General features: G+C 39.0%; 2 protein-coding genes across 9 annotated transcripts; both read left to right on the forward strand.

Annotated features, from left to right (window-relative positions):
- Window positions 1-2362: 2362 nt before the first annotated feature.
- Window positions 2363-42094, forward strand: ppp1r13ba (protein phosphatase 1, regulatory subunit 13Ba). Of its 6 annotated transcripts, none has more exons than XM_053509642.1 (18): window positions 2363-2383; window positions 13539-13686; window positions 14612-14722; window positions 18567-18634; window positions 25549-25650; window positions 28911-29085; window positions 29314-29495; window positions 31108-31248; window positions 31940-32129; window positions 32638-32739; window positions 36046-36137; window positions 37154-37583; window positions 38005-38678; window positions 39245-39382; window positions 39595-39728; window positions 39812-39978; window positions 40060-40259; window positions 40901-42094. In XM_053509642.1, the coding sequence occupies exons 1-18, from the start codon at window positions 2375-2377 to the stop codon at window positions 40940-40942; spliced, it is 3105 nt and encodes a 1034-aa protein (XP_053365617.1). In that variant the 5' UTR covers window positions 2363-2374; the 3' UTR covers window positions 40943-42094. The 6 variants fall into 6 exon arrangements, with proteins under 6 accessions (XP_053365617.1, XP_053365614.1, XP_053365615.1 ...); XM_053509639.1 differs by lacking the exon at window positions 2363-2383 and adding an exon at window positions 10005-10221; XM_053509641.1 differs by lacking the exon at window positions 2363-2383 and adding an exon at window positions 11969-12031.
- A 1188-nt stretch (window positions 42095-43282) lies between these two features.
- sdsl (serine dehydratase-like) lies at window positions 43283-48154 on the forward strand. 3 transcript variants are annotated; one of them, XM_053510063.1, is made up of 8 exons: window positions 43283-43354; window positions 43616-43844; window positions 44833-44872; window positions 45274-45413; window positions 45522-45610; window positions 45973-46200; window positions 46690-46814; window positions 47107-48154. In XM_053510063.1, the coding sequence occupies exons 2-8, from the start codon at window positions 43692-43694 to the stop codon at window positions 47292-47294; spliced, it is 963 nt and encodes a 320-aa protein (XP_053366038.1). In that variant the 5' UTR covers window positions 43283-43354; window positions 43616-43691; the 3' UTR covers window positions 47295-48154. The 3 variants fall into 3 exon arrangements, with proteins under 3 accessions (XP_053366038.1, XP_053366040.1, XP_053366039.1); XM_053510065.1 differs by having other exon boundaries at window positions 43296-43354; window positions 43619-43844; XM_053510064.1 differs by lacking the exon at window positions 43283-43354 and having other exon boundaries at window positions 43539-43844.
- The last annotated feature ends 8907 nt before the right edge of the window (window positions 48155-57061 follow it).

A 57061-nucleotide genomic window follows, 5' to 3' on the forward strand; every position in this document is an offset into this window, starting at 1 on the left:
AAATGGAATCTAATGGAATCTAATTCAAATTCATTTTGATTTAGGCCACTTCCAGATGTGGTCCTAAATCAGACACAGGTCAGATTTTGCAGTGTGCCTTCAGTCTGAACAGTCAAATCAGAAGTCATGTGTATATTGTTATTCCAACATATAATAAATAAAATTTTTATAAAAGCGAAATACATAATTGACATAATCTGCTCTTCAACAGACTGTCAGCAAGCTTTCATATTCTCCTATAAAAAAAAATTATTAGGCTTCTTTTGTGCCAATCACAGGTGGGGCATCCATTTTTGTTCACACCGCAGTTAAAAATGAATTGATGTAACTCATTTACACCTGCACAGCAGTGACTAGGGAGACAATAGCCTTGAATGGAAAGGGCTAATAAGACAGCGTGACTAATAGAACGTAACCGGAGTGTGGATTTTGACTCACTCTAGTACTTCTGCACTAGCAAAGATGAAGGTGGTAAAGTGATGCCACTTTCCTTCAGTGTGAACACAGTCTTTGACACATGTCAGTCTTGCATAATAAATAAATAAATTAATTAATAATAGTAATAATACATTTAATCAGTTTCACATCTGACAGTGTCATGTTAATGTATTGTGACAGGTTTCACAAACCATTTAAATGTTATGGAAAGTCCTTATTTAGCTTTATCATTAACTTTAACTCATTAAGTCCCCAGTTGAGACCTAATGAACATCCTGGTGCAGTCATGTGACAGTCTGTGAATTTGTGAACCCATGACATTATTTCCAAAATGGTGGTGTGCCTGGGTAGCACATGGGACAGAACTATGAGGTTTTATTAAACTGTTTTAAGATTAGCTCTGTACATAAGAAAGTACTTTATTGCTTATAAATTGCTTATTAACACTTTTTATTATCTAGCGCGTAGGGTGGGTGCAGAAGTTGCCAAATAGTTTCAACATTATAGAGGGTTGAGAATGTTGAAGGTCTTCCTGTTCTCTCATTGTCTTTCAGTAATGTTCTTCTGCACTTGCAGAATCGTATTGAAGACTTGCACAGAATCTTGTTGGCTCTTTGTTCTAACTTGCTATCCATGAGGAAACAGCAGATGTGGTTACACACATGGTCAGAATAGTACCCGGTGCACAGCTCCCAATGTACACAGGAACAGTGGCGGCCAGTCAATAAGCACCGCTGCAACCAGGCCAATACCATTCCTACAGTGAAGCATGTTGGTGGCAGCATCATGTTGTGGGGATGTTTTTCAGCGGCAGGAACTGGGAGACTAGTCAGGATAAAGGGAAAGATGGCTGCAGCAATGTACTGAGACATCCTGTATGAAAACCTGCTCCAGAGTGCTCTTGACCTCAGCCTGGGGCGATAGTTCATCTTTCAGCAGGAGAACGATCCTAAGCACACAGCCAAGATATCAAAGGAGTGGCTTCAGGACAACTCTGTGAATGTCCTTGAGTGGCCCAGCCAGAGCCCAACCTGATGGAGCTTGAGAGGTGCTGCAAAGAGGAATGGGAGGAAACTGGCCGAGGATAGGTGCGCCAAGCTTGTGGCATCTATTCAAAAAGACTTGAGGCTGTAATTGCTGCCAAAGGTGCATCGACAAAGTATTGAGCAAAGGCTGTGAATACTTATGTACATGTCTTAGTTTTTTTTAAATTTTTAATAAATTTGCAAAAACCCCAAGTAAACTTTTTTCATGTTGTCATTATGGGGAGTTGTGTTAATTTTTTTATTCTATTTTAGAATAAGGCTGTGAAAAAATGTGGGAAAAAAGTGATGCTGTAAATACTTTCCGAATGGACTGTAAGAACGTAAATTCTGTTTGGCCGGTGTTTGTGTGTTTGTTTGGTAAGTGTTTGTTTAGCCAGTGCTTTTGTGTTTGTTTTTCCGTGTAGGCCTTTCGAATTTTACAGTAGGCAGCTCATCATCATCTTTTACGACTATAATGTAAGAACATCACAGGCGATTCCCTTTAAGGAGAAACGGGTCTGGGTTCTTATAGGTTAAAATTATGTACCTTAAATTATTTTTTAAAAGTATTAACACACATTCATCCTTATTTATTTCAATTTCCATATCAAACATTTCTCATGCTTGAATGTAAAAACCCTCACCACCCTCCTAACTAGTCCCTCCATCACCCTGCTGTCACTGCGCACGTGCTTGCTGATTGTAGTTCTTCATGTTGACCACTAGGAGGTGTTTCACCAGCAGTGAGTGGACGTGTGTAAACCCACCGCATGTCGCACTGATCTGCTGAGTGTTTCAGCCCTGAGCATCTAATAAACACTGAAGCAGAGGATCGCAACACACACCACTCACACACTCAGCTGGAGACATGCGTGTGTGTAAGGAGCAGCTGAGATGATCATCTTGCCAGCATGATGCCGGTGAGTTACACACACACACACACACTGCTGGTTTCCATCACTGGGAGAACATTGTATTTATTTTAAATATGTGATTATATTATATGTGATATAATTTTATTTATATGTAGTATTGTTGAAGGGGCTTTTTATAGGTCAGTTTCTAACAGTGTTCATCCTTTTTTCATGAATTTATTCCCAACAAATTGATTTGATTCATTTGATTCTTTTCATTGCTGAGTTTTAGGAAACTCCTCATTTAAACTGTAAATATTTAGCTTAATAAAGTTCAGTGACAGTGTTAGGGTTTCCACACACACACACACCTGACAACATGTTTGTTTTTTCCCCGTATGTATTTGTACACAAGTCATGTCCTTAATTTTTTTAAGTGGTCACTCCGTAACACCCGGGTGACTATTTTTTTACTTTTCATATGGAAAATTTGTAAAACGCGAACACACTGCCACCTGTATGCTTTTCTATCTTTCTATCTAAGTCAGAGTTGTGACAAGGTGGATTAGTGGTTAGCACTTTGGCCTTGTACCTTTAGGCCAGGGTCAAGGGTTTGATTAATGCCTCTGGTCTATGTGTGAAGTTTGCATATTCTCCAGGTGCTTCGGTTTCCTCCCACAGTTCAAAGACATGCAGGTTAAGCTATCTGGATTTCGCAAAATTGCCCATTGTGGGTGTGCATGTGTGCTCGGTGATGGATTGGAACCCCTCCTTGTGCGCGAACTCTCCTTTGATACTGTAGACTTCAGGCTTTCTCTGATCCTGTACGGGATAAGCAGTGTAGAACATACACATGAATATATGTATAAATTCTTCTTTTTTATTTTCTTATTAATTACTCAATTAATAATGTTTTCGTTTCTCGTCTTTATAAAATCTTAAAGTTAATGTACGAGTATGAGAGTTTTATATGAGATCCTCCAGCATGATTCATTTCTTTACCCAGACATGCTGAACGTGTGCTGTTTATCATTCGGCTGTACCTATATTCTGTGCTTAAAGCCCATTTGTTATGCTGAACTGCTTGTCTAATGCTGTAATGGACAACGCATATTATTTTGTCCCCGGAGGTTTGGAAGGCGTGGGCTCTCTGAGGCGCGGTCGGCTTCTGAATTCCTGACAACTTTCACACTGTTGCATGATGACCAGGCCCACTGGCTGCTACGTTTGGCATTTCAGTTATTAAAGCAATCCTAATGCACAGTCAGGGGCTAAAGGCCACGGCCTCGTACTGCAGGGCATGTCCATCATATGTCCATCACTCTCGATATTCCGGCTGACCTGGTTTGTTCTCCTGAAGGGCTCAAAACGTTTTATTCAGTGTTTTACAATACCAAAAAAGTCTGAAGCTTCGTCCACACTCACACATGGAGTTTTTATACTATTCTATTTAAAAGTCTTTTCCCAGACGATTTTGATTTTTTCAAAAAATTCACCCATGCTCATGACCACACCATCACAGTAGTTGTTAATGATACATTATAAACTCTTACTTTAAACACCTCATGAAGAACAACAGAGGTAGAGAGAGAGAAGGTAAAAAGCATACATAAAACATATGTATAAGTACTGCTTTCATGTTTAATGTTAATCTAAAGTCTTCATCCAGGTCGAATCACAAATTTGCAGTTAATAACAATAATAATAATAATAAAAAAGTATGAGAATAAAAAAAAAACAACAACAGCATGCCGTGACATTTCTCCCATCCATGTGATCGCAATGAAAAGCCCTTAATTCCAACATTTTGACCCCAAAAGGTCATTCTTTTTGTAGCCAAGAGACAAAAATGCAGACTATTTTCAAAAATACCCGTCCTGGTATGTCAAGACATGTAGACATGTAGACATGAGTTCACATTAATAATATATAATAAATCTGGCAGCAGAGGAAGCTTGATAAGTGACATAATAGTCCTACTTGCAATATTATGATCTTTCTATGACATGATATTATGCAGTAATTGTCTGTCACACAGTCTAGTGTTGGACCAGCAGTCTCTTCTTAGCCAACTTGATGGTTGTTTTCCTGTGAGAGAGTCTGAGAGCAACCAGAGGGAGATGATGAACAATTTTATTAATTAGGAATCTCCAGTGTCTGGCCTGTTGGCTGCATCTCTCCTGAGCTCATTAAGTCGTCACAGATTAAACAAGACGAATGTGGAGCCAGCACATGGCTGTTTAATTAGCATGCCTTCAGTTATGTGATGGAAGAACACAGAGTGCTTAAAACCACAGGCTAAATTGTGGGTTTAGCTAAGGGGGTTATGATCTCCCACCTAATGGGTTTAGGTAATAGCCTATATAATAATAATAATAATAATAATAATAATAATAAATAAGTGTCTTTCAAGCACCTAAAGACACTTTACATTGAAGGTAAAAGGTAGAAAACTCAAAACAGCAATCAAGAAAGAATTAAGAAAAAAAAATCTATTAAAAAAATCTAAATAGTTTAAGTGTACACTTTACATTTAAGTGTAACAATGGTAAATATAGTATAAAATAAAATAAACCCATCAGTAAAAGTTGACAATACATATGTAGTCAAATAAGAAATTAATATAAGTAATAAATAAAATAAATTAATAAGGTTATACTGTAGTGCGGACTGGATATTCCGCTGTGGTGACTTGTCGGGAGCAGCCGAAAGACCAACAACAACATACTGTACATAAAACTCACATTAAAGTTGGTATGCTAATTTAAAAAGAGAGTCTTGGCAGCTGTTTTAAACTCAGAATGGAGTTACAGTGTCGAATGTTAAGAGGGTGTTTTTTTTTTCAGAGTCTAGGCGCCACCCTAGAGAATGCTTTAGCACCCATTGTGTTAAGATTAAAGCCTGGTACTGATAGTAGATCAGTGGAGGCAGATTGCAATGATCAAGCAGTGCCATATGGAGATCAGTCCAGTCAGTTAAAACCAGAGCAATGTTATGTAAAGCTTAAATCTCTAACTGTAACTGCTGGAAATGCCTGTTGCGGAAGCCAAAAAAAAATTAGAGTAATAGAACGTGTAACGTGGACCAGGACCTTAGCACTCATTCATCTAAGACAGGCAACGATGCAGCATTGCGATTCTATGCAGATAAATTGTGCATGTTAAAAGACAGGGTGCTATCTGAAATTACGCCAAGGCTCTTAACTGATTTAGATCGTACAACCGGCATCTCTGACTTATTAGCATTCGATTTGAATAGTTGCTCGACATCCAGGTGCTGATGGGCTGGAGTCGGGGAGTAAGAGTCACTGAGGAAAAAGATCCGAGAGCTTAACACTCTTGTCGTCAGTGTAGCAGTGGAAATTAATACCATAATGTCAGAAAATATTTCCTAAGGGTTAAAAATGAGTGATAAACAAGAATGGCCGGTCCCAGGACAGAACCCTGAGGAACTCGCCTAGTGGTAGCAGAGATCTTAGAGTGATAACCACATAACAGATTGAGTCCTGCTGGTAAGATAAGAGATGAACCATTGATAGACTGTACCTTATACATTAATGTCAGAAAGGCATTCTAGAAAAACTGAATGGGTTACTGTATTGAAAGCCAATAGCATTTAAGTCAAATGACAGAATGACAATAGACAGCAAACTAGAGTCAACAGCACACATAAGGTCATTAGTTATTCTGACAGGGGCTGTTTCAGTACTATGTCCTAGTCAAAACACAGATTGAAAGGAGAGATTGGATAGAGATCTTTTTTTTTTTTTTAAATAACTCTTCAGCTGGAAGTGCTTTTTCGTTGTTAATAATACATGTACATTAAAATAACATCAGTTAGGGGAGAAAAAAGTGGAACCATAGTGCAAAGTTACGGTTTAACTTCGGCATGGTTATTGCAGCGGAACAATATAATCAAACTGTCACACAGAGAGGCAGCAGTGTACGTAATCGGCATTGTCTATGGATAAATTTGCTACATAGACCACAAAAAAGCAAGCAATTCAGTGCCAGCAGGCAAAATCACAACAAGCAGAAAGCCTACGCAACCAAAAAGCCAACCAAAAAGAAAATATGATGAGGGATATCTTGCTCTTGGACTCACTGAGGGGATAGTGGGGGCAGAAAGCCTAAACCTAAACCGGTCCTAAACCGCTGGCAGCAGAAAGCATGACCACAACGGAAAAAAAAGATACTCGGAGACAACATATACCAGTCACACCAATAAGACACTTGACTTATTTCAAACAAACCCTGGCAGAAAATTGTGTGGTATAATCTACATCCATGAACATCAAAGCACAACTGGCCATGAACTGCTCCATGAAAGATGTACAGTGTTTATCTGAGAGATCACAAGAGATTATGGGATTTAGTGGTTTAAATAACCTATTTACAGTAAAGAACAGAGATCTGATATTACCTTTTCCTTCACTAATAAAGTGGGAATACGATGAGTTTGTGGGGTTCAGATTTAAACCAGGGAGCAGAATGAGAAAAGGCAGCTATTCATATATTCATGTAGCTATGCTACCAAGCCCAGTGCACAGGCGGTGATTATAATAATGAACAAGGTCTTCAACGGAGAAAAATTTGAAAGGTATGATCGTCTACCGGTTGTGTTAATCTTATGAATCTTCCACTTGGTGTGTTAAGGTCATAGCTATCTTTCCAATAGTAAGTAGACAGTAAGTTTCTGCTGATTAGTATATAGTGCTGCTCTCACTGAAACTACTAAAATGCAACATTTGATCATGTGTATACTCCATAGTCTGCACTGTGACCAGAACTTATGGTTCCTCATGAACACTGAGCAGTAAGCTAGCATAAATCTAGGAAATAAGCGCTTGCTGCAGCATTGTGTGGATAATCGGGATGCCTAAGGAAGGCTGTATTCTTTGTTTGGCATTTGTCTTGCTGTTTGTGTGTGAAATCACTAAACATGGTGAGGTATTTGTGTGCTAAGTGCTAATATGTTGCAGCGGAGGCGGCTTAGTTCCTCTACAGAGCTTCTACTTAATCCTCATTTGGTATGTAAGAACGCACTCGCGTTTGAAAATCCAGTTCGAAACAGAATAAGGAATATATAGCCATATGTAAAAATACTGTATATACACTACTGTGCAAAAGTCTTAGGCACATATTATATGCTGTACCAATTTTGTTATACTTGTTTATCATGTCTGCATAATTATGTACAAAATCATTTAGTATTTCCATATATTACTTACAAATCAATAAATAAATAACATTACTCGCTCCTTTCCATTTTTATACAAATCCCAGGAGCGTACATCAGGTTTTTTGTTTCCATCTAAAAACTGGTTGGTCTTGCACTATATATTTTTTTCTTTACAGCCATGCATATATTTTCTTGTAATGTTATTTATTTATTAATTTTCATTATAAACCATATAATAGGGTGCCTAAGACTTTTGCACAGTAGTATATAACTTTTCACTCTAACTTCTTCTGCAAAAAAAAAAGTCCTGTGATATTGTTCAATTCTCACCTCATAGTGTGTAACTGGTCGATCAAAAATCAATTAAAATAAAATAAATAATCTGCATGATTATAATCAAAATGACACAAGTGATCATTTCCTGCTTATCAGCCGTTATCAGTCTACTCCTCAGGAATGATACAGGAATACCTTGAAACGCTCTTTCGCTTGGTCCCTGGACGGAATCCTTAAAGCTAGAAGCCGTTAACTTTTCACAGAACTCTTCTTTTCCCTCAGACCTCCTCAATCAAGCCATGATCAACTCTCTCTTTAATAACAAGACAACCTCTAAAACCTGCCTTCCTGCTCTCTCCATCCTGAACTTCCATTTCAGCTAAAATCTGAACAGCTTCTCTCTCATTTTCGAGAGAGAGAGAGAGAGAGAGAGAAAGAAAGAACTGTCAGCGATGTTAAAAGCTCAGAAGATGAAGGGCACTGTTTACTGCAGTTCATCACACTTAGGCCCTGCGTTGGAAAAGAGAAACATGCATGTTTCCACGAAGCTGGCCGTTACCATGGATACCCTCCTGAAGTTCAGCAGCAAAGACGGGACAGTAAATCAGACGAGTGTTCACCGTGTCCCCGGTTTGGCAGTGGATTTCATGAACAAATGTCTCAGGATCGGATTTATAACTCTTTCCACAAAACATGTGAGAAAGAAAAATCTGATATAAAAGCACTTATACTGTGTGACATACTGTACTAAAATGTCCATTCATTGTGATTCCTCTTTTGGCTGTCTCTGTCGTTTCATTAGATCTTTCTCGAATCTTTTCCTTTTTTTCTTAAGTCTCTATGGAGCTGCTGAGTTAAGAAGAATTTTGGTCGTTATTTTTTTTATTTATTCTTCTAAACTGTACTAGCTAAACACTTATCAGAGACACCAGCAATCTCTACTACTTCTTTCCAACCTTTATTTCTCTTCCACAAGTCTCTATACTGTATGTATTTTTTAAGCTTGTACTTAAAGACAGGACAGTAAATGGAGTAACTGAAGAACTGAATATACTGTAGGTTGGACTGGTTCCAGGAATTGTTTACGCTAAATCTCAGCCCTGTGTCGTTGACGTACTTAGAAAATCAACACCTTCCTTTCTCATAGCCTCTTGCTAGCATGAACACAGGGTTATGACAGTTCTCAAACAGACTTTTCTGTCTTTTCCCAACAAATTATGGATTAGATATGGCTTACATGTATAGCCGTATTCCTATCCTGTAGATACGAAAACTTACTAAGCAAACAAAAACAAACAAACAGTAACTATATTGCCAACTTTGTTCATGGTTTTACGAGCTTGTGACAATGCTTGCGTTTTAAACGAAGAGTCTTTTCCTAATATCCCAAGATTTGCAGTGCATTCTGGGAAACTGGATGTCATAATCTTATTTTCTTCCACATCGTCTGATGCTACATGCCAAGACAAGCTAAGATCTTTGGGTGTTCCAATGAAATGATGTGTGTTTTCAGAGAAACAGTTGACAGATGAGTGAAGATGGTGAAATGTGCTTAAGTCTGAGCTCCTTCCTGCCAGAGGCCTGCTTGTGCGTTCAGATTTATGAGCGGTGAGTTGTGTTCTGGCACACGCTTGCCTCCTTGTTTGGAATCAGCAACCCTGAGTGTCAGACAGGCAGAGAAAGATGCGAGCAACCGGACGTAAGAGAGAGAGAGAGAGCAGGAGAGAGCAGGAGAGAGGGAGAGTGTGCCATTTTTGTCCTGGCTTCCACGTCTGTTGTTGGATCGTCATCGTGTTGCTTCCCTGATAAATGAAATGGGAAGTGAGACCTGGTGTACATGACTAAATCTGATACCAGCGGCATGTCTGTTTACTGTCACCGGACACCTCTTATCTGTCACTAACGCCTCCTGTGGTCCTGGGGAATGTCATTACGGGGGGAGAATCGTAATTTAGACACCACACATTCCCAAAACAGCCCCATGTATCAATATCCACCCTGCCCCTAGTGTCAGCCTTTTCCCTTATTAATGCATCATACACACACATTCAGAAAAAACAAAACATGCCATGTCCTCGTTCCTCATTTAGCATCTCTCAAACACACTTAACGATGCAGAGTCCCAATGTTGACGCCACTCACCACCCCCTAGAATCTCCCCTCCCATGTGCCCTGGCCACCCTCCTACCCCTGTTACCCCTCTCCCTCTCAGTCCTTAACCACACAGGCTTACAGCGTGAACCTTGAAGCTACACGGCAGCTCGTGCTTTCTCCCGCCTCCCGTCCAGGACTCCATGAAGCGTTTTTGGACTCTGTTCGTCCGCAGTCTGGTCGATGTTTCTAAGGCCAGACCGTGGCTCCAGAAGAGAATCCAAAAGAAGGAGGAAAAGACAGAACACACCAGAAACAAGACCGAACTACACCAAGATTCAACCGGGCTGGATAAGGTGAAGGATTGATGGGATGAAGGGAGGGGCGAGATGAGTCGAGTTGAGATGAGATGTGAAGTCGGACAACTCGTTGGGATTTTAGAGCTTAAAATAGCCAGACTGGTCTGACAGCAGCGAGGGTTTAGCAACCTGACCTCTCTGACCTCTGTGTTTAAGGAGGCTCTGAAAGTGAATGGCCAGGGCATTCAGAAAATGTCTGGTGTTCATGGGGGAGGCGAGTCCAGAAATGTTAAGTGCAGTTCAGTGCAAAAGTTTACACACCCTATGGATTTGAGGTGACTTGGGGTTTGTAGAGATTTCTGCTTTATCATAAGTAAAAAAAAAGAGCAAAAAGTTTATTTTAGAGTATTTAATGTGTTTTAATGTATTTATAGTGAATCTGAAAATTATAGAAATGGAAGGTTAATTATTTATTTATTTTTAGTTCAAAGGCTTAAAGCAAACTCGAAAAATAAAACATGTGGCAAACAGTGATGAATTTTTTTATTATTTTACACTAGTATAGCAAGCTATAGCAAGCTGACAGGTGTACAAACTTTTAGCTTTGACAATTATGACATGCATAAATTCTAAAAGTATGCGTAAACCATGGCAGAATTAACAATCACAAATTCTGTTTTATATATAAACTGACAAACAGACATCAAAAAAGATTTTAATTATGTTTATATATAAAAAAAAAGTGTTTAAAAAGATGTTAATTGAAGTAGAAACTGTACATACTGTTTTTGCATCCTGCTGATATGTTCATTCTTCATGCTTTATACACATTTGGAAATTTTTCATGTTTAAATCAACCCTGAACAAAACCACAGCACTGAGCTTAAGTATAGGTTTAAATGAGCTACTGTACCCTCTTATGATTTAATGAAAACAATCAAAATATTTATAAAGAAATAAAAAATGCATTCATGTTATACTGTAGGATAATGCATGATGAAATATCCTGCTTTGTCTGATTTTGTATGTTGTTGTGGGAACAGTGTTGTGTTAACTACAGTTCATTGGTTTTAAGCCCCGGAATTAAACGGCTGCTAAAATGAAGTTGTAAAAAATGTTGCTTTTTATCTGAAACCTCTTCGTCTGAGTTTAGGTAAGAGTCAGATTCTGTTTTATTTTTATAAGCCCATTTTCCTTCTCTGGATGTATTTCTCGTGGCAAATTCTGCTAACGCCACACACACTTACAGTATATACTCTACATCTCCATATAATCTGGTATTATAGCATGACCCTGTAATCTAACTCGTACAGAATCTTCATCTGGTCTCATCTGTCTGGAGGGATGCTTTACATTTGAGAAAAACGGACAAGAAAAGAATTTTTATTCCAGTTTGGGGTGTGGATGGATTTTATGCCGGGCTGATGTGTTTATGTTTCAAAGGGATTTACTCGAATCTGTCTAAAAACAAAAGCCTAAAAAAGGAGTGAGATTTTCCAAAAGCTTGCCATGTCTGGGGCTTCATGGTTTACTTCACTGTGTGTGTTTCTCTGTGTGTGTTTCTGTGTATGTGTGTGTGAAAGAGAAAAGCCTCTTTGTGCAGGTCACCAGCAGAGATCTTAAAAAGTGCCTCAGTTGGAGGTTGTTATGTAAGTCCTGTGTACATTTGAGAGAGCTGGTCTTAGCGTGACGCAGCCCGAGGTGTTCTCAGTGCCCTAAATCACGTCTTAAAGTCGGGCTGATTAATCTTATCAGCGTGTGCTTCAGAGTGTTCTGGAAGCGCTTGTTGTTAGACTCGCTGTGGGAAAGGAAAAACAGCATGATGACATCATTTCAGCCTTTTTTACCAAATCAAATCTGCGACTCTGTAAGGCTGGACTCCTGTTGATGTGCAGTTTATTACTCTTTAGATATTAACTGAATGTTTCTGTAGCCAGCAGGAGATAAACAGCCTGTGTGTGTGTGTGTGTGTGTGTGTTTTTACTGTCATAAATAACTAGCTATTGTTGATTTGTTTAGGAAGAAGTTTTTCACACAGTATAATTCTGTAAATCATTTATAAATATAATTGTTAAAAAGTGTCAAACAATATCTGTATGAGTTTACTCTGCATATCTCCTCTGCAAAAATAACATAACCATCATCTCTCTGCTGTTGTGAACCTGAGAAACAGGAAGTCACCTGACACCTTCGACAAATCACCTTATTCCAGACTCAAATCTCAACCCTGTGATCTCGCTTTTAGTGTGAATAGATTTAACGTTAGACAAGGTTCCTATACCAGGATCTGTATGTGTCCATATAGATAAATTAAAATACTATAAGACCAAAGATAGAGTGTCTGCACCCCTGACCCATACAATCATATGCACATTGTCGTACATCCTGTTCCAGAGTTGATGTTCTAAAGAATCTTCTGAGGAGCCTTTCCTCCTGATGCTGGAGTGTGGCTGTACATATTTGTGTTCATTCAGGCACTGATGATGGGATGCAGTTCCAGTTCATCTTAATGGTGTTCAGTTAGGGATCTTGGAGTTCTTCCACTCCAACCTTAACACACCACGTCTTTTTGGAGCTGGCTTTGTGGATCTCACGGGCATCATCATGCTTCATAAGGGCTTGCGCTCTGTACATTGGGTTATGTGTTTCAAAATTTGGGAAGGACCATCTACAAACTGTTTGCACATGCTTGCAATTTATCTAGTCTTTTGTGCATAATTTAATCTATATTTGTGCATAGTGTTTAATCTATATACAGTGAAACCTTGGATTGCGAGTAACTTGGTCTGCAAGTGTTTTGCAAAAACGAGCAAAAATTTTTGAAAACAAGAAAAAAAAGACGAGAGACACATGCACTTTGTTTGTCGAGCATCACGTAAGCAAAACTGAGCCAATGGGTCCTCTCTCTTTTGTAATTATGGATAACCGTCTCCCATGGTCTAAGTGTGCGTGTGTCACTCGTATACTCAACATCATATCCGTGTGCGCATGTACTGTTTAGTATAACATTGTGACCATGTGTGTGTGTGCACGTAAAGCCTTTTTTTATTTTTATGTCCAAGTGGAGTGTAACTGTACTGCAACAATGGCCCCCGTGAAGAGAAGATTAAAAAGGCTATAGCAGTGCAAGAGATGAATCTTTTTAATGACAATGCAACGTCACATTTCTGCGAAAGCCTCAAAAGGAGGCAAAAGCAAGTATTATTAAAGAGGTTCCTTGTTAAAGACGTTTGCCGACAGCGTGCGTGTGCAGCGTTTGTGTTGTAGTTCTGACATAACACTAGTCAGTTATGTATATTGCAATAAAATTGTGATCAGAGGAATATGATCAAGATGCCGGTCCTCTTCTCACTCCAATCTTTCTTTTACCTTAGATCTTCGTCCCCGTGTTTCTGCGCTCCAGTGAGCAGGTTCTGACCAAGGTTCCTGTCACTGCTGCGACACGGTGTAGAGACGTGCTGGAGTTCTGCAGGGAGGCCGGAGAGAGCGGCTGCCGCCTCATACAAGTCTGCAAAGGAAAAGGTTACAAAAACTCAACTAATCCATCATTTCAGTATTCCCCTTATTTGTCTTACACACCGGGAAAACCTTATCAGATTGTTATGAGCTTTTACTTGGTTGGTCATTATAAACTTAAACCTTGGATTGCGTGCATAATTTGTTCAGGAAATGTGCTTGTAATCCAAAGCACTTATATATTAAATTGAATTTCTCCATAAGAAATAATAGAAACTCTGATGATTCCACAACACAAAAATATTAATATAAAAAAAATTTAATCACTGGATTATTGAAAACTTTCTCTTTTTGTCTGACTTTAACAAGAAATCTCTCTAAAAACAATTAATTTTGCCTCCTTTTGAGGAGTTCATAAAAAAATGCTTTATGCGAACACACGCACAAGTGGTCACAATTCTAAAGTAAACAGTACACGCACGCACAAATGTTGATTAGATGAGTGAGGTATTCTCACTGAGCATGGGAGTCGATTAACCACAATTCTGCAGCGCGCAATATAGAAGAACCAATGGTTCAGTTGTGATCGTAAGACGCTCAACAGACAAAGCGTATACTTACTGTTCATAGTGCAAGACCTCGCTCGTTCTTCAAATTAACATTTATTAAAGTTTTTTGCTCATCTTGCAAAACACTCGCAGTTATTTGCAATCCAAGGTTTTACCAATGAGAAAAAAGTTTAATTTTATATTTCAGTAGCATCTTGAATGTTTTCTATAGGCTCAAACTAAAAACATCTGTTAAGAAAAGTAACATCTGTCGAATCTTTTACCTACTACCTATTTTTATAAGACAAATAAATATTTAAATAATAGTCAATAGAAATCAATCAACTGACTATTTCATAGTATTTGATAACTGAATTAATATTGTAGTTGTTTATTTGAGTATATTATGATAAAATAAATGTGGCTGATGTTCCCGGCTGCAGAGAGAGACATACCTTCAGATCACTTGATGCTGGAGTATCTGCAGAAATGGGGTCAGAGGAGGCAGGAGGTGAAGTTTTACCTGCTGCATGAGAACGAGCTCAGCAGCAGAGGTAAGTAACACACACACACACACACACACACACACACACACTTGCTCTGAAAATGGCACCCCATGTGGGAAAATTCAATTTACCCTGCTTTGCATAATCAGACGGTGTCCAAAAGTATTTTACTGAAAGTATGACTGTGTGTGTCTGTGTGTTTGTGTGCGCGTGTGTGTTTGTTTGTCTGTGTTCCACCTGCGTATGTGCTATTACCCCTGAGGCCCGTCTTTAATAAGAGCCTTAGTAAAGAAATTGATTTGTGTGTGAAAGCTGATAAATTGTGAGAGTGTGTGTGTGTGTGTGTGTGTGTGCGCTCGGGGCGATTTCAGAAACGTAAACAATATTACCAAGAGGTTTTTGCATGTGCCTGTTCCTCTTGATATTTGTGACTCATTCAAGCAGACACCAGGAAAAAAAAACTGAAACTGAAACCCAAGGTGGTGAGATGATTTAATCATGTTTAAATACAATCAGACGGCCAACAAAATCAGATTATAAAGCAAATGTAATATGTAATGTATAGGTAGTTTCTATTTAAAAGCTGTGCTGTAAATATTTAATATAAAACCTTGTTTGTAGCCCTTTAAAACCCAGATAATTTTTAGCCATTTTTTGCATTATTATGTTTTAATAAATATATATAGGGGTCAGGATTGTGCAATATAGAGTGTTTGAGCATAATCTAGGCAATATAATGATTAGAATTTTGCACTATACAAATAATAACTAAGCAAATAAAAAAATAAATAGAAAATGGGTCACACAGGCAAAGAAATAGCACAGACACATATAATGATGTGTTTTATCATTATTTTTAGTTGTTTCTATGACCAATAATAATAATTATTATAATACGAGAATTTGGTGAATTTTACATTTTTGCGACATCATTCTCATTCCATTATCTGTAAAAAATCGCACATTTTAAAAGTAATGATAATTTTAGTTCCACCTCAAATATCCAAAATCCCAAATGCACAGGTTGTTGTCTGAATCCTTCTATATTAACACACACTGGCAATAACTTCTATATAAGCAGTTTGGTACATATGACGGTTTGGCCTTGATATGCATTTGATAAAAACTGTATTTTAAATTAATTTTAAAGTTTTTAATCATCCTAATGTTTTCCTGGTGCAGCTACCCATAATGGTAGGTGTATTAAATGGATTTTTGTCTCCCGATGTTTTCAACAACCCTTGTTTTTTTTTTTGCTTTTTTTTTACATAAGTTAAAAAAATATATTTTTTAATATAATTATAATAGCATAAACAGCACATTCAACAGTTAATAAAACACACATTCAACCCACACACACACAATCTGGCCGAAGCCACTAACCCAAACACCTTTCGCCAACAGAGTGAACACATAACAATCCCTCCCGCAAGGCATGATGGGTGCTAATCGAAACCCCGCCCATGCCACAATTGGATAGATTTAAACCCCCAAAAGCTATCCTGGAGCCAAGATATCATTATGGTAAAGATTAATAAATGAAAGCAATTTTTTATCTTTGAATGACCAAATCATGCTTGGCAAGTTAAATATCTGCTCATATTAATATCTGCCGACTGTCATAATTTTCACATAGTCTCTGTTTCTGTTCTCTGTTACTGTAAGTGAATTTCAGAGTGAGATAAAATTCAGGTTGGAAATGATTAATGACGTATAGGTATAAATGACATATTTATGAAGGCAACTGCACGAAACAGAGCAGAATAAAAGTTCGTTTTGTTGTGTGAAGACCTCTTCATTTATGTACACACACACACACACACACACACACACACACACACACATATATATATATAAATATATATATATATATGTAAACATATTCTGTTTATACACACTGTATGAGTTGTGTCACTAATCACGTTTGTGTGTGTGTGTGTGTGTGTGTGTGTGGGTGTGTGTGATTTACCTTCTCACCACTGACCTAACCCGACCTTGCCACTTAAATTGGATGTGAGAAGCATGCACTCGTCACTTCCCCTCGTCTCATTGAAAGAGATGGAGTGATAGTAAGAGTGAAGGAGAGTGACTCGGTGTCTGCAGCAGGGCCGAGCAGTGTGACAGTATGATATCGATATTGTAATAAATGACATCTCAGAACAAGGTTTTACTCAAGACACAGCTTCAAATACACACTGTTATATAAATAATATATAAATATATAAATAAACTGTTTAACTCTTTCTAGGAGAAAGAAAAAATATTTTCATGGTACATCAAATACATAATGAAATTCAGATTTTACTAAAAATTTTCCTGATAGATTTGGTGTTCTGTAAAAATATTCTTTTTACTGTTTTGTCCAACTTCAATCTATACCCATAACTACAGATCATAGAAGAAAAGTCTACTTTTGTTAATCAATTTTAAATGTGAGCTCACAGTTCACAAAACCAAAAAAACGCTAATTTATCACTCAGCTGTTACATTTCCTGTAAGAAATAAGTACTAAGTAATAAGAACTAAGAATGATAAATAATAAGGTTAATAAATGAACCTTAAATAGAAATACCACAATAGAAAAGAATACAAGGTGCTAAATACTAACACATACAAAATGCTAAATACTGAATGAGAATGCTAATTCTCAAATACAAAATGTTAAATACTAAAAATGCTAAATAATATGGGGAAAAGGTGCAAAATACTAAAGATGCTAAACACTAGCAAATACAAAATATGCTAAATTATAGGAATGCTAAATGCTAGGATAGTAACTACCAAAAACATACCCTTGCATAGCCTTAGAGCTAAGATTAGAGCTAAGTCATATTGGTTTACAGTAAAGTAGTAAAGTGTGTATGTGTGTATATGTGTGTGTGTGTGTGTGTGTGGTGGAGGAATCATGCATGTGTTCGGCTCAGACAAATGACCTGAGGTCAGTGATTACACACACCCTGTCATGTTAAAGGAAGTCACATGGATGATCACAGAGTCATGACTAATGAAGTATAATGCTGAGGCGGAGATTAGACACCCAGATTAGACCGAACCGCATGTTTAGCCTACATTCACATTTACATTTACGTCATGTGACAGACGCTTTCATCTGAGCGACTTACACACGTAGAGCAGTAATTCTCTCAGCTCCCAGCACACCTAATTTAACTGATCAGGTAATTATCAACCGTTCCTTAATTGAAATGGGTGTGATAAGAGTAGGAAAAACATAAAAATATCCAGGGCAGGTGGTTCTTCAAGACCAGGATGAGAACCACTGCCCAAGGGTGTGTATTTTGCTGCAGCTTAAGTCTGAAGAACAAAGAGAACAACAAACTACAAAAACACATTCATACACAGCTTAGGCTTAAATCTTGAAGGTTAATTAATACTACAAGGAGTAAGATTCGTATATGTCACCCTCTCTGTGGCCTATCCCAGGAGACCTAGGGCACGAAGTGGGGTACACCCTAAATGGGGTGCCAATCCAGTGCTGGGTTGCACACAAGCACACGCACATGCTTACTTGGAGACACCAATTAGCCTTACTGTATATGCATGTCTTTGGACTGTGGGAGGAAACCCACCAAGCATAGGTAAAAAAACATACAAACTCCATGCACACAGACTCAAGGCGGGAATTGAACCTGTACCCTGGAGGTGCAAGTTGTCATTGCTAACCACTAATCCACTCTGCTGCCTGCAATATCTAATATTATTACTGTACATGTGCTCTGGTTATGGAAGTTTGAAAAGCTATTTATTTTTTGTTTGGTATTTATTTTATTAAAGCCGAATAGTTCTGCCTTCCAAGCGTACTGCAATTGACCATTTGCCAATTTTGGTGCCCAAGTCAACACATAGATAAGAATAATTGTCTTGTGTCCTTCAGAAAGACCAACATCAGAGCATCTGAGCAGAAAGATGAAGGGGACGATGGACAGATCCAGTGTGAATGAGGTACGTACCTGCACACTTTAACCTCCTGTTGTGCTGAACCCTCTGTTAGTGATTTTTAGTAATACCAATGAACAGAATGTTTATGCTGTCCATCTCATTGGAGAGAAATATGATTGACGTTGCAGGCAAATGATATCAGCCACTTTTCCTTGGCTTGTTAGTCAACATGGAAAGATGTCTGTGTACTCAACACTTTATGCAGTTTTATATACAGTATGACGCTGGGTTATTTCATATGTCCTCCATGCACTTACACAAGGCTTTAAAACACAAAACACAAGCACTTTCTTCTTTTGTGTTTTATGAATGTTACAACAAAAATATCCTAAATGATTAAGCACACAGATTTTTTCTTTGTCTTTTTCTTTCTTTTTTCTTTTCTTTCTTTCTTTTTTGTTTGTCTCCTTGTTTTTATTCTCTTGCCTTCACCTGTTCAATGAGTTTTTTCTGGGTTGGTTACCCCTCAACTTTCTTTCTTTCTTTCTTTCTTTCTTTCTTTCTTTCTCTCTCTCTCAGTCACCCACTTACTATTCAAACTTTATGATTATTCAGTGCTCTGTCAGAGGCCATGAACCTTTTCCATGTGAACTTTGTGATATTTCTTTTTAAAAATTTGCAAGTTTTAGTTCTGCTCTGGGCGGCACGGTGGCTTAGTGGTTAGTGCTGTCGCCTCGCACCTCCACCGCCTATTCCAGTCAGTCTCCTGAGATAGGCTGCAGGCTGTATACAAGATAAAGTGGTATAGACGATGAGTAAATGAGTGAGCTGAGTTCTGATCTAAAAAATTATATATTTTTTTCTATAATAATGACATAATACAAAAACTACTACTACCTTTACTACTACTACTAATAATAATGTACCGTAGCAGATGTGTACATTTTTACAGAGTATGAAGGCAAACATTCCACATTCCTTCCCTGGGAATCTATGAATTTTCTAATTCAATATATATAAAAAAGCAAAGTGATATTCACAAGCTGAATCTCACACTGTGTTCCAGCAGGCATAACATGCGCTACCGAGGGTTACTGCATCGTGTTATACCCTTTGTAATGAGCATGTAAAGTAAAGAAGAAGCCATTTGGAGTTCAATCTCAAAATTCAATCAGTGTTTGTTCTTAACAAACTACTTCCATGTGAAATGACTTTTCTTTTTTATATTAAAAGCTTAAATAAATAATGCAGTTGTGTGCTAAGTGAAGATGGTAATGCTCAGAGTGTGACTGTTGTATTTGATGGAGGAGCTGGAGAGAGAGACGTCAGCGACGGAAACTATAAACATGCTGTGAATAAGAAAACTACGTCAGCATGATTACAGCTTTGGATTGTTTAACGACTTCATCCTGCCGTCCCTTCCATGTGCCGTACAGCTCTTTTACAGATCTGTCTTTATCTCCTCTCCAGGACATAAACTTCCACGATCGGGTCATAAATCAAGGCCCATGGCCAGGCCAGGTTTACATACAGAGCACTGAATTTTATGTTAGTGTTCATGAGGAGAAAATACGGGCTGTGTTTCATTCTGAATTGGTTATCTTTGCAGCCATATATAGCAGAAGCTAGTTACATGATGAATTTAAATTAGCTTGTAAATTTAATCTCTGGATACAGTAACAGTATCAAATGTCATGCTTTTGTGTAAACCTTCATGAATGAATTTATAGATCAAGCATCATGCTATTGATTTAGTAACCTGGGGCTAAATTTAAATATTACCAGCCATCTTACTTTGGTGTTGCCGCCAAATCCTCAATTTCTATTGATCACGGGGGCTGTTTTCGGAGTCAGTGCTTTGTAACAGTCAGAGAGTTTTTTAACATCCACAGGAGGAGTTTACTTTTTGTTGTAGTTTTTCAGTAAGATAAAAAAAAAAAACGTTATTAATTCCGGAGGAATAAAATATAAGAAGCAATGTTGTTGGTCTTTCGGCTGCTCCCGGCTCGGGGTCACCACCACGGACCATCCGGTCCGCACAAACAGGCTTGGCACAGGTTTTTAAGCCGAATACCCTTCCTGATGCAACTCTCCCATTTTACCCGGGCTTGGGACTGGCACTGCATCCAGCAGCTGAGGTTTGGGCACTGGCTGGGAATTGAACCCGGGCCTTCCGCATGGCAGGTAGATAAAAGATAGAAAAAAGCAGAATGCAACAACCAGTACTGACCTATAAGAATAGCAGAACCAGATTCTGTTGTAAAATTGTACACAGCAACAGTGACGAATAATATTGCACATGGTCAGGCAAGGCAAGGCAAGTTTATTTGTATAGCACATTTCATACTTTTCTTAATAGAAATTTAATAGAAATTGTCAGGAGCATGATGGAAAACGTCTTTCTACCTGCAGCTGAAAGACAAAAGGCAAGAGGGACTGGTTTTGGATTACAGGTACTGTACTGCTAGTGCTAATTGGTATTGGATGTGATATTAATGAACCCAAGCATACAAATTGCGGGGTCTGTAGGGCTAGTGCCCTATTGTTTACAGGCTGTGATCATTATTTTAGCTCTCCTACCTAAAGAAGAGGGAAGAGTTATAAAGTTTGGTTGCCACAGGAAGAAGAGCCGTCGGAGACCTGGGGGCCTCTTGGTGGTCTCAATCAACGACGGAATGTGCTACTGTAAATGTGTGGCATACAGGGGATGGGACTCATTGTTCAGAATTTTGAGAGGTTTTTTCAGCATTCTTCCCTCAGAACCTGATAAGCCTGTTGAGTCTGTTGGCATCGGCTGTCTTTATTCTACTGCCCCAGTACAGGCGGCTCTGATGTTTCCTGTACAGAATCAGTGTGCTTTATTCAATCTAGCTTATTATCTATATATGTGGACAATGAAGGTTTCCATCACTCTCCTGACCATTTCAGTTACATTTATTTACAGCCCACAATGGCAATAACGAGACCAGCTGTTTTTGTCCTATTAACTTCCAGAGAGAAAATAAAGTGAGACAGGTGTTTATACAGTAGCTGCTGTAACGTAGTGTGAGAACACAAATTTACTTGTTTCGTGAAACTATACTGTAAGTGGATGAACTTCGTCATTTCGAAAAATGTTAGTTGCAAAATTCTGTGGTATAAAATAAATAAAATAATTAAAAAAAAAATTGGTTCTATAACAGCATTTCTTTAATACATAGTTAAGTAATTACAGTAGCTAAAAAAAAGTGACTTATAAGTGACTTCATCATTAAAATCACTATGCCACAGTTCAGTGAAACTTCTGGATTTCTGGAGTTTTTGTTTTTTTCCTATATGCAGAATATACATCAGAGTATGTCTTCTCATTTTCCAAAATAAGGAGCTCAGAATTGTCTGCCTGAGTGATTACATTTAAAATGCTGAACTATGTATTCTTACATGTCAGTCAAAACATGGATCTGATCGGGAAGCGGATCTCACACTTCCTGTGTTGTCGTAGATGTCGAGGGCTGTTTGATCCATTTCTACTCTTGGTTGATAAGCGTCGATGTAATAAAATCCCATGCTATGGGAAGACTCTTATGCATGTGATATGCGATAAAGCTTTGCCTTTAAGTGCGAGACAGCTGTGGCGCTGTGGTGCAGCGTGTGTGTGTGTGTGTGTGTGAGTGGGTGGGGGGTGCTGCAGAGAACAGAGAGCGTTTATGTGTGTAAGAAAGAGAGGAGAGTGTGTTTGTGTGAGTGAGAGAGAGAGAGAGGGAGAAAGAGAAGTGCTTGCAGGTTAGATGTGCTCCGTGAGGGAAAAACTTGCGCAGTGGAACTGCTTATCTGATAAAGGAGCCATATTTTCACTCCTCATTATAGACAGCAGGCCGTGTGTGACGTGATAGCATTAAAGTGTTAGTTCAACTCACTGAGGTTCTACTCCGGACTGCAGGACGTGTGCTGACACACACGCACACATCTTCAAACGGGATAAGGCTCACCTGTGAGGCAGTCAGGATGGAGTGGAAGCACATCGAAGCCGTGCAAGAATTCACAGCTGAAGGACAATGCAGTAAAATCGAGGTGCGATCGTGCCTTATAAGCTGGGATTCTGCCCAGGTAAAAAACCTGCAGGGTTCCCCGCTGCTCGCTCTGTGTGTGTGTGTGTGTGTGTGTGGGTCAGACACTGACCACTGCTAAATTCGCATCAGAAAACTGGGACTTCTTTAATAATGTATAATGATTTTAACATAAAAATGTAACTCAAAGTGTTTCAGAGTTTTAGGGCATGGTATCATATGAAGTTGCTGATGTAGTTATAAGTGATTCATTAATGAGTCAGTTCTTTCTGAATTATTACTTAATGTCAATAGATAGATAGATAGATAGATAGATAGATAGATAGATAGATAGATAGATAGATAGATAGCAGTAAAAGGAATGACAATGAACACATTTTGTTATTCTGAATTCAGAACTACTATGTTGGATGGATGCATTGATGAATTGATGGATTGATGAATGTAATGAAGGCAGGTGAACAGATGAATAAGTGAACAGATGATAAGTAGTTGTGTGGGTGGGAGGATGGATGGACAGGCTGGTAGATGAATGATGGATAGAAGTGTGGGTAGTTTGATAAAAAGATGAATTGATGAATTGATTGATAGATAGTGGACTGGTTGGAATGGTAATAGAGCATGGGTGCATGGATGGATAGACATTGTTGGGCGGATAAATGGATGCATAGATGTGTGAATAGTAGATGGATGGTAGAGTGTTTGAATGCATGAATGGATAGACAAATCGATGTTTGGTGCCCCTGGGTGGATGTACTGTATAGAAGTGTTGAACTGATAATGTGGATAAATGGTTGATAAATGGTTGGAAGAGTATGGTGATGAATGGATGATGGATGGATGATGGATGGATGGATGGATAAACAGTAGATGGATGGAAGTATGTGTGGATGAATGGATGGATGGGAGTGTGTGGATGAATGGGTGATTGATGGATGGATGAGTGGTGGATCAGTATGTGGATCATAGATGGATGAAATTGTGTGAATGAATGGATGATGGAGGAATAAAAATGTGCCTGCATGAATAGTTCGATGGGTGATAGAAGGGTAAATGGGCAGTTGATTGATGGCAGATTATAAATAAGTAGGTGCAGGTCCTGATGGATGGTTAGTTTTTTGCTAGTTAGCATTCACTCACTATAAATTGGGAAAATTAACTTATAATCTTTTGGTTAGCTTACATACTTTAGCTTTCTAGCTTGGAAAAGTTTTGGTAGCTACAGTAGTTAGCATTCACTTACTAATTTAAGTTTCACTCACCAAGTCAGCTTTGACTTTGACTCGCAAAGATAGCTTTTACTCAGTCGCTAAATTAGCTTTTAGTCAGTTAGTTAGCTTCCATACAGTATGTTACTTTAACTTCGATAAAATCTATTATTTAGCATTAAATTACTAGTTTAGCTTTCAGTGGCTTGGGAAGATTTCATTTTTTAGTTGCCTTGCACAAGCTAGGTTAGACTATACTCACTAGATTAGCTTTATTTTGGTCAGAATGCTTTTGCTAAAATAGTTAGCGATAAATAGTTTGATGTTTACTCACTAATTTAACTTTACCTATGGCAGTAAATTTCGCTTTCACTCGCTAGTTAGTTTTTATTGACTTACAAGAAAAGCATAATGCATAATCCTGGACCAATTATATCGGGATTGGTGGGAGCAGGTTTTCCTAGCTGAAATTAGCACTATTACCACGGTCCGGGTTCGATTACCACGTCGAGTTTGTGTGCATGGAGTTTGCATGTTCTCCCCGTGCTTGGTGGGTTTCCTCCGTGTAGTCCGGTTTCCTCCCACAGTCCAAAGACATGCAGACTAGGCCAATTGGCGTTCCCAGATTGCCCATAGTGTGTTATTGCGTGCGTGAATGTTGACCAGAGGTCCTACCACAGTGGGGAAAAAAATAGGAATAAATACAATGGTCACCATTGGACTCCATGGTCCCTAGTTAGACTACAGAGATTCCTGGATGGAGGGATGGAATCCTACATGTCAAAATAGTTAATAATGTGGCTTCACACAGATCTGGTCTGTTTGTAGTGCTGAATAAAAAGTTGAAATTTTTAAAAATTCTTTTTTATAAATAGCTATTTAAATAAATAGATAAATTAATTAAGCGATGGATATAAGTATATATAAATAAATAAGTAAATAAATAAATCAGTCATTGGTTAAAGACCCCTTATTGATTGAACAGTTCATTCTGAGACACGTTTACTGCAGTTCTTACACTAAAGCCCTGACTCAGACTTACTGCATACGATCCTTATTTATCATTTAGGAAATGAGGCGAGTGTGCACCGAGGCATTTCAGAGAATTGGGACGGAGCCAGTGAGTGTTAAATGCACCATAGTGACCCGTACTGCGGCGGTACAGGGCCGCAATTTCACTTCTGATTATGATTAAATGTATGTGTGTGTGTGTGTGTGTGTGTGTGTGTGTGTGTGTGTGAACATGTACAGAAGCAGGACTTCCTGTTCCCTCTCTCCAGGCTTCTTCTTTAGTGACTCTGCAGACTTTCTTTTTTTTTTCTGGCCATCCCCTCGATGTTTCGCACTCACATCTGCACTGCAGTACAGCAGCAGAGACTAATGTGACAGATGCAGTGAATATCGTAGTGACTTTATTCTTAGTGCACTCTATACCCTTTAGTGGACATTATGTACAGGCATCTGATTAAACATTACTGATTAAAACCATGAAACAGATATGATTCTTCTAAGGAACACATGTATCGCCTGCTTGCCTAAAAAAAAATGCCTTAATTTATTAGAAAATGAAATAGCTATTGCGCATCTGTGCTTCCTAACAAAGATTCTGTGAAGGTTAGGAGAGATTTTTTTTTTTAGTCCAACCTCAAGTTTGGCATCTTCCTTTTTGAAAGTGTATATTTTGCTTGCAGTGCTTACGCCCATGACGTGTGTGTGTGTGCAGATGGGGACTCCGCGTGTGGAGCTGACTCTGTCTGAGCTGCAGGAGATGGCCGTACGTCAGCAGCAGCAAATCGAGGCTCAGCAACAGATGCTCATGGCAAAGGTGAGAACCTTTACTCTACACACTGCTGTTTCTGTCTCGTCTGACTTACACACATCTGAACAACTGGGGTTGGTTGTGTGTATGTTTGTCTAAGACAACGAGTCCACATTTTCTTAGTAACACCCTTTTTATGTTACTGTAATTACCAAATAACTGAATAATGAATAAAATTGAAAAGTGAATAATAAATTGGGAGTTTAAAAAGATGTTAACAGGCTTTGGGTATGTTCAGCAATGTGAGTGTGTGTGTGTTGTAAGAAGCCATGTTTAACTCAGACAGACATGCACACATGGGAATTCGGACATGTGCACACCCAGACATGTGATATGAGGACACTGTCTCATCTGTCTTTGGAACAGGATTCTTCAATGTGGGCAAAATGTCTTTGTAAAAGAGTATTTATCTCCATGAGGTCTTGGAACGCGTTCCTGTGAGATCCTAGACCATGCATGATGTGTTTACTGCAGATTTTTTAGCTGCAAATCTGTCATTGCACCATGACACAAATGTGCTCGATTGAATTTCTGAGCTGGTGATGAGGAAAGGGACTTGAGTGCAGTAACTCTTGATCATGTTCATGGAAAGCAGTCTGAGGTGACTTTCATCATGTTGAAGTAAATATGGTAAGTTGGTCAGCACTAACACTCAGACCGGCTGTGGCATTGAAACGATGCTTATCTGGTTATAAAGGGCATGAATGAGAAAACATTGTCCACATTGGATTTACATAGATTCATGCTTTGGAGGCAACAGAAATCGAGTGTCATCAGACCAGGAGATGTTTCTCTAGTCTTCTAGTGTCAGGTTTCATCGAGCCTGTACACACTGTATTTAGTCTCAGCTTCCGATTCCTGTCTCACAGGAGGGAAACTCGAGGCAGTTGCTGTTGTTGTATGAGATGCTTTTCTTTTACACATGGATGTAAAGGGTGGTTATTTAAGTGTTCCTTTCAACTCAAGGTCAACTTCAAGTGAAATATTTAAATTGTATTATTTTAGTAACAGTAGTTCAAATTCAAAGAATCACAATGAACAACTCTTCAAGTTGTTAATTGTGCTGCAACTAAACAGATTAGTTTTACTTACAAGATAAATTTAAATAATAAACTTTAATGATTCCAAATAGGGCTGCAACTAATGTCTGCAAACAATTAATCTATAGATTATTGAAATGATTGATCATTTAATCAAATTGCAAATGGCACATTTACTTAATAGGTCTTATTTAGCGATCAGCTTTTAAATTTAGCTTGACGTTGTTTTGTGCATGTTTTATTTAATTGAATTTAAATTCATTTAATTATATGTAATTTTAATACATTTTCATAAAATTTTATTTTATATAATTACTTCATTAGAAATATGTCTTTCAATGTCCACCACTGATCTACAGCTTCAGTAACAACATAAAAAAGGACTAGAGATGTGAATGTAGAAGTACGAGTGTGAATAAAATAAAAGGATTTATTCTGGGTAAAGTTTAAAAGAAAGTGAAAAGTTTTCACACACTTTTACCAACTTCCTCTTTCCAAGTTTTTTTCTTTCCTGAATCGACAATGGCAGTGTGTGAGTGTGTGCATGCAGGCTTTAGGTCAGTGTGTGAGTGTATACTGTATACACGCAGGCTTTAGGTCTGTACGTGCGAGTGTGTACACACATGGCTTAGGTCAGTGTGTGTAAGTGTGTTCACTCAGCCTTTGGGTCAGTGTGTGTGTGTGAGAAGATGCATGTAGAGTGCTGAGTCTCAAACAACAGCAGGAAGGGACTCATTCCATGGCCAGAGGAAATTACATCAGCACAAAGCTGCAGCTGCCAGGAAGTGGCATAATGAAATGTGTGTGAATGATATGTCCTGAAGTTTGAGGAAAATAGGAGGAGGAGGAGGAAAAGGAGGAGGAGATCATATGAGCTTTGATTCATCTCAGAACTCCACCAGTCAGTCTCGAGAATGTTTATGGATACAGTCTGTTTACAGTTTAAAGAACCGATCGATCACCAGGTAAAGAGATGAACGTTTTTTTTTCTTTTTCATTTTTGTGTACTTTATATCAATATACTTTTCATTGTAAAACTTGTTAAAGAAAATAATGTACAGTAATACTACTACTGCTACTACTACCACTTCTAATAATAATAATTGTCAGTAATGACAGCCTGGATAACAGTTATTATCGTTATTTGTGCTCATTTAAACAGTTTTAAATAGATATTAATACAGAAAATTATTAGAGTAAGTACAAAACCAAATTCTGTCTTATAATGTATAGAATTGTGGCAAGATTAAAATAATAATAAACAAAAAGCATCACTCACTATGATGTCACTTAATATGATGTCAAATGGGAAGTTATTAACAGATTTTTGTTTTGTTTTTTAAGAAGTTTAAGGCATAACCACTGTCGAACTGTTTTTAAAAATCTATTCTTTTACAAACAACCAAATAGAACTGAGTTCCTGTTGAGTAGAGCCCATGACAATCAATGCGTTCAATGGCATCTACAGTATGTCTCCTAGGTTTTACATGTATACAGTAAATGCAAGTGTGTATGAGCTATGCAGCAAAATCTTGTGTGAGGGCCTAACCGCTTAGATGTACTAACGACAGCAGATTCCAACCTATGCGCTGAGTTTCAGGACTTTGAAGCATGTTAAGATCCCCAAAAAGCCTGAAAAAAAAAAATTCTAATAATTCTTAGAAGAGCAAAATTGCCCTCGTACACTATGACGACATAGCTGATGTCATAGTAAGTGTGTGGACCCTAATATACTGGGTCAGTGAAATGTGTCAAGTGCAAAGTTGACATGTGAAAATCCTTAGAAAAACAAAAGGGATTCTCATACACAATGACATCAGCACTATCCATGACATCATCATGCTGACGTCATAGTTCTTGGGCACTAAAAAAGTGTGCATTTGCTGTGCCAATACTTTGGGAAGGGGCACTGAACTATAGTTTTTTTTTTTAGTTCATCATAAAGGGTGCCAATAGTTTTCTTTGCATTAGTAAAAAAAAAGATAGGGCTTTAAAGCCTGTGTGTGTGTGTGTGTGTGTGTGTGTTGTTGCTGCTGCTTTCCGTCGGGTTCTAGAGAATGCTAGTCTATGAGTCAACAAAAAATCTTCACTCTGTTATTGTAATTCACACACACACACACACACACACACACATTCCCTGTTTTCACATTTCTTGTGCCCGCTTCATTGTGACTGACAGCGATTAACTTATTAAGTGCTTGTGTGTGTGTGTGTGTGCGCGTGCAGGAACAGCGCTTGCGCTATCTAAAACAGCAGGATCTTCACCAGGGCCCGGCCACACCAGAGTCAGAGAAACTACAGCGGCTTAGAGAGAGAGTGGAGAATCAGGAGGCCAAGCTGAAGAAAATCCGTGCCATGAGGGGGCAAGTGGACTACAGCAAGTTGATCAATGGAAACCTGTGTATGATCACAACATCTCATGGACATTTGATTGCTAAACTGGTAGCCATAAGCTTCCGTTAGCTGTATTAGCCTCGAGTAAACACAAACTTCACACCATAAAAGTGATGATTTTAATATAAAAAAGAAATCGGGACGATTTTTCTATTGGCACTTTCTGATCAGTGTTTTCTGATCAATATTATATTGGGACTTTCTGATCAGTGTTTGTGTGTGTGTCTGTGTATAGCGGCAGAGATTGAGCATGTGAGCAGCCTGTTCCAGGAGAAGCAGGTCGAGCTGCAGCAGGCCGTGATGAAGGTGGAGCAGCTCACACAGCAGCTGGAGGACCTGAGGAGCAAACGCATTACAGAGTCACAGCCTACAGGGGGCAGCGCGCTGGAGCTCCACAAACTGCACCAGGAGCTGCAGGTACACATGCGCACACTGGCACATCACTTCACTGTCTCGGTGCGGGTGTGGCCTCGGTGCTTGTTAGTCTCAATAATGTAGGTGTGGCCCTTGCGATTGTCAGACCAAGTCAAAGGGGTGTGGCTTATCTGTTATCTCGAGTTATCTGGGAATTTGCATATTAGCTTCTTTATCAAACTCATCAAAACATTTTAAAGAAACAGAGGAAGAATGTAACACAAGGCTCAAGGGAATTGAAGAGCTAGTGCAAACTATCCTCTGGAAAAGATATGGACAAGGCGAGATGGCAGCTCCTACTGCATCTCCGTGGCAGAGACAGCTTGTGAACGCGCAATCACCATGTTCTGTCGATACCGTCAGCTATAGTATGAAACTGGAACTCTTGATGAGACTGGTAAAAGAGGCTCTGGTGAACTGGAAAAGATGAACCCCAACAACTAAGAGCGGAGTTAGAGGGTCGCATATGCAAGCTGCAAGTTTAGCGGTTGGTGTGAAGAAAGAAAATTAGAATTTGCATGTACTCAAAGGAATACAGAGAATGAACGAGCATCAGAAACCGGTATGAAAAATAAGACGGATGTGATAGCATTTGCAGCTCAGATTACACCAGTAGAAAAAATCAAACCTATAAGATTATCTACGGTCAGTGGTAATAAAAGGGACCGCATTAAGTCACTAACTGTGGCCTCCACCAGGTCACGTGAAGGCGCATGGCCTCCGCATCTGACAGGCAGGTTAATGGGGTGTGGCATCAGTGTCTGTCAGGTGGTTTAGGAGGTACGGCCTCAGTGTCTGTTGGACCCGGGGAAGGGGCGTGGCTGCTATACATATCAGACTCAATGTTTTAAAAGTTAGAACTACAAACCAAAATAACATAACCGAAAACAAAATAACAAAACCAAATACAATATAACAAATCAGAAAACACGACATATCCAGAAACAAAATACCAAATGAGAAAACATAACAACAATTCATTCTAAAATAAATCCTTAAATGAAAATACATCTAAATGTCCGTGTGGCTGCAGTACTTCATATATACGTACTATATTTTGAGTGACAGATGTCTCGTCCAATCAGCGGTAAGAATCAACAAGGCAAAAAAGGTAGGTGTGGTTTGCGAATTTCATTCTTACCATCTGAATGTCACAGCCGCTCCTCATTTAATGCGACAGCACATATGACAGGGCTGACGAAACATTGGAGCAACGTGTGGAGCTTGAAAGTTGATCGCACACTCGATTCGACGGTAATAGTAACACACAGGCGTCAGGATCTGCACACGGTATATATCTGAGTAACCTCTAGTACAGTATATTAGAGTAAATGTATGCATTTGTCTAAATAAAGTTAAAATGTCGAAAATGAAATGAAAAATGGTTTCAAAAGCGTTTCAGTCAGTCAGACAGGAGAACGGCAGTGGAGTGTTTTCCTATTTGCAGGACTGCATGTGTTTGGATTCTCACATCCAGCACTCTCAGTCAGTCATTAACAAGCATGCTCATGTGTTGGCAAACATTTACAAATCTGCTGCGGACAGATGCTACAGCACTTTAACTGATCTGTGTGTATCTGTATGCGTCTGTGTGTTGATTTTGTTGGCTTCTCAGATGAGGAACAAGCTGAATCAGGAGCAGAACAGTAAACTCCAGCAGCACAAGGACATGCTGAACAAACGCAACCTGGAGGTGAGCATGATGGACCGCCGCATCGAGGAGCTGAGAGAGCGCCTCTACAGGAAGAAAGCTGAGGTGCGTTACAGTGGATGAAAAACAAACAGACGTTCAGTGCTAGCTTCTCTCATCAGGGAAATCCTTAGATGTAGGTCAGCAAATAAATGAAAACAATGGAGTGGGCTCGGACCGTATTACTTCCGATATTGAATAATGAGGTTACAGATTTATAGGCTACAGTTTGTTTACATGAGTGAGAACAAAAACGAACTCAGGGAATGGATGTTCCAATGCGTTAAATAACTGTAACTAGGAACAGATAAGAAATATTTGTCCTTCATTAATATGTTAAATAAATATAAGTTGTATTACTTACACAGTTATTATGGGTCCAAAATGGAATGAGACTCACTGTTATATTATTAAACACACACATGCAGGGAAGAGCAGCTGCCCTGTATAGGGTGTGTCCAAGGTCTTGGGTGGTTTGGGATTCTTGACTCGGGGTGTGGAAATAAAATAAGATTTCTGGCATATCTCTCTCTCTCTCTCTCTCTCCCCCATCTCTCTCAAACACACACACACTATGTCTTCTGAGGACCTCCAGAAAAAAAATCCTCAAAACAACAATGAAACTTAATTCAATATAGAGGCATAAACAAACAGATCAATTTTTCATACTTCATTAAAAATGCAGGTCTTTGTTAAATCATCTCTCTCTCTCTCTTTCTCTTTCTTTCTTTCTCTCTTTTTCTTTCCTCCTCCACAGTTAGGGCAGATGAGCACTCTCTCATCCCCTCAGTCGGCCCCCATCACTTCAGGTCGTGTCGCAGCCGTGTTTCCCTACATCCAAGTTCCCACATCGACTGGGAGGCAGAACGAAGGCTACCCTTTGCCCCCTGATACACTTAAACCGCACCAACTTCCTGCCCAAATCAGCCACACTCGCTCCAGATCAGGTGATTCTCTTCCTTTTAGTGCTTTCATACTAAAATCCTGATGGTTGCTATGACGATGAGTGTACACATCTGTCACAACTGTACCGAACTATTACAGACGGGGTGTTTTTAAACAATTTAATCAATTCTAAAATCTACATTCTGGTCAGATTGGGGATTTTATCTGGAAACTGGTATCAGGTGCATAGATCTCTTAGTCAAGTCCAAATTTCTCTCCCTCTGATTTATCACTTCAGTAACACTCATTTTTTTAATCTTGTCCCTATTTAACACTTGGGCCAGAAAATTCTACTCCATGCTCTCATCCACAGTCATCTTTACACTTTACTCACACTGCTTTCATGCTTGAATCCATCATTTTTTTTTTTACTATTTTGTCGGCCTAACACACATTTTCTTTTTGTATCCTGTCATGTCTTTTCTTTTCCACTCCCTATATTTGTTTCCCCTGTCCTTCGTCAATATGTGTATGTGTGTATATGTGGTTTTTGGGGTTGAATGGGAACAGACGATGATAGAGTGAGGAAGCCTGTTGGACCATGGAAGGTCTCAGACCTAGACATCATAGTGAACTGTGAGGTGACCCTTGACCCCAGAGACCATCCCACTCGTGAGTTTACAGTTGTGGTCATCGGTGAAACAATGATGCTTTTTTTTGCCTATTTATGTGTTTTTAAACAGCAATGGAAAATAATTTGCACATGAATAAATAAGTTGTATTTTACTATTAAATGTCTTGACTTTGCATTAAATATAAAAGAACATGATAGACATTATAGCTTTTAAGATTGCAGGGGTAGGAGCTTATGTGCCCCTGCATAATAAAGTAGAAGCTAGAGATCTTCAGGTGGCCAGTGAGGGGTGACTGTAGAAGAAGTTTGTGGTCCTCAAATTGGCTGTAGAAGCTCCTTGTGGTCCTTAGTCCTACTGAAGAAGGAGATTCTGGTCTTCGTGTTGGCTGTAGAAGGAGCTTGTGGTCCTCTGGTCCACTGTAGAAGGATCTTGTGGTCCTCAAATTGGCTGTAGAAGCTCCTAGTGGTCCTCAGGCCTACTGAAGAAGATTTTGGTCCTCATGTTGGCTGTAGAAGGAGCTTGTGGTCCTCTGGTTCACTGTAAAAGGAGCTTGTGGTCCTCTGGTCTACTGAAGAAGGAGCTTGTTGTCCTCTGGTCCACTGTAGAAGGATCTTGTGGTCCTCAGGGTAGCTGTAGAAAGAGCTTGTGGTCCTCAGGGTAGCTGTAGAAAGAGCTTGTGGTCCTCAGGTTAGCTGTAGAAAGAGCCTGTGGTCCTCAGGTTAGCTGTAGAAAGAGCTTGTGGTCCTCAGATTCTCAATAGAAAGAGGTTTAATTTTTATCATGACAAAAGAAAGAGCTTGTCGTACTAAAGAATTCGAGAAAGATAAACCTATACTGTAGGCCTCAGGTTGGTGGAGAAATAGGTTTATAGCCTTCATAATGGCAGAAGCAGCAGATTGTGCTTATCGGGATCACAGCAGTAGGAGGCTGTGCAATTATTTGATAGAGGGAGCAGGTTTTAGAGCATGGTACAGTAACTCAGCATCCTCGAGGAGAGGTACTCCTTTACTGAAGTTGTGAGAGAGGTAAGCAATGAGAGAAACAATGCAGGAAGCCAACAGAAATAAATTACATGAAAATATACTGTGTGTAGATGTACTGTAGTACATGTAGCAGGGAAACAACATGTTTCTCCTGCAAACAAAGTTCTAGCAGGAGGTGAAACTGTGCTTAGCACTTTAATGATTGCAGCACTTTCCAACCGACTCTTCGAACTTTAGAAAAAACAATTTTATTTATATAGCGCACTTAACAATGGTCATCGTCTTAAAGCAGCTACACAAAATTAAAAGAAGATTATGGAAATATGTGGAGCATGTATACTGTAGACCGTAGTGTTCAGATTGTCCCTGATGAGCAAGGCGAGGGCGATGGAGACGGTGGCAAGGAAAACCTCCCTGGGATGGCAATAGAAAGAAACCTTGAGAGGAACCAGACTCCCATCCTCATTTGGGTCATTTGGCAGGATTTGTGTTAGGCAGCTGGAAGTTCAACATAACAGAAGATGTCTACAGTAAGTTAACATGGAGTCCAGTTTGATTCGGCATCAGCATGGCACCAGGATGAGTTAGACAGGTGCAGAGGGCAGAGTGGGTCTGGATCACTGGGAGCTCAGGAGCAGTGAGTGTAGCTCCAAACCATCATGAAGCAGAATCCAGCTGGAGGTGGTTCTTCTCTCCATATTTGAGAAACAATATTGTTCCAAAGAGATTTCAGCTTCCATTTCAACTAAAAACACAACTGATACTATACAGTTCCACCTTCTACAGCCTTGGAAGCAGAGCAGATAAACAATTTTATGAAGCATCCTGCTTTCTTCATCCATGGGTAGAACAAAGTGGCCTAATTCAGTGAAGCAGAGAAAGCTGTTTTTCTATATTATCACGATAAAAAACATCGTCCTTGCTTTTGCTTTAATGTCATTGTTGGAAATGGAGCGCTGCAGAGAGCTGATTATGTTACTGTGGACTTCTCGTGCTGGTCCTGTCCTAGTTCCAGCAAAAATAAAACACAGACTTCAGGTGTTTTAACTAAACCGATGTGAGGGACTGTTTCTTGGCTTTTCCCTACCAGTGTTTAAACCTGCTCTATGCCTTATTATTACCGTAATTTCCGGACTATAACCCGCACCTGGCTATAAGCCGCACCTAGTACATATTTTAAAGGAAAAACCATTTTGTACATACATAAACCGCACCTGACTATAAGCCGCATGTGCCCACATTGAAATATGGGATATTTACAAAGAAAGACGGTACACAAAAAGAGTTTTCAATGTTTTAATAACATAACTTAGCTTTTCTTTTTTTCGACTTTGTTCTTCCCGCTGCCGTTTCCAGCGTCTCACCATCGACTCATCTATGCGAAATTTACGTGCTGCAGCTCGATTACTTTTAACTTGAAAGCTGCGTCATATGCTTTTCTTTTTGCATTTTCCATGATGAGGGTAGGCTTATGCTAATTTTATTCATGTACAAAGCGCGCGAAGTTACCGTACATTAAATTTCTTCTTCTATGGTGTTTATTAGCGGTTGTGACTTGCGTCTTCCTCGACAACACATGTCTCACTCTTACCTTTTCTGATCGAGCGCCCCTGGCGGCCGTTAGAAAAAATGCATACATTAGCCGCATCTCTGCATAAGCCGCAGGGTTGAAATTGTGTAACAAAAGTCGCGGCTTATAGTCCGGAAAGTACGGTATTCAGTACAGAGGAAGTACACACAGTCTGAGAGTTTGTGTGAGACTGGGGTGAAGAGGAAAAACATGCTTTACAGGAGTTCAGAAGGTCATTGTGTTCAGTGGGGGCTGCTGCTGCTCTTATGTAACTCCATTTATTTTAGTGGAAGGCCGTGAGCAGGTGATAACAAATTACATCACTGAATTAAGCCTAGAGCCGCCTCACAATCCTCGAAGTCACAGCCTGACACATTTAACCGCTCCTGTACTCTAGTGGTATTAAAAAAAATCCAACATCTACTGTTTTAAATATTATTTCTTGTTGTAGAGATGATGCTCAGGTCAAAACCTAATGCGATGACCTCGGGTCAATGGGAAAGTGTCTCTCTTTGTCAAAACACACAATCACTCTCACACACACACACACACACACACACACACACACACACACACACACACACACACACACAGAGCACCATTGTAATCTCTTTAGCCTGATCAGAGAAGAGGACGCTCCACAAATACGCTCCACACCAAGCTGTGATTAGTGGAGTCTTAAGCGTCTAGTGTTTAGTCGTACTGTACGTAGGTGTATTATGTCTCTGAACATTTTTACAATTTCTGTTTTTACCTCATTCCTTCCCTCTCGCTCCGTCCTACCTTACAGCAAACGATGCGAATTGGAACATGGCCTCTCTCAAAGCCCCGGACTGGAAGGACACAAGCCAGAACCCGGGCAAAATGGCTCCCGGTGATAAGGTGAGGTGTTTAACAGTAGTGGTGTTAATCAGGTATTCTCAGTCCTGCTGTACAGAATAACTCTGTATTTAATCAATTATATAAATATTATATAATATAATATAATTTCATTTAAGAATAATATATATAATATATAGCATGTATTAATATTATATAATATTATATTAATATTCAATATTATGTAACATTATGTATTCATGTAATATGATGACTTAATGAAGGATTCCGCAGTTTCTTTCCTTCCACTAGAATTTATTAAACTTTTTTTCAATTATTTAGCATTGATTTCCCTGCAGTTATTATACATATGTGGAAATAGAGAAATCTTTTTGCCTAATGGTATTACTTTATTACTTAAATTTTTTCAACATTAAATCTTAATACCCATTTGTTTGATGATATTTATTTATTTGTATGTACAGTATTTACTCACTTATGATATGTTTATTATTTATTTATGTGCTATAAATATATTTCTATTGATACATTTTCCATGTATGTATTATTGTTTTTGAGTTCATGTTACATACATTCATGTAAGATCTTTACGGCATCCAGCGTACGGGCGGAGTTTTCCCAGCTGCCTTTGCGAATGAGATGAATTAAATAAAAAAAATTATTACACAGTTAAATTTTAGCAATGTTACATTGTTAGCAATAATACGTCACAAAAAATAAAAACAACACATGAAGTGAAACAGATTTTTAAAGTCTAGAATTTAAGACGCATTACATCTTACACAGAGACTCGACAATCAGCTCCAGAATTTTTGGCACCCATCGTAAAGATGGACTTAAAATGTATTTGTGTATTACAGTTCCTTACAACTAAACACAATTAAACAATAGTGCCATTATTACATTTAACAATACCTTAAAGGGTTAAAAAAGTTTAGTTTTTTTTATTTAGCTGAGTAACCACAGGCCTGTTTTAGGAAAGTTTTGTCATTCTAGAGATGTGACTAATGATATAGCAGATTACGCCCACATTTCCAACACTTTCTTCTCCACGACAGGGATCTGCTAAAGTACTGGGCACTATAACGACCTTGTCCAAACATCCTCCCCCGATCTACGGCACGTACCCCAGCGTGGGACATCACTCCACCGTCTGTGCCACTAACTCTCTGCCCCGCTCAGCACCAGGCACTCTGTCCTGGCACAGATCCTCCGGTTCCTCATCGCAGCAGATCCAGCAGAGGATCACCGTCCCCCCGAGTCCCACGCCCTCAGCCGGCTCGCCTGTCTTGACCCCGAGTGAGAGAAGTAATGACGCCCCTCTGGCTGCAGCAGTTCGGCCGTTTTATACGGAACGGGGGTCACGACCTCAGTCTCCACGCAAGGGTCCTGCTACGATGAACTCTAGCTCCATTTATCACATGTACCTGCAGCAGCCAGCGGCCAAAAACTACCAAAGCAGCAGCACCAGATCTGCAGTGAAAGCAGGTATATGTCAAAATTACATTTTATAATGTTATATAGTATATAGTTACCACATAATTAATAGCAGTAATTGTTTTTTTATATTTCATTTTCATTATTAAATTATTAGATCAACTAAACTGATTACTATAAATGATTACTTTTACCACTACTACTTATAATAAGAGGTTGAGGTGTTGGACTGCTAATCGGAGGATCCATGGTTCTAGCCTCAGCACTGCCAGGCTGTCGCTGTTGGGCCCTTGAGCAAGGTCCTTTACCCTCAATTGCTTAGATACAATGAGCTGAAAACCTGGCCTGTAAGAAACTGCCAGAGAACCGACAGATATCTCTCCCCCGGTCATGGGAAGTATTCATTGCCTGATGTGCCTAAGCATGTGGACACAATGTTTTTTCATTGCCTCATTTCCTTTTCTTTCTCCAGTGTATGGAAAGCCGTTGCTGCCGAGCTCCGTCTCCTCATCCCCTGTCCCCTTCCAGCACCAGTCCACCAGAGACGTCTCGGAGCGCGAGTCTGAACCCGTGATTAGCCACAATCCCCAACCCAGCATGGAGAACATCCCTCGCCCCCTGAGCCCCACTAAACTCACCCCGGCTCACTCGCCCCTGCGCTACCAGAGTGACATCGACCTGGAGCTGCTGAGGAGAAAGCTTGCCAATGCTCCTCGTCCTCTTAAAAAGCGGAGCTCCATCACCGAGCCTGAGGGTCCCAATGGTCCCAACATCCAGAAACTTCTCTACCAGCGCTTCAACACACTTGTTGGTGGCATGGAAACGGTTACACCATTTTTCCAACCAGACACTGCTGTGACTTTAACAGGTGATGTTGATTCTGTTAACGGAAATGTTACCGAAACGCCTATAAAAGCTGCTGTAGAGCCAACACCAACGTCTGTCTCCGATCCTGGACCGTCACCCGCACCTGATGCTAATGAGAATCAAATGGCGCAAACGGCTAATCATACTGAAACTCCAGAGATTACAGACACCATGGATCCTAAAGAAGGTCCTGAGGATAGTCATAACAACAATAAGTCGTCGTTAGATGCAGATGAAGAGTCCACGGCAGAGGAGAAAGAAGACACGGAGCAGAACACGGTGAGTGTTACACCAGGACATCATAAAAATAACATCGCTAGTGATACAGTGATTCCAGAGTTTAGTCTGTTTGAACAGAACCTTGGTGTGTTCTCCAGTCTCGTTCTTTATGCCGGTGAGAGAAGAGCGATCCAAACCTCAGGGCTGAGAGCATTAGATTGAGGTGGTTGTTCACTTGAACTCGGAAACTCAGAGACAAAGTAAATCGACTCAGTATCAATACGACTGCGGGAAACTAAATTAAGTGAATTTTTTTTTCACGTTGTAGATTTATGGTTTAAACAGACAAAACAATCGAAAAGAGAAGATAAACGCAGGATGTAACTCAGAATCTCCTTTTCTCTTTTTATTTCTAAACAATAAATAAAAGAGTTTTACACCAATGTTTTCAGCCCTACAAGCCATCAACCAATTTTTTTGTGGTTTATTTCATTTCATGCAAACCCAAGCCCAAACAGCAAACAAATGAAAAGAACGAATTTCTCTCTAGTCCTAATCACTGAAGAAAACAGAAATCCTTGGATTTTTCATTTAGTGAATAAATCTTATTTCTGATTGAATGTTAGGTGAAGAGGACGAACCTGAAAAAGCCTGGTTCTGAGAGAACGGGTCACGGTCTGAGGGTGAAGTTTAACCCGCTGGCGCTGCTCCTGGACGCATCTCTGGAGGGCGAGTTTGACCTGGTGCAGAGGATTATATATGAGGTACAACACAGCCTTAAAATATAATAATCATTACAAGGTTCTAAGTGATGCAGAGGTATGGACCCGATAAGATCAAACTTGACAAACTTGACAAAACGGTTAATGGTCCTTGTAACCTTACAATAAGTTAATACTACAGTACTGTTTGTTCATCGGTGTGCTTCATTAGAACATCCTAGCAAGTGTTTTATTCCTACCGGCTTTAATTTCAGGTGGAGAACCCCAGCACTCCGAATGATGAAGGCATCACGCCGCTTCACAACGCTGTGTGTGCTGGTCATTATCACATCGTGAAGTTCCTGCTGGATTTCGGAGTGAACATCAACGCAGCAGACAGCGACGGATGGTACAAACTACAGAGCGAATAAACCAATATTTTAGATATAAATTCAATCCTATTAGTAAGCGAATCTCTGTTGCATGTAACAGGACACCGCTGCACTGCGCCGCCTCGTGTAACAGCGTACATCTGTGTAAGCTCCTGGTGGAGTCAGGGGCGGCCATCTTCGCCACCACCATCAGTGACGTGGAGACGGCGGCGGATAAGTGCGAGGAGATGGAGAACGGCTATGTGCAGTGCTCACAGTTTCTTTATGGTGAGAGACGTGAGGATTTTACACAAGCTCTTTTATCACACCAGGTTTTTTCATTGTAATTAGTTCCTGTTTCTCTCTCAGGTGTGCAAGAGAAGTTGGGGGTGATGAATAAGGGGACTGTTTACGCTCTGTGGGATTATGAAGCTCAGAGTCCGGATGAGCTCTCGTTCCGTGATGGAGACGCTCTAACAGTGCTGAAGCGCAGAGATGAGAGTGAGACTGAGTGGTGGTGGGCCAGACTTAATGACAAGGAGGGCTACATTCCTCGAAACTTGCTGGGGGTAAGCATGAAAAATCCCACTGAAAATTAGTAATGTCTATAAACTGCCACTATGACTGACAGACACAAAAACTACACCATAAAAGATACTTAGATCGTGCCTCCTTCACTGTGACTGACAGGTACAAAAACCACACCCCCTTCACTGTAACTGACGGAGGCCACACCTCCTTTCCTGTGACTGACGGAGGCCACACCTCCTTTACTGTGATTGACAGAGGCCACACCTCCTTTACTGTGACTGTCGGAGACCACACCTCCTTTACTGTGACTGACGGAGGCCACACCTCCTTACCTGTGACTGATGGAGGCCACACCTCCTTTACTGTGACTGATGGAGGCCACACCTCCTTTACTGTGATTGACAGAGGCCACACCTCCTTTACTGTGATTGACAGAGGCCACACCCCTTCACTGTAACTGACAGAGGCCACACCTCCTTTACTGTGACTGACGGAGGCCACACCTCCTTTAATGTGACTGATGGAGGCCACACCTTCTTTACTGTGATTGACGGAGGCCACACCTCCTTACCTGTGACTGATGGAGGCCATACCTCCTTTACTGTGACTAAAAGAGAACCTGTTGCAGAATTTTAGATATTAGACACAATCTTTATTTATTTTCTCTACTTCTGTGCAGTTGTACCCGAGGATCAAACCCCGACAGCGGTCCCTGGCATAGTGTCCCCTGATGGACAAGAACCCCAAACTGGACATTTTCATCTTTTAGTGCCACCAAGATAAGCCGAGGGCGTGGCAGCTATAAACTGAGACTGAAGCTTGGATTCATTTATCTGCCAGGAGAGATTTGCTGATCAGTGCTCCGTTTTTAGCCTGCAAAACGGATCTTACTTGGGTTTATTTTTTAAAATCCCTTTCACCCAGATGTCTGTGAGATGGAAACACACTGGTTTTCCTGTTTCCTTTTGCACTGGTGTTTGTGGGATATGAAAGTGATGACACTCTGAGACAGCTGGCGAAGGGAGCTTTGTGTATTTTTGTTGGACAAAGGAAAGACTCAAGGACATAACACTGTCTACTGAACAGCTGATTCAACGACAAGGAAGGAAGAACGGCGCTAGAAAGTGCAGAGAGAGAGACATTAGAATAAGAGTGCAGATGAAATGTTGAGAAGTGTGCAGTCATGGAAGTATAAGAGAGGAGAAATTGTAAGTTAAATAAGCAATGGTGGTAAGAAAGTTATGAAAAATGGAAAAAGTCTGTGTTTTTCATCCAGGAAGAAAATAAAAGCTCTACACACCTGCATTAATACATTAAAGCCAAATGCACATGAACAACCGAGACACATTTGGTGTAATACATTTTACGTGTTTAAATATGACCTGAAGCCACCAGACTCATGTGGCCAAAGCCTCCACTTTAACAGATCATCACACACTCGCCACAAAAATCTTGTTTCAGTTTCATAAAATATCATGATGAGTCCCTTATACAAGCAGATTGTGTGAAGCCAAACTCCTGGCCTTGTTGCTGAAGTGAAAACTAATGAAGCGATCTCCAGACACTGACTGCGTCTCAGCTGATTGTCTGCAATTGGTGTTAATAAAATGTCATTTAGCCTGAAATGTTTTTTTTTTTTTATGTTTTATCGATCTCCTCTTAGTTTTTAAAAGCTCTTTGTAACACATAGGAGATGAATTGCTTTAAGGGTTCAGGTGTATGAGTGATGCACTTGACAGCAGATAATAATAATGATCAGTGATAATCATAATAATGCAGTATAAGAGCCTGAACCTGAGTCTGACTCTGCGCTATCCTTCATGCCACATGCCATGTAAATGTGCACAATAAAGACGTTCTCAAATTGTCAAAATTTTGTTCATTTTGAAAAATAATGTTATTGATTTTATCATTTAACTAAGGAGTTCATTCTATGATATGATTAATTACACTGCCCAAGCAAAAAAAAATTATATTACTGTACTCTCTTTCAGACGGGTTAAATTATTGGCCTGCATCAGGAAAAGAAAACTAAGGAGATTGCTGAAACTACTAAAATTCTTTGAAGAAGAAATGTGGTTAGAATAGTGATCGGAGATCACTTAAATACAAACATAAACATGTAAATCATAAACAAAAATGAAAACAGGAGAACTCATGGCTATGTTTGATAGTGAAAATAATAGCATTTCCACACATTAGAAAGAGAACTCAAGGGATTTAGGGACTAAATAGCTGTGTAGCCTTAAGAACAGCGAAGCTAATCATAGGCAGCATAAAGAATGGTCTATTGAGCATTGGAAAAAGGTCATGTGGTCTAATGATGCAGATTTACCGTGGTGTGATGAGTGTGTCAGGGTAAGAAAAGAGGTGGAGGAAATTATTGTACCCATCATGTCTAGTGGCTACCGTATGAGCCTGGGGTTGCTTCTGTTGGTCAGGTCTAGGCTAAGCAACATTATGTGCCCCAAAAAAAGAGGTCAGTTTTTTCCATCAATTATTTTTTCCTTCCCTGATGATGTGGGCATATTCCGAAATGACTCACATTGGGCTCAAATTGTTAACAAGTGGTTCAGGGAGCATGAGACATCATTTTCAAATATAGATTGGCCAACTACATAGTACAGACCTTAAGACCAGTAAGAATCTCTGGAATGTGCTGGAGAAGACTTTACTTTATGGTCCGACACTTCCATTATTAATAAGAATCTTGAATAAAAATGAATGCCTCTCTGGACAGAAATAAACATTGTGCCATTGCATAACAAATGCATGCCCTGATCAAAGCAAAAAAAACAAAATATTTGAGTGACTTTTTTTTTGGCCAGGCAGTGTATATCTATAAGGAGTGAACAGAAGTGGACTGAGTTTTATACTTACAGTAAACGGTCTCAAATCTAATTGGAAAAGGGGTTATTATGTAATTACTCAGAGATCAGCCTCTTTTTTTTAATAAATGAAAACCCCATGTGCACAACATTAATGGTGTGCGTGTTTCTTATTGCTGATCATGCATATTTGCAGTAGTCAGTTAGTCAGTAATAACCTTTGGACCTGGAGAAATCAAGTGTGATTTTTAATCTTGCTGGGAGCTGCTCTTATTAACTCTGACTGCACTGCACTTTGTTTGAAGGTAGGCAGGAAAACTCTTCATTAACATTTTAATCAGGCATTCATCTTAAATCCAACAAAGTAACATTGTTGTTGAGGCTCTGAGGGTGTAAAAAACAGGGTAGATGATCAGACATGGATTCTAGCATCATGCATACAGTAGCTGCAGGCAAATAAAACTGGGAACAGATTAACCAGCACAGCCCAGAGTAACCCTGAAAAACAACACCCAGTTTGGACCAGTGTGGTGTGTTCCCTTAAACTTTTCCTTCTTTTTTTTCAGCAGGAAGTGCAAACCAGATTTTATTTCCAGAGTGCGCCTTGCAGATCTATCAATCTATCTATCTACAGTATCGATCATGTCGGACGTGCAGGGATTCCACATTAATTCTCCTCTCATTGAGAGCATTAGTATGTCCAAGCGGCTTGACTCCCCTGTTTACCTCAAGATGGAAAACGTCCAGCCGTCTGGTTCGTTTAAAATCAGAGGAATCGGACACCTGATTAAACAGGTGAGCAGAAAATAACTCTCTCAACCTTTAAAAACAGTGTCTTTTTGAACACAGAAATATCAAATGAATTTCTTGTTATTATTCGCGTGTAACACGTTTATGCATCGATTGCATGTTTGTTCACAGAATAAACTGAACGAAATTATGAACTGTTTACCAGTATTCAGCTTTAACATTTATACCGGCATTTTATTAAATATACTTTCAATAGTCCACTGTGTAGTCCAAACACTTTTGTAGTCCATTTCGTGTCCCTGCGTAACTTTAACAAAAAAAAAAACCCGGAAGTACGCTGCTTCTAAACCAATCACAACCCGCTCTCTCATCCGGGTATTTCGTCTACGCAGCACAGCCCAACTAGATATACTGGCACAGTTAGCCCTTTAAACGTTGTAAAAAAAAAAAAAAAGTAAAAACATTTAATGTGTACATGTTATACTATTATAGATCAAATAAATATGTTTAAAAGAATAAAATCGCAATCCCATGACTAAAAAAAGTAGAGCGAAAGTTCTAGTCGCGAGCCGGGCAGTGCAGCGGGTGTTTGTGGGAAATGTAGTTTTTACAGCACAGTGGCAAAATAAGCGACAAAAGCATTTATTTAATTCGTAAAGCTAAATTAAGTAGAATATCAAACATGGAGGACATAATGTATAATTTGATGTTTTTAGGAATGTATAAATCAGGCATGCTTTAAAATTAGATCTGAAAATCTATATAAACAAAACAAATGAGCAGAACTTACTTCAGGGATGATAGTGACGTAATCATCTCGCTGTACGCTCCTAAAGGTGTTCTTAGGATATATTAAAAATGTGTTTATAGTATTAAAATTAGAGATTAAAATCAGAACGTAATTATTCACAAATTATACTTGTGTTTAAACATTATTGATGCATTAATTATATAAAAAAAATCTGTTTTATGTAACAAAATGACAAAAACATGATGAGAAAACAACAAATTAAATTTTTTTCCTTTTTTTAAGCTTGCAGGTTCAAAGTCAAATGGTGTAATCTGTTCTTCAGGTGGGTTCAGTTTAGTGAAATAATTTATCTGTATTACTTAAAAAGATTTAAGAGAGTGTTTAGTACTAGTGTGTTTTCTTCCGGTATTCTAGTTTCCTCCCAGACTTCAAAGACATGTAGATTAGGCAAATTGGTTCTCCCAAGTTGCTGTATTGTGTGAGAATGAGCATGTGTTCGTGAGATGTGTCCCCCCTGCTCTGGATTGGCACTCTGTCCAGGTAGTACCCTGCCCCGTGCTTTAAGTCCCCTGGCATAGGCTTTAGGCCCTCTGTATACAGTATAAAGCGTTATAGACAATTAATGACAGTGAATGAGATTTACAGTTTTTTTTTTTATAAATCAGGATTGAAGTTTTTTCGTGTTGAGGAGCTGTGTGTTCATACTGTAAATGCTGAATGCAGGTGGAAACGCAGGCTTGGCTACAGCATATGCAGCACGCAAGCTCAACATCATGGCCACCATCGTCGTGCCTTCGTCCTCTCCGAAGCTGGTGGTGGAGAAACTGCTGGACCATGGTGCCAGTGTGCGAGTCGCAGGTAAGGTGAGAAAATTCCCCTTTGTCCTTTTTAAACGTCCTAATATAACAACATTTATATGAGACACAAACAGCATTTACAGCACAATCTCCTCCTGAACGTGATATGAGCAGGTGTGGGACGACGCGAACGCAGAGGCTCTTCGTCTGGCTGAAAGCGAAAACTTCATCCTGGTGCCACCATTTGATCATCCTCTGGTCTGGTGAGGTGTTCTTTGTCACTCTTATTGTTTTAAATCGAAATCTATGATAATTGTTAGTATTGAAGGTCCCATATTTGACTCTTTCTTTAGCAAGATAACACAGGTCTCGGAGCTCCTCCAGAGTGTGCATATGAGTTAATGCCCCAGCTGAAATACCCTTCGAATAATGCATTTTTAGTCTTTAATAACTCTTTCAGTTTCAGTTTTAATATAAATGAGCTACTGTTGAGCTCTTTAGAGAACAGCAGAGCAGAATAAAAACATGGAGAATGGGCTCTCCTTATATGATATCACACTAAAACACAAAGAAATACATCCTATTGGCGAACATGATTATTATGAAAATCTTGATTTTCTTTCAGGAAGGGACATTCAAGTCTGGTCCACGAGCTGAAGGCGGGTCTGCCGTGTGAGCCGGGCGCCGTGGTGCTGTCCATCGGAGGCGGCGGACTTTTCTGCGGAGTCGTTCAAGGCATGGATGAAGTCGGCTGGGGTCATGTCCCCATCCTCTGTATGGAGACTGTGGGAGCAGATTGTCTCAATGCAGCCATAAAAGCTGGACATTTAGTCACTTTACCAGACATTACGAGGTAAAAAAAACAAAACTATTTTAAATATGGGCTTTAATTCTCACATGCCAATCTGGAGGCACCTCTAAGGGCATAAGTGTGAGTGATGGTGGTATGGAAATTATTTAATACTGAGGTTTTAAAATAAAAGATCAAATAGATTCTATATGACATTTATGATTAGATCTTATTGTTGGTTAACTACCTGTTGTATGTTGTTAGGTAGATAATATTAGGTAAGTTAATTCAGTGTTAATTGCTGCTAGCTACATAATGGCAGCTTAGCTGGTGGCTCATACTGTGGATACCCGACTATCCAGCAATATCTGTCTTGTTATTTAATGTGCTATACAAATAAATTTGACATGACTTAGCAGTAAAAATAAAAACTTAGCTGTGATATGGAAGTTTAATAACTGGAAATGTTATTTAGCGAGTTTCTTCCTGACCACATGGTGTTTTGTGTCTAAATTAGATTCTTTGTGTTGGTTTATTTCTTTTTTTTTTTAGCGAGGCTAAATGTTTAGGAGCGAAGACAGCTTGCAGTCAGGCGTTCGAATATAGCAAAAGACCAAACGTCATCTCCGAGCTAGTGACTGACCGACAGGCTCTGCAGGCGGTTGAGCTCTTCCTCGGTAATATACCTTTACGGTTATTTTTCCGTATAATAATTTGTGTGTTCTATATTTTGTCCAAAAATAATCAAATACAAAGCTAGCTTATAGACTCTGCTATTGTTGGTAATAAAGACATTTAAGTGTTATTGAATATTGTTATTTACCTAACAATAACAGCAAACCTCGAACCTAGCTAAAAACCTAGCTTGATTGACCCAGTAGCGATTACTGTTACAGTAGTTGTTGATATCAGTGCTGTGTTTGTTAGCACTAATTCTCATACATATGATGTGTTTTTATGCATGTGAAGATGAAGAGCGTGTGTTAGTGGAGTTAGCGTGTGCAGCTTCGTTGGCCGCGGTGTACAACGGTGTGATACAGCGGCTGCAGGACGAAGGTCGTCTGCGCAAACCGCTCGGCCCGCTGGTCGTCATCGTGTGCGGAGGAAGCAGCGTTAACCTCGCACAGCTGCAGCACCTGCGCAGCGTCTGCAAGTGATCACGCTTTTCCCATGGTGCCTAGAGCACATGTCGTGTCATGAATCTAATATGACTAAAACAAACTTTAATTACATTTAGCATCAATTGCTAACCAAACTACCAGTGGCGCTGCTATACTCTCTACATTATATAAAGGCACAGCGTTGGTGGAGACGGGACCAAGCGCTTATTAATACCAACCATCACCTTAAACATGTTGGTTGATTATTAAGGTGGGGTCGGGGTGGGGCTGGGGGAACAGTTTTGGTTTGGCGGACTCCTCACACCTCGTCTTTTATTTTTTTAATTCTTCAGCGGGGTCAGCAGATGGCGCTGCTGCATTTCTAATACTAATTATTACATTTTTTAAAAATAATGTAATTAATATAATTTTATAACGGATTGACCATTAATACTGATTTTTAGCATCAAAGTATTGTAATCTGAGTCAAGCATATTAATGAAATAGTTTTAATTAAAAAACTACCAGTGGTTCTGCTATACTGCTATATGTCGATGCTAAAATGCTGTTATAAATACACAGTGGTGTTAAAAACAGGACAAAATGATTATTAATACTAATTATTAAAAAAAAAACTCACACCTCTGATATGTATTTTATTTTTAATTCTCCATTGCGGTCAGCAGATGGTGTTGCCGCATTTCTAACGCTAATCATTAAAAATGTAAACAATATAATTAATAGATTTTTATAATGTGGTGACCAGTAATAATCATGTTTAACATCAATGTGTCATGAACTGACTGAAGCATATCTATGATATAGTTTAAATTAAAGAAAAAACATGTAATTACTGTGTGCCTTATCTAATCAATGAATAAATCAAATAATTACTATAATAAAATAGTCAATATTAATCTCTCTCTCTCTTTTATGTTTGAACACATTTATATATATTTCATGGTTCTGTGTTCCTTTTTAATTTATGCAAACTACTTCCCATGTGTACAACATTAATATTTACATTTATGCCTATACCCTATCTGGAATTTCCTTCAGGATCAATAAAGCATCGATCTATCTATCTATCTATCTATCTATCTATCTATCTATCTATCTATCTATCTGTCTGTCTGTCTGTCTGTCTGTCTGTCTGTCTATTCATCCATCCATCCCTTTATTACTGTTTGTATGAGTTAAATTTCCAACCTTATTCATAATTTTTGCTATTATTATTCCTTCTAGCGTAAAGTGTGATTTGTAATATTAGATTTAAACATCATGTTTGACCCTGAATGAGGTCATGACACAGACAGACAAATTGTTATGACGCCATGTGTTATGTTTAGCAGATGACACGCGCACACACCTAACACAGTGCTTCTTGTTTCTCATCATCCTGCTTACAGTCTGTAAGAGCACACTGTTAAAGATTAAAATAATGGAGTCTTGATAAAGAATTATGATTAGTGTCAAAGCTCAGATGTTTGTATTCTTTCTCCATAATAGAGATAAAGGAGTTAGTATTTAGCGCTTAGCTCATCTATTGATTCATGGACGTCAGTTCTTTACCATAAACACTTTCATCCAGCTGGGAGGGAGGAAGTAAATATTTTGCTTTTTGCCAATGGCAACAGACAAATCCTGTGTGTGCCAATAATAATTAGTGCAGTCAGGAGCGGGGCGGTGTGAGGGCGAGGATGTGCCGTGAGTCATGTGTAATCTACAGAAACTTTGTCTGAACTCCTCGTGGTGCAGTTTGCTCCAAGCTAGGGTTTTATCCCCCTCTAAAGTTTTATCTGACGCCTGCGCTTCTCACACGTTCCTCCATTAGAGTTCGGGCCGATAACATAAACCAGACCTGCACTCTTTAAATATTTATTCAGTGCTGATACACCGCGGGCCAAAACCTTCAGAAGTGCTGTACATTTAACAGACTGCTTGTTTCTGCCTATCGTTATCATGTGTAACCCCTGACTCAGGTAAGGTGACGGAAACAGTTTTTAAACCCCAGCCAAAAAAAACAGGGAAGCGTTGATACCCGAACCTGGCTGAATGAAGAGCCAGCTGTCTGGATTGTGTATTATGAATTATGAATCTCACATCCTGTTAAAGTTAGAGCCAGGAGCATAAAGCTGGAGCGAGGCATGACATCATCGTGCGGCGTGAGAATAAGGTGAGGAAGTGTGTACATATGACGGAACAAGGCTTGAAAACAAAATTTACATTCCTGACTGCTGCATTCAGCTAAAGTTTGTATCATATGATTTTTGCCTATGAAAGGTCAATAAATAAAACTTCACTCATTTAATTGAGAGTTTTCTTTAGTTCGGTCAGTGAAGACTCAGTCTGTTGCTAAATCTATAACACCCTCTATACAGTTCACTTTTGAAACTGTAAATACATCATGATCACTAATGCTATTGGCTGGCTAATTGCCAACAAAGCACCTATTTCATCCAAATGTCCATGTGTTTTCCTCACTCTGTAACTCAAACTTCCAAAATTCCAAGTTCAGACTTCCTACTTTTAACTTTTTTACTGTGTATATTTAATTTGATGTTACACCTTTAAGAGATTTACACTATACTTACAAAAATTACATTTTAGGCATAATAATTGTATAATGATTACATTTTTTGCACAAACCAGAAGGGTCAAATTATTGGGCTTAATCAAGGAAAGAAAACAACTTAGGAGAAAAATATTGCATTAGAATATTATGAGAACTGACAAGATTGGGCCTAAACAGGTGTGAAACTATAAGAAAACCACTTGTAGTGAGACTAATCAGAAAAAAAGCATCCACTTTGCTATGGGGAAAAAATTGGATTTTGATTTTGGAGCGATGGATAAAGGTTATGTGATCTGATGAGATCTGATATCCCTATTGCGGAGCAATGGACATACTGTACCAGGGTAAGAAGGGAAGCACACGAAACTATGCACCCATCATGCATAGTGTCCACTGTACAAGCCTCTGGAGGCAGGGTTATGATCTGGAGTTGTATAAGTTGCTCAGGTCTAGACTCATGGTCAATGAAGTCAGCTGACGACCTGAACGTACTGAATGACCAGGTTATCACATCTATGGAGTTTTTCTTTCTTGATGGTACGATCATATAGTGTTTCTGGGAGCATGAACTTAATCAAAGGTAAAGGTGGTTGAATGAAATCTTAGAGTGTGTGCTTTTTTCATTAACCTGTATGAAAATGATCAATCCTGTAATGATTATTTGGTTTGTTCCTGAAGAACATGTTTATTTTGAGCAGAACTCGATGAACTCAATCTGAGGAAACATGGTTGTTTGTGTCACAGCCAAAACACAGATAACTGAACATTGAGTTGATGTTTAACTGTGTGAAGGTCATCTCCTGCTTTCTGTTCCTTATCTGTTTGGGATACAAGGCAGTGCGAATGCAGAATAATATCATTCAGCATCGGCTTTTGATCTGACGCAGTTTACTTGCTAAGCAGTAGGTTGAAAATGTTGCTTAAGAACACCACGGTCACCGATTACTGAAACACTGCAGCAGATGATGTTAAAGGAGTCCAATGTGCTTTTAAAATAAGACTGTTTTTGCTTACATGCAGGTATTCTACTCCCCAAAATTACCAATTCACCCAACTTCAAGAATCCATATCCATCATAAATTTATCCATAAATCTATCCATCCATACATTCCGGCAAACACCCTTTAACAGTATGCAGAGAATGTGGGGTTAGCCCCACCCCTTGACATTATTGTCATTATCACTTTTATGTTTCTCGAATGTAAAAGGTCCCAGATTTTCTTCTTCCTTTAACAAGTTAACACAGTGTCACGCCCCTTCTTTTTTATGGGTTTGTAAACTTACTGTTCTCACCCTGAATGTTTGCAGAAGTGAGGAAAAATTACAGAAAAGGTTTGTGAATATGTCTTAACATTAAGGCTCAATCGGTTAAGTCTGTGGGTTACTAGGATACTGATCAGAAGGTCGGGGGTTCAAGTCCCAGCACTGCCAGGCTTCCACTCTTGATCCCTTGAGCAAGGCTCTTTACCCTGTTTGCTCAAGCGGTGCTGTATTCCGGCTGACCCTGCGCTCTGACCCCAGCTTCCTAATTGTGATAATATTCATTTCACTATGCTGTAAGGTACATGTGACAAATAAACTAATCATTTATGTATTTTATTATTGTTATTATTATTATTTCGCTCTTACATTTGTGAATTATCTTGAGAGGCATCACTTAGACTGTTGTTTAGGATATTAGGCCATGCCGATAATGTCAGTTTTTAGATAGGTCTGATCTCTGAGCTCATCTTCTGTTTGATCTCAAATTCTCAACATAACACACATTTTTGGCATTATTCAAATATTTGTAATATTTTATACGTAGGTGAAGCAGTTTCAACAGCTGAAGGCAGAGAGTTGAAAAAAAATTATATTGAACATTCAATAAGCTGAAAGTCGTTAGAGGAGAGCAGAGTGAAATAATAATCTGCATTATTATCGTTTTCAAAAATATTTTATAATTACTTAATTATTCATATTTGCACATCAAATATTAATTCTTTATAAACTGGTTATAATCTTTATAAACTGGGGGAGCTGGTACAGGTCGCTGGTGTACTGGTGTGTGTGTGTGTGTGTGTGTGTGAGAGAGAGAGAGAGAGAGAGAGAGCAGAGATCACACCCTTACTTTATGTCAGTGCTTTTGGGGAATGTTTCGGATGCCAGGAGGAGACAGTAAGACTGCTTTAACTCACACCTGCGTACTACAAAGTGCAGTATTTTGAGAGTTTTGAGGAAGCAAGAATCTGCGCCAATCAGTATTTATGAAAGAAGTGAGCATGGTTACTTTTTTTATGTATCAGTGCTAATGAAGGAAGGGGCAAACTGTAGTTTCCGCATCCATCAGTACTAACGAATGATGGAGGTGTGCTATGCTATGCTAATTAACTGAGAAGGTGTATCTTCTGCATCTACAGTATCACTGCTAATGAAGGTAGGGGCATGGCTTCTGTATACATCTTAACCACTGAGCTACCCCTGGCCCCATGGCCTCATTAGTGCTCATGAGTGTGTTAATGAAGTTACTTATGTACCATTTAAAAAAAATGCCTTACATTAATTTTTTTTTATCACTGAATATTTTATAATTTGTATAAATACATGAAAATAGTAAGTTTTTAAACAAACAAACAAACAAACAAATAAATAAACAAATAAACCAAGCAAGCAATATTTATTTTGTGTTTTTGTCTGTACATTCAGTACATTCAGAAGTAGGTCTGTGTATGTGTGTGTGTGTGTGTGTGTGTGTGTGTGTGTGTAAGCATGTGTGTGATCATGTGTGTGCAATATTATGTTTTGCATATTACCAGGAACTACAACTGAGCAAGAGCTGTCCACTGCTTACAGTAAACTTCCAGATTAAATATCTATGTAGAAAAAACATCATGACTTCAATAAATACAAATGAGTAAAAAAGGTAACTGAAAGTGAGCTAGTGTATCTAAACATGACAAACATGAACCAGCTAACTGGAGGAACTGTGAAGATGATCACTAAGCTGCAATTTAGCATTTTTCAAGTGAAAAGATGGTATTAAATAATATTACACGGAACAAATATCAATACAAACACTACCATTGATACAAAATAGTATATATTTGCATAAATCAAACATTTGATCCTGAACTAGGAGAGACAGTTGAGTTTCTTCCTGAAAGATTATTTGTTAATAATATGGCGCATATGGAAATTATGGAGCTGCTTATTTTTATATATGCATATTATTTATTATTGTATCATTCCATATTAGAACTGTGTGGTAAAATTCCATTTTCTGGGAATGCAGAATCATTTCTCTGGGAAGAACGTGGGAACATTTCCAGAGAAACTGAATAGATGTTCTACAGAATTGTTCACGCTGCCATGTTTTCATAGAGAACAAGATATTTATGCAATCAACCATAATGATGCAATCTTCCCAATTATTCCAAGTGTAGTTGATCAGTCATGACACATCTGGAGCTAGAAGGCTAATGTAACTTCAAGTTAACGGAACTCTTTATCACCACAAATATTTACTGTAAATATTTCCCATAAACCAAATCCAGGTACATCTGAAGTTCTGGAATGTTCCGGATATGGTGTGTTTAGTGTCAATTTTGTAGCTGATAACAGGAACTAACTTCTTTTACAGACAATACAGAACGTTATTAATCTGCTTGTTATGTTGTTGTTTCTATAGTAACAGCTCATTTACAGGGACTTGATCAGTTGTTTTTGCGCATGAACAGATTATAAAATACGTAAATTTGTTTAGATTGTGCCCCATTTATGGAAGGAGTCTCCAATGTCAGAGGTAAAACTGTAACTTGAAATTTTCTGACATTTCCGAGACGGAGGGGGTTATTGCTTCTTAGATTTTTTTTTCCCTTTCCTAAAATGACAAGGTGTGCCGACAGAATGAGTGTTTATAACAGCTATAACCTGGGATACATGTTACATGTGAATATCTTGTTCCTTAAGGTACTTCGTAGGAAAATAACAACTTACAGATTGATCACTGATAAGTTTTCTATTGCCCTGGGCACACCCTGATGTGTTTTATTCTTTACATAATATCATATCATATTATTATTATGACAGTGAAAATAATAAATATTTATTCACTTTGGTCGCATTTGGATAGACGTGTGGTGTGGTTTATTTGAGCTCTGCTGAACTCTATAATTCTGTAGTGTTAGCAGGGATTCACTGATGGATCGAGCAGACGTAGACGAGGCAGGGGGTTTAACTTTCATTCAAGGTCAACAATGAACACATACACCTTACACATACGAACAGAGGACTACTATAGAGCCAGCAGGTCGATCAGAGGCTCGATCTTCTAGCCAGAACGTATTTCCTGGTTTAGCAACGACAGAAAAGCACCACCTGTTTATTAAGTCATAAAATGGATTCTTTTCATTGTTCTTAATGAGAGCTGGCAGTCAGGGTGGCGCTCTGTGTGTGTCTGCGCTGTGCCACACACCGCTGTAACGAACGTCCCCCCTCGAGCACCATATCACCTCATAACTCAACACAGGCCCTTTATTTTATTTTCGGGAGATTACAGTGTTTCCTCCGATACTCCCAATTATGATGATGTGTTAATTAGAAACCTTCTGAGCTGATCAGCTGCCAGGTGTGTGTGTGTGTGTGTGACTACAATTTATAGAACAGGATTGGGTACTGCAAACAGTACTGAAATTTTTGGATTTGGGGCTTTTTTCAACTGGTGCTCTTTTTCAATTCCTGGACTCTCCTAAAAGACTTTGGGACCCACATGAATAGTTGCTGAACTGTCCAGAGATCAGAGAGAATTTTCTTAATTATTCCAGAACTCCCTCAAAGACTTCTGAAAGACTTCTAAACTTCTAAACCCAATAACAAAATAACAAATCTCAAAACATCTCTTTTAAAAGCTCAAGAACTAAGAACTGCAAAATATTTGAATATACAATAAGGACAGTAGATGTTTGCACAGTCATACACGGATCCACCACGGCAGACTGCAGTACGTCCTATATTTTGAGTGACAGATGTCGCATTAAATTAGCAGCAAGAATTTTATTTACAAATTATACTTTACCATTTCGGTTTGTCTGAATTTTCATTGTGGTTTTCTGATTGGGTATTTTGCTTCTGTATTTTGAAGAACATTATTTTACAGGATAAAATGATATAGACGGTGAGTGAGTGAGTGATTTGTTGTTTACTTTTCAGGTTTATTATTTTGTTTTAGATTTTTTTTTTTTATTTCAGATTTGTTATTTTGTTTTTGGATTTTTTTTTCAATTTTGTTATTTTGTCCTGCACCTCTCGGCCACCATACAGTACTTTATCACCTGATAAACTTCAGTAACTCAACTAGAAGGTCCCTGAACTTCTCTAGTTCCTGACTTTCCTTTCACATGCTCCCGAAACTGTGTGGAATGTGGTATAGAAGATGAATGAAATAATAATAATAATTAAAAATAATAATAATACTGACTTAAGTCAGTATTAATATTATTTCCATGATATGACTTATGACTAATAAGTCACCTCTCGCAGCCAGAGGTCTAGAGAAAGCTGATTGGCCGAGCTCTCTCAGAGGGGAGGGATGAGAGGTACATAGTGCTCCAAAATTAATCACCGCTCTACAGCCAATCAGGGGCGACACAAGCAAAAGGAGTGGCTAGCGCTGTCCTCTGAGTGCATTAAGCCGCCCCCCAACGGTGCGTGAGTGAGCATTTCGAAAAGATGCGGTGATAGTATTCGGCCCTCCCAACTGAGTGGTAGTAGTAGCATTAAGTAGCCTTAATGTGAGAGTGCCCTTGTGACAGGGAGGAATTGAACACAACTAAATTAGGGAGCAAATAGCCTCCAAATACAAGCAGAGGTGCGCAGTGGGGTCCAGGTCTGTACCCACGATGATGCCATCCATCAATGGTAAATAATAATAATAATAATAATAATAATATTAATGACTTAATTTAGTATTGATATCATTTCCATGATGTGACTTATGACTAATATTACAGGAAGACTGGGGAACATAACAAGGCTAAGATGGTTTCAGCCCTAAATCCTGACAGTGAGACGCCGCTGGAGCATCAGCGTGGCAATCATTAGTGAGAATGGAAACCTCCGGTCTCGTGACTGCAAACACTCTACTGGGGAACTTTGTGTTGTTATTTTAAACCTCAGGATTTCCTTTTCCTTCCTGTGTGACCTAAATTGAAATTGTGCATGTGTGTGTTTTTGTGTGTGTTTAATACACTACTATATAATAGTGTCTTTATTGTATACTAAGACCCAAATGTCTTTATTGTATACTAAGTTGTAACATGGTTTATGATAAAATGTACAAAGTTTTTATTTTTTTATTTTTTTTTTTACCAATTTATAAACACTACCTTCAATTAAATTTTTAAATGCTGCTCAAATTTTCATCATACAGAACCCAAAGACAGGTTTTAATGGCCCACAAAAAGAGTTAACTTTATAAAATAGAAAAACACTACTGCAGGAAAATCTATTTCATGATTGTGTAACTAGTAATGCAAATTTTATGGAAATGTTATTGAAAAAATTCTTTCACATTTACTCGAACCTTTACAGTATGTAAGGTTAATATTTGACATTCTTGCATTTAAGAACGCTCACACAAGCTTTACATCATTTAAATAATACCTGAATCTGTCCTTTTATTTATGATAGGAAATGATAAGGAGCGTTTATAACAGACACAGTTACAGTACATTTGCTTTTTGACTCAGCTTCTCCATTTTGAGTTTGTTGTTCATTTCTAATGTCAGCGTTTTGAGTTATGAAAATGTCACCAAGTAAGAATGCATTTCAAGCTGGAAACTCATAATTACTATAATTACAGTGTGACGTAAACTGCGCTTCAAACATTCCAAAATTTTTTTATTCTGTACTTAATATTTGGGATCATGGGCATTGAATATTTTATTCATTTCATTTTTGATGATTGCCCCAAATCAGCCAATCAGAGAGGGTTATTTTACATACAGTAGTCATACCAGATGTTGTTGTTTTGATTTTCACAATCTGCTCAAAACCTGTAATACTTTATCTGATCAAAGGAAAAACAGGAAATCAGCTCAGAAATGATAACAGGAACGCTAGTTTACACGCCAAGGCCACTGAGGATCAAAGCTTGATTTACACAGCCATATGATTTCAAACATATTGCTGGATATAGACAGCTCAGAGCACAAGACTTGCTGTCACACATTTGGGCGGAGCTTCACACTACCTCCTCCACTCAGAGGACGAG

This window comes from Clarias gariepinus, chromosome 13, assembly GCF_024256425.1.
Source record: "Clarias gariepinus isolate MV-2021 ecotype Netherlands chromosome 13, CGAR_prim_01v2, whole genome shotgun sequence".
In the NCBI taxonomy this organism is placed as follows: Eukaryota; Metazoa; Chordata; class Actinopteri; order Siluriformes; family Clariidae; genus Clarias; species Clarias gariepinus.

Excerpts from the sequence above, each read along its gene's own strand:
- ppp1r13ba (XM_053509639.1), top strand. The coding sequence starts at position 10,069 with ATGAAGCGTTTTTGGACTCTGTTCGTCCGCAGTCTGGTCGATGTTTCT. Across the intron at positions 10,222-13,538 it reads ATTCAACCGGGCTGGATAAG|ATCTTCGTCCCCGTGTTTCT; the intron begins GTGAAGGATTGA and ends CTTTTACCTTAG. Across the intron at positions 18,635-25,548 it reads ACAGATCCAGTGTGAATGAG|ATGGGGACTCCGCGTGTGGA; the intron begins GTACGTACCTGC and ends GTGTGTGTGCAG.
- sdsl (XM_053510063.1), top strand. The coding sequence starts at position 43,692 with ATGTCGGACGTGCAGGGATTCCACATTAATTCTCCTCTCATTGAGAGC. Across the intron at positions 43,845-44,832 it reads TCGGACACCTGATTAAACAG|CTTGCAGGTTCAAAGTCAAA; the intron begins GTGAGCAGAAAA and ends CCTTTTTTTAAG. Across the intron at positions 46,201-46,689 it reads ACTTTACCAGACATTACGAG|CGAGGCTAAATGTTTAGGAG; the intron begins GTAAAAAAAACA and ends TTTTTTTTTTAG.